The 70,281-nt window shown below is 34.3% G+C and overlaps 2 protein-coding genes across 3 annotated transcripts; both read right to left on the minus strand.

Moving 5' to 3' along the window:
- Window positions 1–5,440: 5,440 nt before the first annotated feature.
- Window positions 5,441–32,812, minus strand: ZnT49B (solute carrier family 30 member 9). Of its 2 annotated transcripts, XM_089632199.1 has the most exons (13): window positions 32,717–32,780; window positions 32,041–32,331; window positions 30,174–30,373; window positions 29,673–29,745; window positions 29,129–29,255; window positions 27,893–28,031; window positions 19,957–20,112; window positions 18,833–18,944; window positions 17,026–17,236; window positions 15,761–15,878; window positions 12,564–12,638; window positions 8,992–9,105; window positions 5,441–7,284 (listed from the first exon to the last, which is right to left on the minus strand). In XM_089632199.1, the coding sequence occupies exons 1-13, from the start codon at window positions 32,754–32,756 to the stop codon at window positions 7,240–7,242; spliced, it is 1,701 nt and encodes a 566-aa protein (XP_089488325.1). In that variant the 5' UTR covers window positions 32,757–32,780; the 3' UTR covers window positions 5,441–7,239. The 2 variants fall into 2 exon arrangements, with proteins under 2 accessions (XP_089488325.1, XP_089488324.1); XM_089632198.1 differs by having other exon boundaries at window positions 32,041–32,812.
- Window positions 32,813–40,620: 7,808 nt separating this feature from the next.
- On the minus strand, window positions 40,621–57,663 carry LOC149423938 (proton-coupled amino acid transporter-like protein pathetic). Its single transcript, XM_089632200.1, has 10 exons — window positions 57,538–57,663; window positions 49,499–49,610; window positions 48,690–48,812; window positions 47,139–47,289; window positions 46,852–46,973; window positions 45,317–45,401; window positions 43,715–43,959; window positions 42,432–42,644; window positions 41,736–41,905; window positions 40,621–40,919 (listed from the first exon to the last, which is right to left on the minus strand). Exons 2-10 carry the CDS (start codon window positions 49,531–49,533, stop codon window positions 40,684–40,686), a joined length of 1,380 nt encoding a protein of 459 aa, XP_089488326.1. The 5' UTR covers window positions 49,534–49,610; window positions 57,538–57,663; the 3' UTR covers window positions 40,621–40,683.
- Between the last annotated feature and the right edge of the window lie 12,618 nt (window positions 57,664–70,281).

The raw sequence follows: 70,281 nt of genomic DNA on the forward strand, positions 1-70,281 counted from the left end.
TAAAGATTTTTTGGGATGTTCAAGTACAGTGAAACCTCTATCTATCGTTCCTCGAATAATCGTTTTCCCGGATGTATCATTTATTTCTTCTAGTCCGAATTCATTTCATACAAAAATAGATTGCATCGATCGTTTCTATGTCCACCATTTTCCCGCATTCATCGTAGGAATTACGTCGCGTATTTGATATTTTTTGTCTATGTTTAAACGGCGCCAGACGGCACTCGTTACGATGCGCGAATCTTTTGAGAGAGAAAGAGAAAGAATAACAGTTTGTCGCCGCCATCAGTCGCTAGTTGTCGTCAGTTGTCGCTAGATACCCGAACTTAGTGGAGTGTTTGCAGTTATCCTTTTTGAGATTTTAAACTATTTTAGAAATGAGCCGTTTGATGAAAAAAGTACGTACTCTTCAAGAAATATTGAAAATTATCGAAGAGGTGGAAAAAAACCCCGCTGAAAAACGCATCGATATAGCCAAGCGTTTAGGAATCGCGGCATCCACGATAAATTCTATTTTCTTGAAAAAAAACGAAATTCAGGAGCAAATTCAAAAGTGCGGAAAATCTTCGAAAACTAGAAAAACCAGTAAAGAATCAAAGTTTAGCGAACTGGAGAAAATTCTTATCTCTTGGTACCAAATTTGACAAATTTTAACAATTTTGTTACTTTCGACGACAATATCCCAACTTGTGGGATAAAAACTATCGAAAGCTTGTGTGACGCAAGATTGACGGAGACAACAAAAGAGGTCGATATTGATGAAGAGAAGCCGCTGCCTGTACCTTCATTTTTAGAAGCATGCACCCTCTTTGAAAGATTGAAAACTTTCTACTACGCACACTCAATAACTGATGCCGAAAAGAATATCATTTGCAAAGCTGAAAATATACTGTTGACTTGCGGAAATAAAACAGTAAAAAAGCAAATGTCCATGAAAGATTATGTATTTACAATGCAATAAACTTGGTTCTGTTTAGCTTTGTATTTTTTTTAAATAAATACATTTATTTACATCTAAAACTTATTTTCTTCTTATAATTTTAATCTACCAACGGTTATGCAGATTGGGAGGACGGTATCTTTACTGGATCGTATCTCCTTGTGTTTTGTCCTCTTAATCCCGCATTCATTGTTTTCCCGCAATCATCGTTTATTTCGATAGGTCCCTTTAAAACCAATAGATAGAGGTTTCACTGTATATTATAATAAAAAAATTATCTTTATAAGGATTATAATTAATAAATGTTTCGTAAAGGTCACAAGTTTACAATATAGTGTTATCAAAAACAGTTTCAAATTTGAAGAACGTAGAGTGTTCAACAAATAAATAAATTTTAAAATCCTTACAAAATCGAACTAGAAATTTTAAAATTTTCAATTTTTGATTATATCTCTAAAAAAATTATTTGATTTCAGGTTACGTATATTTTATTCAAAAAGAGTAACATTTTTAATGATAAATTCAATGAAACACACAACCAAAGTAACATTATTGCAAATACATAAGTCAAAACAATACCTTCATTGAAAAAACCTAAAATAAAAATTGTATTTTGCTAAATTTATATGAAAATAATACATCTTTTCTAGGGCCTCATGTTAGTTTTTATTATGCAAAATATTAAGATGCAATATGTTATTGGCAATGTTTCAATGAAACTACATAATATTCTAAAAATTTCTTTAATTTCTCTTAGGTACAAGTTTAAATAAACACCAGCGTTTTATAACATATCAAGTGAGAAAAAGAAGAGTGTGACTCACGAAGTTTTGAGAAAATGTTTGAAATTCTTTCTTGAACAGATACTCAATTTCTCTGGCCAATCCGCGCAAGGCTTATGCTGCGTATAGACACGAGAAAAACGTACCAGCCGAGCCACCAATTACAGTAAAGCAACAAAGCAATCGCAAGCGGCGTTTTACGCTTTTTGCGGTTGATTGGTTCCTTTCCCATAAGTCATAGTTCAGCTCGCGTGTTTATTGTAAATTAATGTAAATTAACGACAATCATTTTCTTTCAAATCGTTGTGCCTACGCACAGTACGAAGCATTGCAATTGCAGGGTCGACCTTTTACGTTCATTTTGTCTTTGTATATTACCTCTACTTGTTTACTCAGGTTAAAATATGATTTTCCTATCTGCTTTTTCACAGTCAAAACATTTCAAAGGTATTATCTTTAAGATAATAACATACTGGTCCCACGTACACAATGCATTGAATAATCTGTACATTATCTAACACACTTTTCACACGCAATGCAAATCTATGCTCCCCATGCAATGCTGATCTGCACTGTTCAGATTGGCGTGGGACGTGTAAGAGGGGATGGTCGCCACTTTCTGCATGTGACTAGTGTGTTTCCAGATCTTTGTACTTTGTCAGCCGATTTAACGTTTAAGGTAATATTTGAAGCTTTAGGTTTGAGATTTGATTTTTAATCTTGGGGACACTGGACCTTTTCCGAGATGCGTGAAATCAAAAATGAACCATAAAGTATTTCAAGCGCAAGCGAATCTGTAAAAAAAATTTTATGCACTTTTTTATGGCATACAGGTTTAAATAGCATATCAAAAAATTCCAATACCACCAGTGCACAATCGGTTTGTCGGCAGGAAAAAATTCTTGTCCCTGTAACCACAAACGGTTTTTAAGGTTAAGTTTTATTGTTGAAATAGAATATTAACAAGCAACAGGCTCAGTAAGACCTTGTAAACTGATCTACAATATAAAATCTTTAAAGTATCATAAGCAGAGATGTGCTTTATTTCAAATAAATCCATTTCAAATGGAAATGCAAAATGCAAAATGGGTATTTTCCATTTTGCATTTTAAATGCTTTTCTAAAAACCATTTAGCATTTTGCATTTTAAATGCTTTTCTCAATGCATTTTCCATTTTAAATGCTTTTTTGCAACATTCTTCCTACTATCTCCACTCATCTTTTTTTCATAAGCCCCAAATATCAGTCGGTCCTCAACCTCGCTATGAGAGATAATTTACATTTGTCAAGTTGCTCCCCGGTAGGAGCCCTGGCAATTGAGTGATACCATTACAAAAAATACTGAACATGGGGCCATGACGCTGTAATATTGAATCTTAGATAGCGGTTTCTATGTTTTTACGCTGGCAACATTAGTCCCGCGCAAATTTTTTGTGGTTTCATAATCTGTAGTCGTGGTGTTTTTGGATTTACCATCATGTAATATGTTTGTTCTACATTGATTTCCATTATTAAATGACAAAATTGTTTAAAAAATCTATAATTATTTTAATTGTTTGACCTGAGAAACCATTTTGCATTTTCAATGCATTTTGAAAATAGGTATTTTGCATTTTGCATTTGAAATGCTTTTCTAAAAACCATTTTGCATTTTCAAATGGAAAAATTTTGACCCATTTCCATTTTGCATTTCAAATGGTTTTGGGTACCCATTTTGCACATCTCTGATCATAAGACATCCATTGAGACATCACTAGGCTGAATAGTACATGTGTGTCTTCTGAAGAAAATGAGTCTGATCAGAATTTGCATTGCATCAGTGGCAGTTTTCTCTAAAATGTGTTAGTGCAGTGAACTCTCATAAAAAATTAAGGAAATAAGAAAAATTTGTATTATAATTTTACCAAACTAAACAGCGCGCCATTCAAATTCCATGCTAAAAAATCTAACCATCTGAATGATATTTGTACTGCTCAAGAGCGAGTCTGAAATGAATCCCAAATCCTATAGGTGCGTTATGAATATCAGCACCTATGGGATCTTCCATCATATTTGTTAGGTTCATAAAAACATACTAGTGGCGCCATAGCAGTAGACCTGCAAACATTGGGAATCTACTGCTGCCTGAGTGCTCAGCCAGGGTGGCCACAAAAAACGGATTTCAAAATTCCCTGATAATTCCAGGTTTTCCAGGGCAGTTTCTATATTTTTCCCTGATATGTTTTATTTGGTATAAGGACATATCTTTCAAAATTTTATTTTTGAAATACGATTTTCATCTACGCCAGAAAATTAGAACAGATACATAAATAAAGGGAATTCCGTCATCTAAAGCATTTATTATTTCCTTGCACCACAATGATCTATTCAAAACAAAATACACTTATTACAAATTTATGATATTTCGCCTGAAGACAATTTGTGTACAAATGAAAAGACCAGACAAATAAACAAAAGTAAGTACAGTAGAACCCCGATAATTCGAAAAAACGCGTAATTCGAAATTTTCGCCAAAAAAATTTCCGCAGAAAAATTTTTTCATACAAAATTTTTTTTAATTCGAAATTCGTTAATTCGTAATTCGAAATTTATTTTTGTCCGCGCACGAAAATTTGTTCGTGAAATTCGAAAAAATTTGATTTTTGCGAAAATAAATCATAATATTTCGTAAATCTGTATCTAAATTTTTATGTGAAATTTAATTTATTATTATTATTATTATTATTATTACTATTAAAAGTCAGCCGTGGCGGTAAAACGCCGAAAAATGTATTTTTACGTGGTTATACATCGTCCTAATTAGTATTATTATTTTGTAAATCTGAATCGATTTACAATGGAATGTTGTATTTTTTCAAATTTATTTCGAATATCCGAGTTTGAAGGAGCCGAGAAAATACGTTTTACGTGGATATATGTCGTAGTTTTACGAGTTTACACCAAATATCTGTATTTAAAGGGTCGGCCGCGACGAAACTCGGCCGCGAAATTTCGATTTACGCGTAAATGTATCGTATATTTACGAATTTATTTCGAATATTTGAATTTAAATGGCCCGCTGCGACGGAAATCGGCCGTGAAATCTCGATTTACGCGTAAATATATCGTATTTTTACGAATTCATTTCGAATATCTGAATTTTAAAGGGCCCGCCGCGACGGAAATCGGACGAGAAATTTTAATTTACGCGGAAATATATCGTATTTTTACTAACTTTACTTCGAATATCAGAGTTAAAAAATACGGCGCGACGGAAATCGGCCGACAAATTGGGATTCACGCCGAAATATGACATATTTTTACGAATTTACTTCAAATATCTGAACTTTAAAGACCGGCCGCGACGAAAAATTGCCGATAAAATTCGATTTACGCGGAAATATTCTTACGAACTTACATCAAATATCTTAATTTAAAGGGTCGGCCGCGACGGAAATCGGCCGCGCATTCTCGATTTACACGGAAATATATCGTATTTTTGCGAATTTTTTTCGAATCTGAATTTTAAGAGCCGACCGCGACGGAATACGGCCGCGAATTCTCGTTTAACGCGGAAATATATCGTATTTTTACGAATTTAAATTCAGATATTTGAAATAATGGGCCGGCTGCGACGGAAAATTACTGTGAAATCTCGATTTGGGCGGAAATATATCGTATTTTTAAATATATCAATTTAAAGGGTAGGCCGCGACCGAAATCGGCAGCGAAATCTCGATTTACGCGTAAAAATATAGCATTTTTACGAATTTATTGCGAAAATCTGAATTTAAAGGGCCCGCCGCTACGGTAATCGGTCGCGAAAATAAAGAAATAATTGGTATTAATACGAATTTACAGCTAAAATACCACCCGGATTTGAAGAGGCGGCCGAGAAAATCGATTTTCGGCGTATTTTTTTTTTTTTTCATAAAAATTCGAATTACGTGGGAATTCGTTAATTCGAAATTTGATTTTTGATGTCCCGTGGATTTCGAATTAACGAGGTTCTACTGTATTGACACTTTGTAAAAATGTTGATAATGATGATCTTTAAATTTTATTACGACCATACTGGGTGTCCGACTCTTTTGACACTTTGTTGTAACTTTGCTATCTTTTTCTTTACAGATTTCGCACCTACATAGTATAGGGGAAAAACCAAGGCGGGTGGTTTACGACATGATTGTGTTGCAAGGGCTATTTACGAAAATAATAATATAAAAATACCTACTTATCTAGTTTGTCTTTGTCGGCATATCTTTTGTTACACTTGCCGCAAGTAAAAGTAATAAAACAAAACTTTGGGACTTCACAAATCGTAAATAACAAATTTCGTTTTATTTTTGGAATTCCCTGATATTTTAAGAATATTTTAAAATTCCCTGACATTTCCCTGATAATTCCCGGTTCGGTAAAATTCCCTGATAATTCCCGGTTTTCCCGGTTTTCCAGGTCTGTGGCCACCCTGTCAGCACCTATAAGATTTGCTAACACCAATTTTTTTTTCTCCCTTTTTAATCTCAGATTGAACTCCCAATGAGATAGGTCATGAAATGCCACGGCATTGCATATATAGGACAAGTGTGTATATCAGCGTGGGAATGTAGCATCACATATGTTGCGTATGTGGGACCAGGGTTTCCCAAACTTTAACATTTTTTTTTTTAATTTGTGAAAAACATTTTTCTAAAAAAAGAAGCTAAATTTACAATAAAAGTTTTACTTGATTTACAATATTATTTTTTTTTAAAACTATTATTTAGTACAGCATGACAATATTTACATAAAATTACAAAACACATTTTGGAAACTCTGAAGAAAAAAAATATCTAAGTACATACAATAATTTCATATTCTGTTATACATAATGATTTTAATGGAAGATTTGAAAATCATGAGTTAAGAAGATTTGACAAATTACATTAAATGTACATTCATAACTTTTAATCTGAGAAATCAATCTTTTACAAGGTGACTGGCAATTGATGTGAAATATAGAAAAATATAGGGGACATTCATAAAATTTAAGAACTACAATAATGGCTTTTTGTAAGACACAATGACCTCATTTTTCTTAAGTAAGATGGTTGTTACAATAATTTATTATTTGCTATAATATAGTTCAGAATCATTAGTCAAATCACTGGACGGCCTGCATAGTACGAAGCCTAAACATTTGCATAATATTCATAAAAGCTTATTGCTGATTGCTTTATATTGCCTTCAAATATTTCGCATCGAACACCAGTCAACATGTACAACACACAAATTAATGAAGCTCTTAAAATTAACATGAACATAAAAAAATTAGCTAATTTTAATTACGGAGTCTAATACATACATAGTTATGTTAATGAGTTTATAAAAATAAAAATTATTCAGTGCTAGTACGGTGTGCTTAAAATATAAAGGACAACAATATTAATTAACAAGTTTTAATAATACAACATGTGGGGAATCATTGATTATAAAGATTTTGAATTCAATATGTACAGAAATTTATAAATATTAAAAGCTAAAACACATTTTAATAATTTACAAAATTTCCAGATCACAGTGTCGCACAAACGGGAATCGTTTCTGTAAAAAAAAAAAAACAAAAAATTGATGTAATGTTTTTTTCACGTGTGGAATAAAATACACAAATAAATGAATAAATAAATATGTAAACGTTCGTTTGTTAAAAATCTTAAATCATTCGAATATGCGTGTGGTTTTATATACCTATACAGGTGTATCGGCACGTACCCGACAAACTTTAACCAGCTATTCCTTAGCACATTTGGAGTAAAAAATGTTATGGGCACTTTGCTGTCCGGTAACATTTTTTTTTAATAAAAAATTTACTATTCATATTTTCACCACATGCCACCAATGTTTTATCCTTTGTCAAAGTTTGAAAACCAATCTGGCAATATTTTGTTCGAGTTTCGTTGAATAATGTACGTACGTACCTACATTGGCGCTCTTTTACAATCACAACGAAATGGCGTGGCACCATTCGTTTCATTTTTAACTATTATTATTTAGTGTGTATGAAAGAGCGAAGACGCTTTTTTACACACTTGCTAATAACAGCAACAATTCCAATGACAGTGACGGAGTGTGGATTTTTTATTTATTTTTTGTTTTTAATGGAAAAAAAATGTTACCGGACAGCAAAGCGCCTATAACATTTTTTACTCCAAATGTGCTGAGGAATAGCTGGTTAAAGTTTGTCGGGTACTTGCCGATACACCCTGTATAATATAGGTATCACCTGTGACAGTTAAAAAAAGGTTTTTTAGGGGGAATTTATAAATAAATAAACATTTCAGTTCTGAATGGTGGTGGGTGTAAGTATGGCGTTGAGGGCGGTCACGCACTTCTTGTTTCATTCACATTCATACATTGCCCCATACATATTCTTTTAGTATTCTGATTGTTTTAATACAAACCAGCAAACCTGCAACAGTTATAAAATACAGGGAATTATAATAATTTTTAACATATTTCTATGATTTAAGATTTGATTCTTTTGATCGTGCCTTGTTTTCCTAGGGCGTCCATGACTTTGAATGCTGTAGAAATGAGATCTCTGAGGCCTATGTGTGGTAAAACCGATGACCGGATAACACATCACAATGACAATTCAACACACTGATAAAAAGTGTTATAAAGTTAAGAAAATTGATGAAACAAAAACTAAGTTAAATAGTTACAAATGTAACCTATTTAACCTAATTTTTGTTTCATCACTTTTAATGACTTTACATCATCGAAAGGTTTGTTGAATTGTCATTTTGAGGAGTTATCATGGAACCGGCAAAACCATGTATGATTGTGTGAGAAATGTGGTGATCCGCAAACAATGAAGGTCTGATGTAAGAGTAATGAGTAAGATTAAGAAAGAAACGCTTAGATGGTTTGGGCATGTAGAGCGAATGAGCGAAGAAAGGAGTGTAAGGAGAATATGACGCTAATGTGAATGGTAGCTGAAGTTGGGGACACCCGAGGAATACATGGCATGATAAAGTGTATCAGATACTTGAGTCGGGCCATGTCAAGAGTCAGAATATTAGATGAGCGGTCAAACCTGGTTTGACTCACTTCTACAGCTTAGTCTGCACTCATCTTCTGCCAGCTTCATGCCTCAATGTCTTACATCAGGGTTGGTAATAGCACTCCGTTATGGACCGTTAACCATGCCTCTTGGATATTTTTTTATTAGTAATTACTGAAATCACTATACTTATATCTTTGAATTTTTTTTGAAAGTTACTTTGAAAATTAATTAATGTTGCTTACCCTTAATTTTAATTCAATTCGATCAATTTCACCTCCCATCATATCAACAATATTCTCTCCATGTTTCAGCATAAAACCTTCCAGTTCATTGATGGTGACGAGCTTCTTTATTTCCTGGAAGAAAAATAAATTTAAAAAACAGGTTTTTTTTTGTTTTAAACCGTATTAACCTCCCAGGCTAATTTGTTTACCTATTACCATTAGAGACAATTTGTTCGCTTTTGGAAACAGCTCATATGGTCTCATAGAAATTGTTGCATTTCCCTTACTGTAATGGTGAAAAATATGAGCTAAGCGGTGTTAGAAAGAAACATTTTACTTTTTGTCTGTCTGTAAATTTGTTTATATGTTCCTTTGCCATTTGAAGATGGTGGCCGTTTTAATTGTTCAGTAAAGATTATTTTTCCAAATGTGAAATCATTGTGTTTTCAATTTCATCAATATTATGATTATGTGTGAAGAAAGTTTGAAATGAATTGTCATTGAAATAGTTACATTCTTTGGACAAATTGTATAATTCCGAACTCGAAATAAAAAGTAACCTAAATTAAATATGGTTTATAATTAAGTAGGTACTAGGTATTAAAGATTTCTGAGAAAATGTTGGTTTCTACATTTAAATAAGGGAAATATAAAACATGTTTTTTTCTGGACGCGTGACGCGACTAGTTCTACTGTTCACAGAAGAACTAGTCAGAAAGATTTTAAAGATCTTAACCTGTCCGGTAGTATGACCGTACAGGTATGGCGAGACAAAAATAGTTCGTAAGGAGTATGACCGTACCCGTACGGTAGCGCCTAAAATTAATTAATTATTGAATTTCTTCCGGAGAACTGAAAGTTACTGCCATCTAGGGACAATTTGTCATAACTTTGATTGCATGAAAACACTCTACATTTCACTAGTTAGAAGCCAAGTGGAATATAATTCACCTATTTGGTCTCCTTTCTATAAAGTACACTCTAACAAATTAGAACGGGTTCAACACAAATTTCTTAGGTACTTAAATTTCAAGCTTAAAATTCCAATAGAAAACATTAATTATGTAAATTTGATGAATGGACTTAATTTAATTACGCTGTCTGACAGAAGAACCATTTCAGACCTAATTTTATTATACAGAGTCATGAACAACCTTATTGACAGCCCTGCCATCGTTGCTGCTATTAAACTCTATGTACCGACAAGAAATACTAGACAAAATACAACATTCTTTTGCGACACATATAAAACCAACTATCAGTCAAACTCACTTACCAATAGGATGCATGATTTGGGCAACAAGTTTGGTGGTATTATAGATATATTCCATGATTCCCTTTATAATCTTAAATTCAAATTAAACCAACACTTTGTGGAATCATACAAATTATTGTAATAGATTTAACGATTAGATATGTTATTGTAATGTTTTATATTATATTTTGTTCTTTGTTATTGTTAAATATTATGTTGTTTAAAATGTTTCTTTACGCCATATTCTTCAAAAACTACTTGTATATTTTTTTTAAATTCTTCACTTTTATAACTCTTAGTATAAATTCTAACTCGATAACTTATGTAAAACTTATTTATAATCTATGTAAAAGCCCCTATGGGCGTATAACAACAACAATAAACAATAAACAATAAACTTGCAAAAGTTTTTAGCGATTTAGGTATATTACCAATGGAGTTATTCACAATTTAAATATTCCGTGACGTCACCCTCTGGCAGATGGTGGTAAACAACATTTTTATTGCGAGCAACGTCTTGTGTGAAGTGAAATTTGTGGTTTTTTTTTTTTTTACTCTGAATAACATCATCTTGCATTAAAAATTACCTCACGTGTTTGGATGTGAATATTTATTACATATATTGTACCAATAGTGTTTTTTTTCAGTTTGAATACAGTTTTTGACAGTTTGAACTAAATTCAATGTGTTAATCTTAGTGCTGTGAACTATTTGAAATATTATTCGTTATACTGTTACAGTAGAACCCCGTTAATTCGAACCCCGATAATTCGAGAAAAACGCGTAATTCGAGAAAAACGCAAGATTCGAAATTTTCGCCAAAAAAAATTCCGCAGAAAATTTTTTTCATACAAAATGATTTTTTAATTCGAAATTAGTTAATTCGAAATTAATTTTTGTCCGTGCACGAAAATTTGTTTCAAAAAAATTCATTCGAAAAAATTTGATTTTTGCAAAAATAAATCATAATATTTCGTAAATGTGAATCTAAAAGTCAACCGTGGCGGTAAAACGCCGAAAAATGTATTTTTACGTGGTTATACATCGTCCTAATTAGTATTATTATTTTGTAAATTTGAATCGATTTACACTGGAATGTCGTATTTTTTCAAATTTATTTAGAATATCAGGGTTTGAAGGGATATGTCGTAGTTTTACGAATTTACACCAAATATCTGAATTTAAAGGGTGGGCCGCGAAATTTCGATTTACGCGTAAATGTATCGTACATTTACGTATTTAAAGGGTCGGCCGCTACGGTAATCGGCCGCTAAAATAAAGAAATAATTGGTATGAATACAAATTTATTCATAAAATACCACCGGATTTGAAGAGGCGGCCGAGAAATTCGATTTTCGGCGTATTTTTTTTTTTTTTTTTTCCTAAAGTTTCGAATTTTGTGGGAAATCTTCAATTCGAAATTTGATTTTTGATGTCCCGTGGATTTCGAATTAACGAAGTTCTACTGTATTATCATTGATATTTTATTATTTTAGGTTATTCATAATTTGGACAGTGGTTTACTGTGATTTTACTTTGTGTTTCGTATTGATAACTTGTTCAATTTATATATATTTTACGAAGTGGAAAGAAACCACGGAGGCTGAAATATATACATACCCACGTTTTTAGCCACTATTATGCTTATGGGACTACTGGGAAAAAAACTCGCTGAAGAAATACTGAAAAAATAATCCAATAATTGAAACACCTTTTTTCAAAGTATTATTTTCGCAAGATAGATTTTTTATTTTGCTCCGAGCTCTTCATTTTTCTGATAATAACTGATAAATTATTATTAATTATTGACTGCATATACATTGAGTGCATCTATGTATTTACCTTTGTTGAATTTTTATAATGAAAATACAATAGTGTTCGTGTATATAGTAATACGTATATGTAAGTGTGTGAAAAAAAGTTGTTCTTCCCCCCTTGATCCCCTTGGCATCATTCAAATTGTGGTAAGTGAATATGATTTTTATTAAGTAAAAACAAAAATCTGCTCCGATTTCGATGGTTGGCGATTTCTGCAAAACTGTTTTTATTTTTTCCTTCTAAATGGCTTAGTATGTATTTGTTTTTTCGTGCTAGTTTCTAAGTATTTTTTTTTTCTTTTTTATACTCTACCAGGTAGCATTTAAATTTCTCTATATTTTGATTATTGAAAAAACTCCCTCCAGCGGTACTGTTTTCTTTCCAGAAACTCACTACCGGACAGGTTAATTTGATGGCAGCAAAATTACATTCACATTTTACTCAGATGATTTAATTTAAGAGTTCTTAGGTCTCTCTGGTACCGAGTGCCACAGTAAAAATATGTCATGATACTTACATCAAGCATTGTATTGAGATCTTGCTTATCCAAGTATGATCTGGTCAGTTCTCTGCCATCGAAATCCAATTCAGCCTAAAAAACATACAAAAATTATTATTTTTCATTAAATTCACGGACACAACATCTATTGATGTCATTTTAGAGGAGATGTAAATGACACGACACAGCAGTTGACAGAAAGCCATGTTTTGTATTGTACTAGCATGTAGCCCGTCTATTTGTGTCAAATGACAGCCAAAAACATAAGCCTTGAATAAACACATGATTTAGAATAACAGAAGAGTGTATACTGCAAAAACTGAGTCATAAATACCTATGCTATTAGTTTTAAATCACTAGTTATAAATCTTAGATGTAATTCACGAGCTATTTATAAGTCTTAGTGGTAAGCCACAAGTTATATGTATCGGTAATTACTAGTTATAATTAGCTGTAAACCATTACATAGTAACAAACTGTCCTAAGTCTGAAGATTTTCAAGTGAGAAGAGCCAAGATGGCAAGAAGACAGGATAAATAATGGATAGCCATATGGAGGGGGAATTCTAAGATAAAAATAATAATTTCACCTTAAAATAACTTTATTATCAAATTTTATCCATCATTTTTTGTGAATGAGTTATGTATAAAAAAAGAGCTATAATATCTGAAAAAAACAAGCTAATTAAGCTTATTTTTTTAAAGTGACTTATTTATAGCTAAATTTATATATTTATTCATGTTATCCACAAAATGGTTATGCACCAATATATTACAGAGAAGATTACAAATGTGAGGTACATGTAAGTATAAAAGGTCACAGAGACAAATTTGTAACATGCGTCAAAAGATAGTTGCTAAACTGTATACTTATATAAGAGAATATACATTTATATATAGGTAATGCATAAACCTCTTTGGTACTTTTCTATTTTTAGGATATGGTTTTGTTCAGAAGGGGCCCATTGAGTGCACTATGAAGTAATTATTATTACGCGTGACAGCTGTTTCGCCCTCTGAAGGCATTAAAAAGGCATTAAATATAATTCGTTCACCCCTACTAGATATCTTCAAACCTAGTGCAAATATGAGTGCACTATGAAGTACTTAATTATGCTATTAAAATAACCCTATGAGTCATCGTTTGGGAATAACTAACATAAAGACATTCAGTCAAATTTAAACATTACACTAATTGGGGAAACTTTGCTGAGGTAATAACCATTAATAATTTCTAATATTTTACTCAGAAATCAATTAAGAAATCAGTAATTGAAATTAAAATACCTACCTAGAAATAATATAAATGTATCGTCTGTAAGTGGGCTACCCACAGTTTGATAATGCCTTCAGAGGGCGAAACAGCTGTCACGCGTAATAATAATTACACATTATCTTGGTCTTTTTTAAACTTTTTACGGCTGAAAAAATTTGTTCGATATGAAGAAAACTCTTTCAAACGTGGCTGAATCACATTTTACTGCGCAGAAAGTGATATAAGACATAAAAATGCCCAGATTCCAGATCCACTTGGTTTTTACGGGTGGTCATTGGCAGAGGGTGATAGGAATATAAAATATATATTATCATATACACCTCGCGTTAAAATATGAGGTCTCTGATGGCCAAAAAATGGTACCCGGTCGAGTGAAAAGGTCCGACTCTGCTATTTTTTTGATGGAAAGAAGTATGAATATTACAGAAATTTGAATTATTAGATGGATCATATCTAACAATCTTACCTTTTTGAAATGAAAAATACTTCCAAGGTGAGCGAGAAGGTTTATTAAGATAACCAAAAGGCTGTTCATGAATCCTTCATGAATACATTATTTAGAAAAAACAATGATCGAAATAAAATAAAAACACTTTTTTATTTATTTTTATGGATCATTAGATCACTCTAAAAAAACGAAAAATACCCAGCAGAAAAGCTACGATTTATTTATTTTTTGGAATAACTTCATTAAATTATTCCAAAACATAGTAGAGTAGCGCCCCGGCAAAGCGAAGGTGCTGGGTTTTTTCTGATTCAAATCTTCGTTTGAGAATCGCCAATATTAGCATCAATAATTAAATAATTTTTTATTTATGGGAGTATTTCACCATCCTCTTGATAGCTTATCTCGTATATTAATAAATAAATACTCGCAATAGGTAGAAAACTCGGCTAACTTATCCGATATATGGCAACTATTCATAGATTAGAGCAGAGGTTCCCAAACTTTTTTGCCCCGTAGACCACTTGCCAGATATTTTTTTTCCGTAGACCCCCTGCCTGCCGAATATTGAATTTTCCTAAAACTATTAACGTCCCATATGATAATCATTTATTTTTTTAGTAAAAACATTCCATTCCCTTGCCTGCCCTACAACCGGGTGGCGATATAATTCCTCTGTTTTTGCATTGTGCAGACAGAGGCGCCCTTGTGAGAAACGGGAATTTCTTTCTGTAGCTGGCCCTACAGAATTGCCCCTTAAGTTCTTTGTTAGCGCTTATTCCGATCAGTTCTTCTTGTCATATGATATCCGATTCTTCAACATTCCATTTCCACAGTCAAAATGTCCTTAAACTTAGTTTTGAAGTCTGTGTGAAGTACATCTAAATTTTGAACGTCATTATTACCCTGGACGTTTTTCAAAAACAATTCAGCTTCCAATGTGCAATGTTTTGGTTCAATATGTTAATTCTGACGAGAAAAGGAACATAGACTCTGTTTATATACCTCAATAAACAACTTTACGATTTATAAACATAAAAATATAAAATAAGTAATTTCTCAGTTAGTATTACTTAAACTGTGTTATTTGTGTTAGGTGTATTGTGTCATTTATGGAACTCCTAAATATTGAGTTGAGGTAAATGGGGGTCCGCTCGTATGTACCCCCATTTGAATCTCGTGGACCCCCAATTTTTTTTCTCGCTGACATAGACCCCCAGCAAGCCGATATCGACCCCTGGGGGTCCATATAGACCACTTTGGGAACCTCTGGGTTAGAGTACCGAATAATAAACTCGGACTTTATAAATAAATAAATCGTAAATCGAAAAATACACTATCCTACGGATAAGCTATCTAGAGGATGGTGAAATACCCCCTTGGTGATAAGTTATTAGTTAGATAAATAACTAAGTTGTAAAGCGCCTTTGGATGGCGCTATAGAAATAATCATTTATTATTATTATTACACTCATTAGAATAGTGATACACATACCTTGTATCGAACCAAATTGCTTCCCATATCGATTCCCTTCACGTCATGGATGGCTCTTATCATCACATCTGATTCCAAATCCAAGTTGATTTTATCAAGCTGTTCCTGCGGAATGGACCTGCAAACATAAAAGAAAATGTTTACCCAATAGTGGTGGTAAAACTGTCTTCTTAAAAGAAATAATGCTTAATTATTTGACATAGTAATAAACAGCTACTATATTCTTAAACAGTAGTCCCTTTTGAATCTCTCCTCACTGATGCAAAATGGTGACCGGGTATCTCATAAAAAAAAATGACAATTCCACACACCTACAAAAAGTGATATAAAGTCATGAAAAGTGATGAAACAGTAACTAGGTTAAATAGGTTACATAGGTAACTATTAAACCTAGTTTTTGTTTCATCACTTTTAATGACTCTACATCACTTTTTAAAGGTGTGTTGAATTTTCATTTTGATGAAATATCAAGGAACCGACTGCTAATCATAATTTTATCAAAGACTAAAATGGGCAGAGAATCTCTGTTTAATGTGTACTCAATAAGGAAATCCAGTCAAATTTAAAAAAAATATATATCAATGTTCATTTACTAACTTTAACACCATTTTTTTTTTTTACAAATGTTGATTTAATAGTTGTAACAATTTTCAAGTTTGCATTTTTCGAAACCCGCCAAAACGATCAAAATCAGACGGGGGACGCGTGATGTCGTATGTACCTCGATTTTGTCGGTTAACACTAAGGTCAATCCCACTCGGGTCAGTGTGAAATCAAGAAATCTCAATTTAAATATTTAACAAGATTTTCAAAACGCATAACGAAAGTAACCCTTGTGCTAGCCTATGCATCGCAACTATGCACAAAATTGTCTGCATTCTAATGCACGCGGCCAACCAAGAGATGCAAGTTCTGTCGGAACCCGTCGACCAATCACAGGGCATTTATATGCATCTCTTACAGTTTTAATCGTTTTTAAATGATAATTACAAAAAAAAAACTTATGTATTCGGAATAAGCATCTGTTGATAAATAAATATGTTTTTTAAGACATAGTATTTTTCACTCAAGTTTCTTATTGTGAAACATTCTAAATGGCGCTTATCGTTGATTTGATATTCTTCTAATGTGATGTAGTTTGAAAAACCTCAACCTAATTGTAACCATGAATGTGCTCAAAATACCGATGTTTTGTCATTGAATTCCAATGCAATTTCAACTTTTGAGGAATATTAAATTCATGCAAATATGAAAGAATGTATTACCTGCCGACCAGTGCCCCCACATTGGTCAGTATGATGAAGGAGGCCACACAGCCCAGGATGGTGCCTACAAAGAGGCTGCCGCAGGCGTCCCACTGCGAGTTGCCAGTCAGGGAAGACAGCCCCATGAAACATGCGGCCACTGCCACCCCTCCTACGGCAGCCATGTCCTCCAATAGTACCACATTGACAGAGGGATCTGAACCTCGAAGCACTGGAATTATTTCATCAAAATATAAACAGGCATTTTTTTAGTTTGATAATCTCAGGGCCTTCTGCATATGACCTAATATCTGGGAATGCTGAGAGGATGGTCAATTTAGGGAGAGGAATAAGTGAACATGAATTATTGCAAATAGTGGCGGTTTACGGTCATCCAAAAAAATAATAAAACCTCCGTTCACTTAAAATCTGTTCATTTTTTGTTAGAACTGCAAATGCTGACGTTAAATTGAAGGCTTTGTCAAACAACATTATCTAAAAAAATATACAAACTATTCTAGGTCTTAAAGTCAAACCACATTATCTACAAAATAAACATTCAAAGAATTCAAGGGCGTAAGTCCAGAAAAAATAATATTAATGCTAATTATTTAGAAAATTAATGGTACTAATGTGTGATAAAGAAGAGAAATATCATAACATATTTTATTTTTTTAAATCAATAAAGCAAACAAATGTAATGATTTTGATATGTGATGACAACACATGTGACGAAAGTGACAACAAGCGAATTTCGTAAAGTTAATAAGTCACATGCTCAATGTATGTATATGTTACTGAAGGGGGCACCGCACCATATGAAGAATATTTAATTTTTTGGAATAACTTAGTGACTAAACCCTCAAATTTTAATATTTAATTATTGAAGACATTATTAGCGATTCCTAAACAAAAATCTGAAACAGAAAAATCAGAAAAAGATACGGTCACATCTAGGACTGGAACCTAGGACCCTTGCCTTGCCGGGGCACCGTTCTACGTTCTTTACGCTCGGTAGAGCGGTGCCCCGGCAAGGCAAAGGTCCTAGGTTCCAGTCCTAGATGTGACCGTATCTTTTTCTGTTTTAGATTTTCATTTAGGAATTGCTAATAATGTCTTCAATAATTAAAGAATATTTAAGCTTTGGAGATAGAGAGGCTCATACCTTTCGCCATACGAGACACAATATTTGTTTGTATGATGTATCCCAGGCACAGATTGTCCGTTGGAGCATTCTGGATTCTGCTCTTATTGACAGACTTTTGGCTGTTCAAAGTTTTGTGTTATCCGGTGTTGCTATATTTACGAGTTCCCTGCACAAACGTTCCTTAGATAAAATTGCCACTAGTTGCAAGAGACTCTTGTTGTAGGAGGGAAAAAAAAACTAATAGGTCGTTCCAGAACTGAGCAGCTCAACCGGAGCAAAAGAATAAAGTCGTAAATTAAGCGTTCTTAACCGTGACACGGGTTATGTTAACAAAATGAATGTATACTGTTGTAGTTTTACTTATATTACATCAAGTGAGTCATGCTTACGAGCTAGTAGTCCAGCGAGTGAATTATCCTCTGCAAGCAGTACGCATTTAAAACCAATATTTCTTGGAATGGAATAGAGAAGGAGGGAATCAGATAGTTTTGAAAACGTCACCACATGGAAAATAAAAATGGTATTATTACTAGGCGCCATTTGGCTGAAGACCAGGGCTGCGTACGACTACTTATGAAAAGGATATCAGATTATCAGAGGCCACTAATTAAAGCATAAGAAAATGAGAACATGTTAGGGAAAAAAATCAAATGAAATGCCAACTCTGTCAACAATACTTGCCATATTCTCTGAAGGACAGATCAGCCTCTTTAGCACCTTTTTTGATAGCATTTATGGCCATAATTAATGTAGCACCTTCCGAAACTATAGCACCACCCAAAATGAAATATGCCTGAAATGGAAAAAATGAATATGTACATATATTTTTTAGAGAATTTTAAAGGAGATGATAAAATTGCATTGAATCTTTTGACCGCTTACTGCTTCATATGATGTGAAAATAATTTGTTGCTCATCTATCTATCTACTGCTCCAGTTGAGCATTTATGGCATAATAATATTTAAATACTAAAAAAACTTTTTAACATGATAATTAAGGCAAAGCACTTTGTAAAGGGCATCAGATATCAAACAAAATCACACATTTTTAGGTCTGGTGGCGAGAAAATTGAAATCGTCAATTAATTCCGCATGCCTATTTCGATTTACGCAAAGAAACACCGCCAAAATTTCATTTTATTTTGTGAAAGGCACAAATAAAAAAAATAAATTTAAAAAAATTCTAGGTGATCAAATTTTCAAACCAAAACACGACTTTGCAATGCATGGTCTTAGCTCTGATTCTGTTAAAATGTTCCAATGCTACCAATGTGCAAACATAGAACTCTACCCGCTGTGGAAAACAGGGCAAAGAATTTCTTCAGTTCATATTGTCTTTTAGCGATGGGTCATGACTGATTTAATTAAGAGCGGGAGCCACGGTGCCAGCTCAATATTTTCATAAGGCTCAAAGAGTCGACTCAATTGAGTTACGACTCAATTGAATGGGAGTCGTGAGCATAGAGTGTATGAGCAATGAGAATACTGTACTCGCCCAATGGGACTTGCCGATACGGCTCCCCCGGCACGGCTCTACCGGTACAGCTCCCCCGCTACACGGCTCCCGACTCCCAGCGTAAGCACGTGAATGATCTTACGGCTCTTGGTGCTGGTACGCTGCTCGAACCACGAGAAAAATAAGATGCTAGATACTTAGTAGGTTTAGGTACGTATGTCCAAGTCCAGATGTCGTACTTTCAGTCAAATAGAGCTAGCTTAATTGTACGGCTTGTTCATGAATGACTCATCGCAATTTTCTATCCTATTTTTAGTTTAGGTTTAATCCGAGAAACTTAGTGACTCACCCAGTAGAAAGAAGCTACAGGTTGAGGGTTGATGAGGCCCATGAAGCCGTGGTAGTAAGACAGGCCGGTTCCAACGCAGAATATTCCCACACCGGATATTAAGGAGGCCACATATCTCATGTTGGTATAGCCGTATGGGTGATTGGGATCTGCTATCTGAAATATACATAGTTATATAGCCACAAAAAGCCCCAGAAATGATAATACGTGTGATCAACAAGCAACCGACATGATACTCCTCCATTCGATTCTTCATCGAGTAGAATGTCTTAAATATACATCAACACCATCTAAAATTTATAAATACATAATTCAGATAAGATTCAAAAGAAATATATAATTCAAAGATTACACAAGAAAGAAAATAACAGAAGATAATAAAAGCAAAAAGAGTAGACGGTCTACAAAATACATCTTCTGTGGTCACTCACTCACTCATACATCTATCGATAGCCACTATATTGCAAGAGTAGGTTGCGAGAGCGGGTCACGGGAGTGTGTCGCGAGATGATATATGAAGTGATGATGCTGATGAAAAAATAACCCACTCGCTCTTTGGTGGCTCTTGAGCGGGTCATTCACGATCGACCCAGGACAAGTCTAGAATGTCCCATCGAAGAATTTCTTGGTCTGCAACCAGCAGCCAAGAGAATTTTTTTTAAAATTTTTATTATGATTTTTATTTCTGAGAATTTTTATTTTATTTTTATTATTTTTATTTCAATATTGCTTAAAAAAATTAGAACACCGGCGGTTGTTCGAATTTCCAACCACCATAGACAATTAGAGAATCTTTCAAGGACTATCATTATTATATTAATTCTATGTTATATTATTTTTCTTGAATTAACTTTTTTAATGCCAGTAGGTAGAAGTGTAGATGTGCACAGCAGGCCGTGAATTTTTAATCAAAATAAATCATTTTTAAATCTTATTTTTATAAATTAAAAACATTACACCTTGAAAGGATATTTAAATGACTTACCAAATTTATTCAATTTTCGACGTTTTTGCTTCCCTTCACTTAGATAAATATATTTTTAAAAAAACGGGACATATGTATGATACAGAGGATCAAAGAAGAGAGAGTAAACTCGCTATTTTTCTATGGCTGGCCTGCTGGGCACGGCCAAGAATGCGAGTAAACTCGCTCTTGGCACAGAAGCGGTTAATTGCGAAACAACACAAAATTAATTAAATTAAATTTACTTGTGCATGCCGGGATTCGAACTCGCGACTTCTAGATCGCTAATCGAGAGTCTTACCCCTCGGCCATGGAGGCCACCAAACGAATTATTAATATGTACTTGTGTAATATTTCTGGAATTGAACACACTACTACACACTACGCCTGAGTGGGACCCAAACGCGATGTCAACTCAGCCACCGACCGGTCAATATTATTCCAAATAATTGCAAAAGTTTACTTTTTAAATGCTTTTATTTCACTTGATCGGGCATCTCTGACTTCTTTCACCATTCACTACTGTGTACCACAAAGTTACTGTTAAAAAACTAGAATACCTCATCTTTAATTCGACTGTGTATTTCATTTCGGTGCAGATATTGCGTTAAGTATTACTCGGGCGTCCCCAACTTTTTCGACCATTCAAACCATCTCTTTAAACACTTAATAAGAACAAATTTTGCAATTTTCAGTGATATCGACTACTTTTCGAGTTTTGTGAGCGCAAACATATGCAGGCTAAATTTTTATATACAGGGTGTCCGGAAACTCGTTGTTTCTGCTATCGTGGTACGAGAACACGCCGTCAGATGGAATGCAGGAAAACACTTCTTCTTCTTGACATATAAATTTATTAATTCACAATATAATTGCAGAGGATCTTATTTTCCTCTGCTTAAACTTAAACTGAAAGAAATAAAGGTCTAGTTTCCTCTATTCTTCAGTTTTCCCTAGGTTTACATAAACCTAGTAATTATCTCACGACTGACTGCCTAGGTACGCATGTACCTACCAGTTATTTCAACACTCGCTCCTCCGTAGGTACGTCTGTACCTACCCGTTATAGCAATACTCTAATACTGACCTTTTTCTGGGAGGTATCTGTATTTAAACTAAATTCTGAAGGACGTTTTACAAAATAAAGATGTTCCACCCGCTCGTTGGCAAACAACATTCTTAACATAAATAAAATGCACTTTAACTATTCTTAATGATACAAACGTGACTTAAACAATACAAATATTTTAAAGGAATTATTGGGAGATGAAACTTTATTTGGGGTTTTTATTACTATGGGACAGGGGTGGGAAAGGTATTGGCAAATATTTTTAGGCATAATGGTTTAACTAGGGTCATCATAAAATAGATAGCGCACAGCTCTATTTGAAAACTGCCGCCGCTTGCAGTAAAATGTCACCAATTCTTAAATCATAAATGATACAAACAAGGCAATATGTTTATAAAAATACCAGGCCAAAGAATTGTTTTATTGTAGGGTCGAATCTGCAAATGTGGGAAGCTACATTAACTTTGAAAATACGAACTATGGGAACGGGCCTCCTGAAGGCTAAATTTTATTGAGCAATATGTAATTGTCGCATTCTGGAAGATACATACCTCCTCCCGTGAAGATTCTTCACAAAATAGGCAAAGAATGCGACTGTTATCTTTGTTAGGTACCTACTGCTTGTCTACGAAAATTATCAGTTAAATTTATTAAAATATCTGAAATACAAATATTTATGCTGCTTTTAAAACTAGAAATTCCGTGGAATATGTAAATCTTATGACTAAAAATTGTGTAGTAGGTAATGTCTTAAACTAGAAATTCCGTAAAAAATGTATATCTTATGACTAAAAATTGTGTAGTAGGTAATGTCTTAAAACTAGAAATCCCGTAAAAAATATTTATCTTAGGACTAAATGGTTGTAGTAGGTAATTTCGCATTCACCTCCCCCCGTGAATTCATTTCACCTAGCGGATAAAAAGAATGCGATGGTTGTATCTTCAATACTGCTACTTTAGTAGCCGGTCTGCGAAACGTACCGTGATTTGTTTGAATATCTACAACGCGGACTTGTCCATCGGCTCCGGGGTATACTTTTACTACCATACCCTTTGGCCAGGTATTCCGGGGCAACGTGTTGTCACATAGGATAACTACATCGCCTACCTTTATAGGTGGTATCACGTCATGCCATTTAGAACGTTTTACCAGTGTAGGTAAATATTCTTTTACCCATCGTGACCAAAATTGGTCGGCAAAAAATTGTGCAATACGCCATTGCTTTTTTAGGCATAAATCGCCGTGATCAAAGACCCCTACGCTTGGGGTGTCATATTTATAACCTAACAGGAAATGATTTGGTGTTAGACTTTCAAAATCCTTGCTATCGAGAGAAACGTGTGTGAGTGGTCTACTATTAACTATATTTTCTGCTTCTAACAGCAATGTGTGCAAAGTATCCGGGCGTGGTGCTTGCTCGCGTAATATGGCGTAAAACGTAGTTTTAATTGGTTTTATTAGACTTTCCCAGGAGCCTCCGTGGTGAGGAGATCCTGGCGGATTAAATTTCCAATTTATTTTCCTTACCGACATTTCGTTATTTAATTTGTCCTGGTTTAGAGATGATAATGATTCTGATAATACCTTATCAGTACCTCTAAGGTTTGTTCCATTATCACTCCAAATAGTTAGCGGGTAACCGCGCCTAGCAATAAAACGTCTGATTGCTAGTATGGCGGAATCCGTAGTCAGGGAATCCGCGATTTCAATATGCACGGCTCTTGTTGATAAACATGTAAACAAAACACCGTACCGTTTTTCATTTCTGCGCCCTATTGTTACTTTCATGGGACCAAAGTAATCCATGCCTGTGTGTGTAAAAGGACGTATATGATGTTGTAACCTTTCCATAGGTAAACATCCCATTAGAGGTGCCTGTGGTTGGGCTCTCTTATTTTTGCAAGTTTGACATATATATTTAATTTTTCTAATAGACTGACGCGCATTAAGTATCCAATACTTTTGTCTTATTGCATTTAAGACGTGTTCAACTCCACCGTGGCTAGACATCTCGTGAAACTGTGTAATTAATAATTGAGCTAACTTATCTTTATTGTCGAGAATTATCGGGAAGACTGTACTTAATTGTACGTCTTCAATCGCCGCAATTCTACCTCCTCCCTTAAACCCGCCTTGAGCATGTATGTATGTAATATCTTGTTTTAATTTCTTCGCACTTTCTACTGAATTTACACTATCTATATAGTCGTTCACGTAATGTTTTGTTTTTATTGCTTCGACGGCCTGGGGATACTGAGATAAAAATTGATCCGCGTTTTTATTTTTTACGAATTGCGCCGAACAAGGTGATGATTTTGCGCTAAAAATTATAAGAAGGGAAGAAACCGCGTCACGCGCCTCTCCTTTTAACGCTTTTTGTAATGTATCTAAATTTTTGCTGTCAGATACTTTTAAGAAGTCTGTGGTATGATGGAATATTAATTTGAACGCAATCCATTCAATTGGATTGCCGTTAAACGTGGGAAGATCATTAACTTTGGGCCTGGTATTATATAAAGACATTGCCTTACCAATTGATTCCGCGAGACGGTCTTCAGTTATAGCAGGTGTTGGTCCCTGGAATCGGCCCTGCGACTCTGGCCACTGTTGCCCGTCGCGTTGCTCTGCTAAGTTGAATGGCTGCTCTGATGTAGGAAGCTCCCAGCAGCTACTGCTTGGCTGCTGATGCTGCGTCAACTGCAGCTGAAGAGATTGCCCTACCAAGGGCTGCTGATGTGATGTTCCTCTGGGTGGGAGTACCTCATACCGCCCGCCCTGCTGCTGCTGCTCCAACCGCTGTTCCAATTGCAGCGGATGAGCCCGCTCTACCCGAGGTTCCATTTGCGACGGGAGAGTCTGCCCTGCCAAGGGCTGCTGCTCTGAGGATCCTTTTGGTGGGAGTAACGCGTACCGCCCACCCTTGTGCTGTTCCAACCGCTGTTCCAATTGCAGCGGATGAGCCTGCTCTACCCAAGGCTCCATTTGCGACGGGAGAGTCTGCCCTGCCAAGGGCTGCTGCTCTGAGGATCCTTTTTGTGGGAGTAATGTGTACCGCCCACCCTTGTGCTGCTCCAACCGCTGTTCCAATTGCAGCGGATGAGCCTGCTCTACCCGAGGCTCCATTTGCGACGGGAGAGTCTGCCCTGTCAAGGGCTGTTGCTGTGCAGTTCTTGTGGGCGGTTGTAGTGATAACCGCCCATCATGGAGCAGTTCCTGTTGCTGCTCCATTTGAACTCGAAGAGGCTGTTCATCGTGATCTCCAAGTTCTGATGATGAACTGTGATGTGACTGGTCCACCCAGTCATTGACTCTATCCTCGAGAGTCCGTTGCGAAGTCCTTGATGCAGCTTCTAAAATGAGCGCCGCATGTTGCTCCTCTGCTTCCAGGACTGACATTGCTGCAGCCATCTTTGCTTCGGCAGCCTTTGCTTCAGCCATCTCCGTAAGTAGGCGGGCCTTTTGTCTCGTGATGTGCACCTTGGTTGCTGAAGCTTTTATTTGAGCCTCCATCCAGCTGCTGCTGGTTCCCGCCTTGCTGCCGCAGACAGATGACGTCTTTGAGTGCTGTCCCGCTTCCATGATGCTGCTGTTCCCGATGCGGCTCGAAGGACCATATGTTTCTGCTATCGTGGTACGAGAACACGCCGTCAGATGGAATGCAGGAAAACACTTCTTCTTCTTGACATATAAATTTATTAATTCACAATATAATTGCAGAGGATCTTATTTTCCTCTGCTTAAACTTAAACTGAAAGAAATAAAGGTCTAGTTTCCTCTATTCTTCAGTTTTCCCTAGGTTTACATAAACCTAGTAATTATCTCACGACTGACTGCCTAGGTACGCATGTACCTACCAGTTATTTCAACACTCGCTCCTCCGTAGGTACGTCTGTACCTACCCGTTATAGCAATACTCTAATACTGACCTTTTTCTGGGAGGTATCTGTATTTAAACTAAATTCTGAAGGACGTTTTACAAAATAAAGATGTTCCACCCGCTCGTTGGCAAACAACATTCTTAACATAAATAAAATGCACTTTAACTATTCTTAATGATACAAACGTGACTTAAACAATACAAATATTTTAAAGGAATTATTGGGAGATGAAACTTTATTTGGGGTTTTTATTACTATGGGACAGGGGTGGGAAAGGTATTGGCAAATATTTTTAGGCATAATGGTTTAACTAGGGTCATCATAAAATAGATAGCGCACAGCTCTATTTGAAAACTGCCGCCGCTTGCAGTAAAATGTCACCAATTCTTAAATCATAAATGATACAAACAAGGCAATATGTTTATAAAAATACCAGGCCAAAGAATTGTTTTATTGTAGGGTCGAATCTGCAAATGTGGGAAGCTACATTAACTTTGAAAATACGAACTATGGGAACGGGCCTCCTGAAGGCTAAATTTTATTGAGCAATATGTAATTGTCGCATTCTGGAAGATACACTCGTAGTACAAGCGGGAAACTGGTGAATCTACATCACATTTGGAGTCGATTTTGTAGTATATTTTTTTTTTATTTGAGCTTTCGTTATCGAGTAAATCGAGTTTGAAGTTGATTTTTTTTTTTTTTTTTTTTTTTTTTTAATCAAATTCTTATAAATTATTACTGAAGATCAAAGTACCCAACTAATTAAAACTATTTGAAAGTAAAACAAATGAAGAAACTCGGATTTGAAGCATTATTTTGAAATCACCCTTCATTTAACCCGGTGTAATCATAAAATATTTCTGCTCTGCAGGGTTAAAACATCTGTTATTCAACCCTAAACACCAGAAAAAACTTTAACCCTAAAATAGCCGAAAAATATTTTTTTTTGGTTTTTTTTTTTTTTTTTTTGAAAATGCTCAAATCAAAAAACTTTATGTTTTTTTTGGTTCCCCATGTGGTGTAGATTCTCCAGTTTCCCGCTTGTACTACGAGTTTCCGGACACCGTGTATAAAGATGGGCGCTATTAGTTTGGGTGTTGTGATGCTAATAATAGCTAAAATTAATGAACCTGCAGCTGTTATTACATTTTTAGGAATAGACTCTTGTTTGTCATTCTATGTGGGCAGGTTTTTTTCTGTAAATTTTCGAGAAGTGCCAAATTTTTTTATTTTATAATTTTATGAGTAATAATGTAAAGCAAGGAGTAAGACCAATTTTAATGATTTAAATTTTAACCCTTTGCACGCGGCCGTATCAACTGTTGTTACGGCAAAAAATCCATACTCACACGCGGCTGTATCAACAGTTGATACGGAAACTTTGAATGCCAATATTCCAGCGGTCTTTTGAAATAAATTTATTTCCCGCTCGCTTGAACATTCGTAGAACTATCACGATGCTGACATCTACAAGAATTTCTCGAAAATAAAATTGTATTTCATTAAAAAACATCGATAATCAAGTGAGCCTCTTTGCGCCTTCGAGTGCCATAGTTTACAATTTTGTCAACGGATGGCGTTAGTCCAATTTTGTTATTATATTAAGTGACATAAAATTTATGTGTCCAGTTTTAGAAAAAGTTTTCATAACAAAAAATGATAAGTGCTCGTGGTGTTCCACTTGTGTCTATCTAAGTACACACACGCCGAGTGAATGGCGGGACCACATTCAAAAGATACGGTATGTCTTTGTATGAAATTTTATGTTTTTGTTTTTATAAACATCTAAAAGTGTTGACACACGAGGATTTGTTATCATACTGTGGAGAATAATCTGTTCTGTCTATATAGTCCAATAAATCATGCCAGAATGCTATAATTTGACATTTAATTGCGTGCATGGTATTTGAAAATATGTACCGCGTACGGGTATAGATAAAACGGAGCAAATTAACGCGTTCAAAAGGTTAATTATTCAATGATTGCCGTAGTCTTGTATACAGACGTTTAGACGAACCCACCTGTCCAGATTTGTGAATTCCATAAGCAAGTATAAGCTGGTTGATGGTGTCTGCCAGGGAGTGGATACATTCAGAGAACATGCTGTGGGAACCAGTGTACAGCCAGGCAACTAACTTGAAGAGGAAATTACTGCCATTTCTGTAAAAATAATATGTACCTGTAGTGTTTCATCAAGATTTGTGGACATCGGCCTTCCTCAAGTATTTCATGTTTTATCCACATTTATCGGCTCTCACTCATTCGATTGTCAAGCCTTCACTTTTCTTTTTCTCAACCATGGATGCCACTTGATGTTATTGGAATTGAACAGTACTTTGTTATTTGTTGTTCTAGATGCCTAGCGTAGTCGCAGTAGAACATAGAATAAAGAAGCTTTATGGACGTGTTTTGTTATTTGTTTTTCTAGATACTCAGCGTAGTCGCAGTAGAACATAGAATAAAGAAGCTTTATGGACGTGTTTTGTTATTTGTTTTTCTAGATACTCAGCGTAGTCGCAGTAGAACATAGAATAAAGAAGCTTCATGGACGTGTTTTGTTATTTGTTGTTCTAGATGCCCAGGGTAGTCCTAGTAGAACATAGAATAAAGAAGCTTTATGGAAGAGATTCAAATGTTTGACCAATCGGGTCATAAATTTTCAATACAAAACTATTTCACCATGATAACAAAATTCTAATGGGATGGAGATCTACAATTTCAGGCAAGGGGAGGTGAGACAGAGTGTGCCAAATGGTCTAAAACCAAAATGTACTAATTCAGAGGTGACATTTATTTTTCTGGTTTTCTTCTTTATTCTATGTAGCAGAATAACAGTAATGTTGTTTTAACTAAATATGTATAAAAAAAATATGTAAAATTTTAACAATTACATATACAAGGTGGGGCAAAAGTCATCACTCGATTTCTTAAGTCTTTTTTCACTTTGTAAATAAAAAGAATTAGTCTGTGTTCTTGAGGAGTATGGCGATCCATGGTTTATCAATACGTGTTTCTGTTTACTTCACAATTTCAAAGTTGTATCAATTTTAAATAATTTCAAAATAAATATCAATTTTTTTATTAAAATAAGACCATTTGCTAAAATGAGAGCACTTTCCGAAAGCGTGGTGACTTTTGCGTCACCCGGTATATCTTGAGGTTCTTAATGAAAGCTTAAGACGATATAAGATATATTTAAAAGGAGCTTTCAGTAAATATTGTCGCTTGTTAGGGATGAAAAATAATAAAGTTTTTACATAGCTACGGCAGTCAGCACAACTTTTCCCGAGCGTCCGTAGAGCCCGGCCTCCGCATCCTGCACTATAGTAGAGTTTCCCATTTCACGGCGGTAATCACGCAGCCGCCTTTTCACAGTGAACACGTCTGTAACACACAAACAAAACAATACTCACTACACACAAAAGGAATTGATATAATAAGGACACACAAGTTGTAATTCAAATTAAACCATTTATGTAGTAAATCAAACTAAAAACAAATACCATATCACAGAACTTATTAAAAAAAACGTTTACTTTACACTGGCCAATTCTTATAAATCAACATTATTACCACTAGAAACAATAAAAAAGATACAAAAAGAAATTATTCTTATAAAAACCATATTACCTCCCACTAAACAATACATATATGTATTCAAACTCTATCCAGTCACACCTCTATCTCAAATCCATTTTACCTCCCAACAAACAACACATGTCGATGCCGGAAAGGCAAAAGCGCGTAAGCGACAATTTGCTAGCTGAGTGTATCGAACACCTAATTAGATTGATAACTTACTTTGTTGGTATCTTCTTCGGTCAATTTCTTTTCTAAGGAGTTCCTTTTTGAGATTATCTCGAGAACCCCAAATCTGCAATTTATGAAAATTGTAATTATTAATATGTTTCATTCATTTGTATTATACAGGGTGTAACAACATGTACCCAGAGTGCTCTTACCAATGATTCCTGAGCATATTTTAAGTAAAAAACGTAGATGTAATTTTGCTGTTATATTTTTTTTTTTCAAATAAATTTGTTTATACTAGACATTGCCACCGATCACACTGCTATATGCTCGACAGGATCATGTGATACGTGCTTTCTCTCCTCTGTACCGTGCTGCTGGAACGAGTTGGAGTTAACCCAACTATTCAGCTGCGACGTGTGATGGAAAAATAATTTGTTTATAATTTTTAAATATATTATCACGTAGCAAAATGAGATCAACATTTTTTACTCCAAATATGCTCAGGAATCGCTGGCTATCAATTTGGTTGTCTATATTGCACATAATTACCTCATAGGCTTTAGCTTCCACATCTCTTCTCCAGAAGACAGTGATAGGAGGTTCCAGCTCATAGGGAGACCGTCGCTTTATTTTGGGTAGAGCCTCCAGGTCTGAAGGCTTCAGGAGAAAGTCTGACATGGCTCTGGTTGGGGTGATGAAGTTACGTTCCAGGGAAGTGGCTGTCAAGTCCACGCGAACTCTTTTAGGAACTGGAACATAAAACATTATCTAATTAGAGGAATGTCAGATATTGAAAGGTTTTGATTGTTATGTATCCTGACTCCAGGTGTGTATCTCTAAACAGAGCACCAGGCGTACTACTGAGTTGCAGTAGTACGTACTACTGCAACTAAGATATTTGTGGTAGGACACTAGGGTTTGCAAGTCACGCACCTTTTTCTAATCCCGCGGGATCGCGTGATAGAATTTAGAGATCCCAAAGGGTTTTTATAAAGGGGTATTAAATTGAAATTATGTCAACATTTCATAAACATTTGTAATTAATTATTTGGTATCATTCACCTTTGGTACTAGTAATATTATAAACAGATATTGAAAATGTAACATAATAACTATTTTAAGGAGACCCAAAAATTGAATCGTAAAAAACAAACTATGAAGACTCCTGTCATATGATATTTGTGCACTGCAGCTCAGTAGCGGAAAACGATCTCTCTGCTTCAAAACTAGTTGGTGGGATTGTCATCAATAAGGTGTGTGCTGACTGAAGGTTTCTCCACATGATACCTCCGTTCTCAAAAAGGAACATCTCTGTCTTCAAAATCGATTCCAGGTCTGAGTTGGAGAGGTGCGGCTCCATCCTCTCTTCCTAACATCAAGTTCAGTACCTGGCGGCCATTGTTATTGATGTCAAAGTTATAAGGTTAGTTTTTTTTCTTCTCTTATAACCAAAATATGAACCTATGACCCTACAAAGGGTCAGTTTGGATTTTTTTTTTATTTATTAATTTTATTTTAGTAATTTGTACATTTAAGTTTACAAATTACAAATTAATTTGTTACATATAAATATACTATATTTTTTCTTGCTTGATGTGGCTCCTACACAACATCTTGAACTTTCCAATTGGGGCAGACTTTAGGTTTTCCAGCAGCGCATTATAGTATTTCATCCCTTTATATAATATACTATTCTGATTTGCCTTGTCATTTTTTGGTAGCCTGATTTCATTGCATTGATTTAAATAAAACATAAATAAAACAAAAAAAACTAGCCGTAAAACTACAAAGTGTTTCATTTTCATATAAAAAAAAACAATTCAAAATTATTATGTCAAAACATGGCATGAAGGAAAGACGTCTAATTATATGTTTTTATTTAAGCCTGTGACAGACCACGCTTCAATCAAAATACACACAAATTAATTAAATAACCCAAACTTGGAACCAACTAACCTATTTTGTGCATGTTCTCCCAACTCCAAGAAGAAAGAAAGTGTTATTTCAATAATTTGGACATATTTAGCGGTGAGTGGAGTAAAGAAACTTTATCAACAAAAAAATATCATTAAACTTGTCGAATTTCGCTGCACGCTTAATACACAAAATAATATAAATATCACTTGGTTTCGGCTTAATTTCTACAAAAAATAACTATTTATGTGGTGGGATATGGTAAAATATGGAGTTCTATTTTTTCTCAATCAAAGTTATGTTTGAAGGTTAGGAAATACACATAAATTATTAAAATAAACCAAACTAAACCATAAAAACCTATTTTGTATATGTTTTCCCAAACCCCCGACTTAAATAGTTGTCTCCATTAGATATTAAGTTAAAATCAAGTCTGGTTTTTTAAAGAGCCTTTGCATGCAGCGGAATTGGACAAGTTTATCAAAATACCATGTTTATTCACCTTTGGGTGGTTCTTCTACCAACGGTTTGGTAACTTCTTCCTTTTTGAAGGTTATACTGGTTATTGACGAATCTGGTCCTATTCTAGCTTCGGCTATCAACTTCTTTCCATTTGTAGTTATTTCAACCTGCTTCACCAGATCCACATCTTTCGTGACGATCTTGTTCGGATGGGCTAAGATAACATTTTTAAGAGTTTCTAACTCTTTGGATTTATTAACGGGGAGATCATTTTTCTTATTTTTATTTTCCGTTTTATCGGAATCCGGGATCTTGGCATCATTCTTTGGATCTTTGGTGGAGTATAACACTTTATTAATATACGCATACCTAGAGTTTAATTCCCGATTGACAACAAAACTTCTGTAATCGGCGCCCGATTGCCTCCGAGCTAAAATATTTAAATGGCGTATCAAGAATTTCGATCCCTGAGTTATAAATGGGTTGAAATTATTATTCGGACAGCTTGCCTTTGGGCCCAAATATTTGGCTAACAATAAGGACCGAGGCAACATAGTACCGATGTTAATGTTTACCAAAAAAAGTATTTTCCTTTACGGATGAAATGTCAATGTTTTACGCCGGATAATCGGTTAAAATTTAAGTAATAAAAACTATATAAGAGCGATTGAGCACAAAACCATTATTATTTAAAATCTTAATGCACTAAATATTACAACACGCCTGATTCAGTAACAGGCATATAGATCGTCGCATAAATAAACCACTCAGATCGTCGGTACAATTTATCAAATTTTCCACATTGTGATCGCCCGCTCTCAAGTTTGCTGTCAAACCGAAAACACATTCTTTCCAAGAATTTATGGCTGTAAAATGATATCTTTTTGTCCCTACTCGCGTTCGTACTTACTTGCTAATTTTCTTGATACAGGGCTTGTTGTTCTCAAAATATTGCTAAAGTTTTCAATATTTACGAGTGCCGAATTATTTGTAATAAAAGATGGAACTTATAATATGTCATGGACCTAAAATCCCCCAACAGAGCATTTGTGCGATTTTGTATGAATGGCATTGAAGCCAAATTTAAAGTGATGGGATTTTTTTTTTTTTTTTTTTTTAGGTACAATATTTTTTACAATTCAACTTTTCCAGTAATGTAAGCCTCACTGGGTGGCTTACCCGTGCTGAAGCCTTCATTTTATAATATGAAATATAAACTAAATCATAGATTTTATGAGAAAAATTATAAATTTAAAATTAAAAATACATAATAATATATTTAAAATTAAAAAAAAAATAGTACATTAAAAAATAATCTTGTGTGTTTGTGAGTGATGTGTGTTTATACTGGTTTTTTGTGTTACGTGTAGGTTTTATTTTTATTTTATGCTATGAAATTTTGGTAATATTGTCTTTTTTGTTCTTTAATCCATTTTGTAATTTTGTGTGTGAATTTATTTTTGTTTTCCTCAATTTTAATTTCAAGTTTTAAACTGTTGAAAGCTTTTATTGCATGGTATTGGTAGTGTCTTTGTCCAAAGCTTGAATTTACTGTCGGAGTTTTTATGTTTTCTTTGTACGCTTGTCTAACTGGGCTGTTAGTGTTATTTTGTGTACGTTGAAATTTATTTTTCTGTCAAAAATTTAGTTTAGTAGTGTTTTAATGTATAATTGGCGTATATCTAGTACGTCACAGCCAGGGCCGCCGAGAGGGCACGTTAGCCAAGTCCGAAACTTGGGGCCCGGGCCTAAGGGGGGCCCGGTACGGGGCCCGGATATTTTACTAAAAAATGCCAATGACACTAGGAACGGACGTGGGCCGGGCGCCCAGGCCCGCACGCTCCGTAGGCCCAAACACGTACCGACATCTAAATTGTACGGGGTTCTCTTCACATCTGTCAAAAATTCAAACCAAATGAAAAGTTCGCAGAGAACAAACAATAAATCTAGTGAACGAATTCAAAAATTCGCCTGAAATCAAAGTGATGCCATATAAAAAAATTAAATCAGTGTGGAATTTTACAAAATTAATAGGAACATTTTCAGTAGACGGGACATTTTCATGTAGTGACGACACGAGCCCAAATAATGGATTTATTTATTTAAAAATAAAAATAAATGTACATTTCTACAAAATTTTACTAACATTTTCGTAATCTTAGTAAAAAGATCTATCCACACGATTTTTTCCAAGTCGTTATGAAATCCATGCAAGTGGCCTATTGAATTGTAAATGGTGATGGCGATTTTTCTGGAAATTTTAGGCCGGATTCTTCCCAAAAAAGATATCTTTTTGCCAATTTTCTTTTGGGTATATTCGGCATGTCTATTGAAGTTTAGTTTGGAATCTAATATAACTCCTAAGTATTTGATTTCAGTAACATTTTCAATAATTTCACCATCAATTTTAATTTTGCTTTCACTGAATGTCTTCTTATTTCCAATCACCATACATTTTGTTTTTAATTTAAGCTTATTTATTTTTAGCCATCTTGATACATCATCTAGTTAATTATTTAAAATATTTATTAGTTCTTTATAGTTATCTCCAATTAAGTATATAAGTGTATCATCGGCAAATAGTCGTACTTTGCATTTTGAAAATATTTTCACCATGTCATTAATATAGACTTATAGAGTATGAACAATAGGGGTCCAAGGATCGATCACTGCGGTACTCCTAATTTATTTTCCATTGGTTTTGAAAATTGATTATTTATTTTTGTTACCTGTTTTCTGTCTTTCAAATATAATAATTTAATTTAGCCTCAAGACATCTTGATTAACGAAGAATATGTAAATACACACAAACAAGAAACACAAGTATTTTATTTTGAGTATTCACCATAACTTTTTAAACATTTCCATTGAATAATTATGCCAAATTCGAATGATTGGTATAATGGTATAAGAAAAGGTAATGAAGTAGTATTCCTAGCAGTAGCAGGTAAGCATGAACTTATTAATTGTTATCTCACCCCCCCCCCCCCCGGTAAGTTTTCGGGAGGGGGCCCGGTATAGTCTACTAGACTTGGGGCCCAGATTAGCTGTCGGCGGCCCTGGTCACAGCTGTTGAATATTTGGTCTGTATCAGTCAGTCTATGTTTTTTTAGTATTATCTTTAAGATCGTTTTCTGTGCGGTTTGTATGTAATTGATAGCCGAGTTTGTTGCTCATGCTCCTCCCCAAGCAATAATTCCATAAGCGGCCGCTACACTACTCGCTTCGACGCTTCGACGAAGTCCTCGACGAAGTTAGCCGAAGTTCGAAGTGCGTGCCCACACACTCGTGCAACTTCGCGAGTAACTCAGTCCAACCAGTCAGTGATTGGTTTATTTATGCCGTGACGCTTCGAGTCCTTTGACTCGGGCGCATTTACCGACAACAATCGGAAGTCGGGCGAAGCGAAGCGAAGTTGCCCGAAGCGAAGCGAAGTTCGTGCCCACACTATCGTATTCGATCAACTTCGCGAGTAGTTTAGCTGGGCTATTTATGGTTTTTTGGGATATTTGATGAGACAAGGAATTGAATACGTCATTAAAAAATTTAAGAAGTTTTTTATTTTCCATACATCTTCCCCTTCACCCCGTGGCTTAATTATTCTCGAATTGTTCCGTCCAGTGCTTCTTAGGTCCATGTAAAATTTTGGCATAATAGTAAAAGGAAGTATTTGTGTCGTTGAGTATACTGTTTATAAATTGTCATCACTTGAAATAATAGAAGTTAGCGTAACATACAAAATATTTATGTTTTATATCCGCCAATAATAATTTTTGTCTATATGACATGCAAGCAATTATTTCATTATATTTCATAATTTTAATAATAGTAGGAACAGAGTAACAAAAATTAAACATAATATTTGTCACGTAGGTTAGTAATGCCGTTCAAGGTTGTAATAAATTATTGTTTTCGTAGGAAAAAAATATTTCCATTGCGATAAAAAATCTTTATTTTACTATACTATTCAAACTGCTATTAGAAATACGTAACATATGTTTTTAATTAAATTAATCACGACATTTTATAAAATATATGTTTTCTAATAAATTAATCACGATATTTTTATTACGTTCTATAAAAAAATTCTCATGGTCACGATTTTTTTGTGAAAACTATAAAAAACGTTTTATGTAAAAGAAGAGTAATACTGGTAGTTATAGATTTATAAATTAAACTGATGTTTATGTAAAACAGTAAGAAATCAATAGTTGGAAGTTAGAGAGTACATTATTAATTTTCTTTTCGCGAATTCTGGTGAAATCAAAATTAATGGTTTTTCCAAGTTTGATATTTATCACATTCGCTTTAATTAAAATCATGCAGATGCGAGCAGCGGAAGGTTCGTAAAATGATATTTTAGTCTAAAACTAACCATTATTTTACCAAAAATTACGTATCTAAGACTTTCTGCAATAAGTGGTTTTTTTACATAAAAAATAACGTAAATTTGAGTGGAATTTGGAACTGTGGTTTTTTTATAGTGAATTTAACTTTTCAATCTAAAAAATAGTTGATTGGAATCCGCTGTAAACATATAACATGATCTGTCCGACGTATTATGTCTATTTTCTCTTGTAGGGGATTCTAACGATCACTCATGGAATTGCAAGAATTCTTGTCATATCTGCAAATCCAAATGCCCCAATGGAATAGCATCCGAGAAGGGTTCTCGACAATCTCCACCCGATGGAATATGCCAACAAGGCTGTGTCTGTGAATACAATGAGAGCTACGACGATAATTGTAGCGAACTAGATGAATACCGTAAGAAACCTTTTTTTTGATTTGTGACTTTTAAAGACGGGTTAAGAGTAAATCCATGTTCCTTTTTTGAAACTAATACAGAGGTATGTAGTTATTTCCATTATTTTCGATACTTTTATTGTGACTAAATTTAACCATTCAAGCGATAGCTACTCGAATTTGGGTAGCACCGCTAACTTGGGTAGATATACCGCCGTCATAAGCAAAAAGGCAGCTCTCAATTTTCAATGGTCGCATTCTGATCTACAAGACCTTTCATGTTTATCAATACATTATAGTCAGTGGCAGTGGTAGAAAAAAAAATCAGTTACAACAACATCAATAATGCCACATTTTTCAATATTAGCACTCTAGCTCCCATAAAGTCTTGAACTGCCATTGATATAGTAAAAAGTATTGTGACCAGTGAAAAATTCCAGCTGCATTTTTTCTTATGACGGCAGGATAAGAAACCGAGAAATATGGGAAAAATATAAAAATATAGGTGGATTCGTTAAGAAGAAGCTACAAGCGAAACGTGTATATTCTTGGTATACCTTATATTGTAGATAATAGGCATTAAAATCGCTTGACAAACGTAGTTTAGAAACGTTCGATTTCAAGCAAAAAAGTTTTTTTATTTATTTTGTAAATAATTTTACAAGAAAGCAAAAAAGTTAATCAAGTGAAACTGTCACAGATAATCTTAGCTATAATACTGTATATTTTAAAAGTTGTTTCCTTTACGCGTTCATACATTTCTATTGAAAAAATATTTTTTTTAGTAGTTTACATTAATATTTTTTATACTCAAGCGAAACGATAGGAAAACCTTCAATTTATCTAAAGCATATTTTTTGGTATTCATAATGTACACCAATTCGTTATTATCAAAATAGTGATTTATATTCGGAGGTATGATTTTTGGAATGAGCGTGGCCGAATCTATAATCTATAACTCTTTTTCGCTAAAGTCTCTGGTAAACGAGAAACCTTTTACGGCAATTTCTTGTGGCAAGATATTACCGTCAAGATTTCCGTACTTTTTAGCAAGATTGTAGTGTATTGTATATTCTTTTCGACTTATTGGCCTGTCTCGCCGGTGAGTTCGCTCGGCTATCGATAATACGAAAATATTACCGGCCATATTTATTTTCCTCTTGCTGTTATATTTACATAATTTTCATAATTTGGAATAATAAATAATGTCACGTTTTTGCTAAGTTTACTTTTGTTTTACAAATTTGGTGGAGTTATTGCAAGAGACCGTTTTTTGTATTGTGAATAATTTATCTTACACATTACGACAATCTTGGTGGGACACGGCAATGTTGACCAGCATTTTTAAGTAAAGGAAGGAGAGGTGTTGGTTATCCAATAAATGGTTCCCGAAGCGGCGGTACCAAAACCCGCCTTCCAAATTGAAATAAAGTACAGGTACATCCACGAGAGTTGGCAACAACAACATAGTTATGCTTAGCATTTATGTGTATCGGTGCACACTTTCAGCGACGTGGGACCTTTGTTTCGTTTACAGCCACTTATCACACAAATTAACATAAAATTAAATAGACACCATTCCCATCATGAATGTTGTTGCAACGAAGACTGTAACTAATTTGAGTTGCGTAACACAAGGGATTATAATATACCCCTACCGGAAAACTGGAGGTGCTCAGCATGTTGCCCCTGTAAAGCAGGACGGATAATGGGGAGGAATGGGCAGTATGCATTCTCTGATACTTGTAAGTTTGGTTATAAATAAGATAAAATATTGGGAAATATATTACTGTAAAACGAGTTGAACATCTTGGTGAATGTTACAACGTGAAAATTACATCAAACGTAACAGCCGCTAAATTAAAATTTCACACAACCGCTTGTTTCTTGTTAGTAAATATGATGTCGTCAGTGCCATTTTCGCTCAGCAGCGGTGCGATTAGTCTCCGCGAAGCATTGGAAATATAGATAGTCCCTAACCTACATATTTATCTACATGTTATCCACTAGAAGGCTTTAAAGTGTACCGGCGTATACCTATGATGTACTGTTAGAGAAATTCAATGAATTGATCTAATAAGTAATGAATTAACCTTTAGGTCACGATAAGAATGCCCAAAGACCTTCCGAGTTTTAGTTATATTTTTAGAACTTTAAATCTATATGATTGATGAAACTGAACCATTTATCCAAAACTTTCTGAATTTCACTACACCTACTGATGGCATAAAGATTTTTTCAACTTACCTACTTACCTTTGCCTAGGTTGTGGACCAAATGCCTACGGGGAGACGTGCACCATATGCAACGGTCGCAGCTGTGAATTGCCCTTCCCACTTGAAAACTGTACCACGGAGTGCCCTCTGAGAACAGGCGCATGTTACTATGGATTTTCAAGGGCTGACGATGGATTCAGCAGTATCCCGATGTGTGCAAATCGTAATTATTTCCTTACTTTCTTTCGTTAAAATTGTTTATTATAGCATGACGTTCTTACAGAGTATTGGGTCAGTTAGGCCATCTGCTCTTTCAAAATAGAGAACTATTATTGTAGATTGTTACAATTAGAAATCAATAATGCCATGGGCATATATTATAAGTACTATATTTAGGGAAAAGCTATAATTATATCTATATTGTTGCTGCAATGTCGGTGGCTATCAAAATATAATTAGGTACTAATATTTTCCTTTGATCTGAAAGCGGCTATTTAGAGAGGCATATTTCTGAATACATCAAAAATTAGTTAGCGGCAATTTCAAATGGAAAATTTAGGATAAAGTTGATTTAATTTATATATTTTTTATTATGGCGACTATTTAAATATTTCACATAATATGATAGTGAATATGGTTCCATGATAACTCAACACAGTGACAATTCAAAACACCTTTAAAAAGTGATATAAAGTCATTAAAAACGATGAAAAAAAAAAATTTACCTAACCTAACCTAACCTAACCTCACCTACTTAACCCAGTTAATAAAGTTTTTGTTTCATCGCTTTCCATGACTTTATATAACTTTTTAAAGATGTTATGAATTATCATTTTGATGATTTATCCGGTCACCAGTGAATATACAAGTATAGTATATTGTATTTCTTAGTCCTCTTCACTAGGGTGACCTGTGCTGAAGTGGACCAAAGTTATACAGTTGTATTTTATTTGTTTTCTGTGTAGTTTTTAACGTTTTTTTTTCCGAGTATTTCCATTGATCTCGCTCAATTAAATCTCTTTCATTTAACCCGCGACCTTTTTTTCCAGCAGAGTAGAAATGAGCAAACCATTGATACGCTATTACATTTATTTTAGACTTCCACCTGGCTGAAGGGAATGAAGATGTACATTCGTATGATTATACCGAGTTTGAAAAGAAGAATATTTAAACCATTATAAAAGCACTGAATACTGCAAACTTTTAGGACCGCGTGACTAAAAAGGACATTCATTCTATCACATCAATCGTAGGTATACATATATATATATTTCAAGAAAGTTGGTTCTTCCCTTCCTATGTTTAGTCACATGATTGATAAAATTTATGTGGAAATAGTAAATCATGCTTTTCTCCTAAAGCAGTTTATTTATCTATTGACTCGCCAATAGAATACAATTCGGAGTTGTTCTATTGCTTAACAATTTACTTGCACGTTTCGCCTCATTTGTAAGATAAAATGAGATGAAAAATTGAAAGAAAATTCATAATAATAATTTGTAAGAAATAAAACTGTTTTTCTATAAAACTCACTTACCCCAATACTTATCAATAAATAAAACAACACAGGTTGTGCACAAATATTGGCAGTTATTAATCAACATCTTAAAAATAATCTACATCTATAATACAAAAGAATAAACATATAATACCCATACTTGCTTGATACAAAATAAATCACAGAAGTAAGTATTAACATAACAGAAGAAGTCACTGACACATCAATCTTTCATCATATCAATGACTGTGACAGTTACCCCGCAGACGAGGGCCGTTAGGGCGAATATCATCAGGATGATATTCTTCCAGAGGATCCAATTCCACTTTCCGAGGTTCTTGTTCCAGCGAAAGATGGTCTGCACCAGGGCGGGGATGAAGAGACCAAGGGTGGAGTAGAAGATGGCTCCTACAAGGCTGATGATGGCATCCAGTTTTGGTATGGCAGCTCCCAGGCAGACTGTCAAAGGAAATTCAATGTTAAAGGTTGGAAGTAGTGCCACGCGTGCGGTAATATAAATGGGAATCAATTAAAAGCTGTAATTCCATCCGATTCGCTATGCGCTGCCAACGAGGACCGTCGGTCCAGCTCGTCAGCGGTACGTCGTCTGTTGACCGACAATACGCATGTATGATACGCATAGTGTTGGTTAGTGTTAAATTACAATGATTAAATAGTTATCTCTCGCTGAATGTCTAAAACAAATATTTTTCGGAATTAGCTAATTATTTTTAGAAGCATAAAATCACGAATACATGATTTTTGAATCCTCCGAAGAATCTTTATTCTTTAATGGAGCGTGTTCTGATAATATACTCGTACTTAGGTATCCTGTCATACGCCTAGAAAAAAATGATTTTATCCGTAGGAACAGTTTTTTTCTTGGATTTTTTTAAAGAAAGCAGAAGAATTCCAACTGTTCGCAACCATCTGGAGACAGTGATACTATGGCATCTCTTATTGGGATATGTTGTGAGGCTAAAGGTACAGGGGAGTAGAAGAAGATGGGTTAGAGGAAGGTGGGGAAGTAACTGTTATTGTATGATTGGACTATTGTTAAAACACTTCTCATTCCTTATCTTAGTATTTATGAAAGTCTGAGCTTCATAAAATAAAACTATAATTTTTGCTGACCCAGGATTAGTTTACCGCTAGTGGTGCAATGAATACCTGACTAAAATCCAGAATTTCAATGAAAATTTAGAACATAAACTTCGTCAAAGTTTTGATTGATGAAGTAATCTTCTTGATTAAAAAGCAGAGAAATTTCCTTACCAGTCAAAATGACGCATAATGTTCTAACGCCAATGTTGCTAAGATTGTGCCACTCGGTAGGAACGACAGTCTTCGTGTATTTCCATATTATTTTGATAGCCACGTAAAACTGCACGGTGTAGGTGAAGAATATGGCCACGACAATGAGACCCTTGGCGATCTTGGCAGGCCTGAAATAGAATTAAACAAAGAATTAGATTTTATTATTATTTAGTAGTTACATTCATCCTACAGCAGCGTCTTTTGTCAAACGAGTATAAACATTACCTTCTCTCCAGTCACTGAATAGATTATGCAATTATGCACGCTTATTGTTTATAGTGAGCGTGCATTTATATAACGCTTATGTAATGCAAAAGTATGTATCTACAATTCTCATATTTTGAGAAAACGAGGATTATTTGACGAATTTTAAAATATTTGTCGAAAATCATGCAGTATAAAAAATGTGATATTTTTTTTATATTTTTAATAAGAAGTCTTTTTACATTAAAAGCATATTACATTTTTTAATAATTGAAAAGAAACAGATCTTACAATAATGGTGAATTTAGACAAATAGAATATGTATTTTGGTATTTACATTAAAGTTGTTGAATTCACGGATTAGATTCACGATTAGAATCCCGGATCACGGAACACTGTGAGCCTCGTTTTAAACTAATCAAATAATTATTCAATTTAAACATTACTTACATAGCAGTTGGATCCAGATTCAGGGTGATGCTTCCCATCACGTCATCCCCATACTTCAAATAGCCAAGGAATCCCAACACCCCATAGAGCAGGACGACAAATGCCATGGATAAGTTAAGTACTCCTGGACAGCCTAGAAAGTGGGAAGGTGTTGCCATGGAATTTTCCACATACATCACTATGCCAATTCCCTCCATGGCGAAAATGACAGTGCTGAAATCAATAAGTAAATAATAATTATAAAAAATAATCTATTTTCTATTTAATCTGATTTGCCTGTTCTCTAAGCTGTGATAGGCTGGCTATGTTTTTAGAATGCCTGGTGAAAGAGTAGAAAACCAAGCACCAGGGCCAAGTGGGTCAGTGGCGGCTTGTACAATTAGGCGCGCCTCCATCTACACTTCCGAAGTCGTACCGATCATTTACGATGTTTTTTTCTTATATTCAATTTCAGTGCCGGCAACCCGGGCGTTTATATTTCACAAGCGTGGTATATTAGTATGTTTGTATATTTAATACATAATATTTAAAACCAAACCAAACCCACAAATTGCCACTGAAGTGGGTACCCCAATAGATGTAACCCAGAGGCAAGACCGAGTAAGACGGAATTGAGTGCTTAAAAATAGATTAGAGGAGAATGGAAAGGTATGAACTAGCACAGTAAAATTGATTACTTTACAATATTGGATCTATAGGCGTAACAACCTATGATTTTATACCGATCTCACGAACACAGTCGCGTTGTTGATAGCCAGACCGATATTTATAACGCTATAAATAAAAAATCGATATACGCTGGTAACACTGGAGGTATTGTCGGAGCATTTCTTATCAATCGTTGACCGTGCTCGGAAATATCGCTAATTGACCGTGGATAACGAATTTAGTCAATATCATATTGACATAAGGTTTTATCGATCGTCCATGGTAGACCTCCAGAGCTGGTGGAGAATATTGTTACGCAGGCTATCAAATCCCATCGTGGAACAAAGTTTTCATTAATTGCACTGCATTGATTAGTTGATGGGGAAAGTTACTCGGCGAACGTTGATTATCTATAACAAAAATTCTTGGTATTTTTTATTTGACAGTCGTAATCACATGTCTATGGTCGTAACTCATTACGTAAAAAATATTTATCAAGATTAGTGAATTAACGCGTTTTTTATATTGCCCTATGTGAGCACGTCTTCGTAAATATAATAAACTTGAATCCGTATGTCAATAGGATAAGAATGGTTGTAATGAAGGCACATAAAGTAATAATGAATCTTATTTACCTCAGAAAAGAAGGAAAGGTTGTAATACTGGTGTACAGTTTGCGCTCTCCGACAGACGGCAGGTCTCTGGCAATAACGTAAAGAGTAATGCAGACGATTAGGACGAACATGATATTGGCACACGTGGAGAATGGAGCAAGGTGCTTTAGGTTCCTGATCTGGACCACCAATATCAAAGGGACCAGAATGATCAGGCAGTAATATGTCATATTGACTACAGCTTCTGGGTGATGTATTTCAACGAGCTGAAAGAAAAATTAAAAATCGCTTTAGATAATACTAGCTGACTTGTACAAGGCGTTGCTGGGAGTTATCCTCAACTTAATCTTAACAAACGGACTGCAATCTTTAGAGCACAGGCGTCAGGTAGGTATGCTGTCCTTGTTCTATCGGTATTACAATGGAAGATGCTCTGAGGAACTAGCGTCATTGATCCCTTCGGCACCGGTGCGTAGTCGAGATACACGCCAAACGCGCGCCCAACATTTGTACACGGTTGACATTTGTCACATGAGAACGGGTCGCTTCTACGATTCGTTCTTAAGTTCAACAGCTCGGCTGTGGAACGAGCTGCCGGCCTCTGTGTTTCCTCCCTCCTGCAACATGGGACTCTTCAAGACCCATGCTCACTCCTTCCGCCCCACAAAAAGACCCTCCACACAGCATCCTCAAAGATGACATAGGCCCTGAGGGAAACTATTTTCTTCAGGGTCTCCTGTGTGGAGTTAATATAAAAAAAGGAGATAGAAATCTAATAATCCAAGGAGATAGAAATCTTATAATCGAAAATATAAAAAAAATGGTTCCCGGGGCGGTGGTGCCCAAACCCTCCTCCCAAATGTATTCTTTCAAAATTTTTAATGCCAATTTTATCTTAAGTTGAAGAAAAATGAGTACTGCTGATTTATTGAAAATCTCTTCATAAAATTGGTAATCGTGTTGAAAACGGGACTGCAAGCCGCTTCCTGATAAAGTGTTAGTAAATTCATAATAATATCTTAACAAATGTTCATCCACCTGCGTTTGTTTTGATAATATATCATCACGAAATGCAAAAAATGTTATGCTATGAATGAACACGTATTCGGACAAAGTTACGAAACATTGCTATTTTTCTTAAAGTTTATTAGAATACTACAATTTAAAAATATTCTTAATAAATTAGTCATATTTTTATCAGGAAGTTTTCTCCTGGTACTCTGATTGCCTAAGAACTATTAAGTAATCTATGAGCCCAATGAAGCTTTAGACAATCATTAATTTAGGTAATTTCTTTGTAAATTTTTATGTCATTTGATTTGATTTGAGCTTTCGTGTTCGAGTAATTCAAATTTGAAAACAGTCGCTAGGAGGGAAATATCCACCGTTAACTGTCTTTTACAATGCATCGAAGAGTCGACTCCACACCAAAATATGTTGATTATCGTAAAAAAGGAAAAATTAAAAAAAAAATCAAATGATCAGATCAGAAAAAAGTCATTTTGGTACTCTATGTGATGTAGTTTTACCAGTTTCCCGCTTGTACCCGAGTTTGTTAAGGCCTTACGAAGGCATATTTGTAAAATTTAATAATTTTTATCGTCTTTTCGAATACTTCCTCACCTGTTTGATAGAACTCGAAATGAGTACAACATACACACAGCACGCGCCCAGACCTGTAGCTGCCATCCCAAAGTCACTTGCATATCTGAAAAAATAAAGAAAAATAAGCAAAGGTTCAAACACAAGACCGAAATTAATGTCCATACTGAAACAGTTTTTTTTACAACGATCATGATCCATTTCCATTCCCTTTAATGCCTCTTTTGTTATTAGGAAGGTACAGTCAAAATTTCGTCTTAAATTAAATAAATAAAAATAGCAACACCAAACTGTATTTATTGTGCCGTGAATGTAAATAACATTTTCATCAAAACTTATAAATAAGTAGTGACGGACCGAAACTGAATTTTTAGTCGAAAGCAAAACCGAATTTCGGCTTAAAAGTTTGTTCCCAGAAATTATACGTTTTTATTTTTAAACTTGTAAGAGTTTAATAAACATAGTATCAAATAAAATGCACAGTGAAATTGTATACTTTTAGTACTTTTTGGATCGTTGTTATGTAACAGTTCTTTAATGTAGCTAATTTTCCTTTAGGAATTATACAAAATACAAACTATTTTACTATAGCGGACAAATCAATTTAGTTTTTAATGGCCTTTATGTATTGATACTCTAGCTTAACTGATATAATCTAAAACTTAACTAATTTAATTTTAACAATAAAATTTGATAAATATATATTATATTTAGATTTACAAAATTTGAACCTTCAGAAAATTTTTATACATAATAGCTTATTTAAAAAATATATTTAAGTAATTCTATAGGCTTACACACGCGCCCGAGTAAAGCCGAACGTAATCAGGTCAGCAATTATTGGTCGAAACCGGAACCGCGGTCGAAATTAGTTTATTGACCGAAAATGGCGGAAACCGAAACAAATTAATAATAAAGTAATAATAATCTTCATTAAAATAAGCTTGCGTTATTGAAGTTGGAAAAGGCATTGCGACTTTATAAGTAAGTGATAGGAATAGATTAAATGCATAAATTAAGTTGTTAAGCGCCCATGAGGTGATTTATCACGAAAACAGCGCTATGCAAATAATCCAATCATTATTATTATTAAAGTCTTTGACAGCATCTGTGGTCGAGGGGTAAGGCTCTCGACTAGAAAGCTAGAGGTAGCGGGTATAAATCCCGGCGTGCGCAAATTTTATTTGATTAATTTGTATTATTTCACAAATTACTCATTTTAATTAATATAGTATATTTGAGGCACGTGATGCTTTCTCTAAGTGGGGGATACTCTCAGTATCGCCCAGCTGTAAGACCACCATTCAGAAATGAAACGTTGCTTGAAATGGCTTTGGCCGTGTTTGGTGACCATATCTAAACAGCCAGGTACTTTCCCACCTTTCTCTTCCTCATCTCCTTGGTAAGGAGTCCTTACCCTCCCCACTTCCTACAGCCTCACAACATACCCCCATTGGGCGTGCCATGGTATCACCGAATCCAGATGGATGGGAGCAGTTGAGACTGTGCGGTTTATAAATGTAGAGGAATTACATCTTTCAAAAAATCACACCTACCTGACGGCTTTGGAATATTTTTGAACACATTTTGGCCCATTGGCGAATGCTTCTTCACACGTTTCTGCGTATCCCAAACAAGGTTTTCTGATAGAAGTACAAATCTCTCGAGATGTTTCAACCTGTAAAATAAATAAATTTTACTCTAGACTTCGTCAGTAATAATTACCTTTCATTGAAATCTTTAAAACCAACAGAAAATAACGTTATCAGGACAGGTAATATCAAACACCAAAGCGTTTTATTATCTAATAATGCGAAATTGAGAAGTGTGATCTATTACTTACTAATATTTGACAGCAGTGAGTACAGATGAACCCAACAATAATAGTTCCAAGAGTGCCCACGAGTATACCAGCATTTGAGAAGGCAAGAGGCATGGCCAAAATACCAGACCCCAAAGACGCCTTCAAGAGGTTCGCAACAGACTGGCCATCTCTGGAAACAAATTTAATGGGATAATTAAAATTGTATTCTAGTCAAAAAAACATTAAGAATTAGATTACACCAAATTTCCAGCTTGAGATTTTCAAAAAAATCGGTTCGATTGGCTAAATAAATTGTTCACATTTTAAGAATATTTAAAATTCAGACTATTTTCGATGTTATTGTAATTAAAAATGAGGGTGGCAGAGTCGGTCCAAAGCTCAGGTAGCGATCGGACGAATATCTGTAGCCAACATAAGAACCAACAGGAGACTAAAAAGGTTAAAAATTCAAACAGATATTGTTTATAATATTATATAAGGTGCTGCGTAGGATTTTTTTTGCATGCCACGTTCATAAGTTATAAATATAGTAAACACAAAATTTCGAAAAAATCAGAGTTTTTTTCAAACAGTGTAGTTTTTGATTTCTACAAAAATATTTAAAAAAATCTTAGCTATTACCTTCCCAAATAACAAAAACATATTTTTGTTTTTCACCCGATGCCTATGCCATAGACGAAAATAAGTACACCATCAGCAAAGATTTTTAAAAAAGGTCCTACTTGATGGCTCACTTCTCAGTTATTTAAAAAAATATTCGTTACCATTTAAAATTATTCATAAAACTACTATGTATATGGGTAAAATAAAAATTATTTTGAATATTTAAAGCTGCGTCATAATTTATAGTATTAAATTTATTAAAAGTGAAAGTGTCGAAACTTCGGAATGCCATGCCTGTAAAATTGTATATTAAAATCACAAAACATTTAGCTCATAAACTAATTAACTAAACTAAAACTAACTCACTAACTAAACTATCGGCCATTTTCACAATAAATGACAATGACGTATTTAATCGTACCAACACACCGACCTGATTATTTATTTTTATCTACACGTGGTTGTAAGAAATCGCAAGTCATATTAAAGTTTAATATGAACGACTGGAGACTAGAAAAAACAAAATGAATTTGACAAAAGTATTGCAAAGGCAGTTGTTGTCAAAAATTGGCAAACCTTTGACCCTGTGAACTGTTTGGCGATATTATTTTAAACTTTTAAATGCATGGATTCTAGCGCCTATGATAAACTTTTAATTGCAAAGAGAAAAGCTTGGTGTTCTCTCTTTCATAATTTGTAATATTATATGTCTGTCCATAATTGAAAATAAGACGAATTTTATCAGTACGTGTCATAATTTGGTGAGAGAACGTGTGGCCTGAATGGGTAGGTACCTCAAACGACGACGTTCCTGAAAGTCGATACCTAAAAGAATTCAGTGCACGGATAGTGATTATTCTCGATTTGTACCCAAGAAATGGAAATTGAAGAATAGAATGTTACATTGCAACTCGGCAAAAATACACGGACAAGAATGAGGGTTTTTTTAAGTACTGTATTACTTACGAATTGGGTAATTCAACCGTTCTGTGTTCAAGGGGATTGTATGGATCTTCGTCATCTTTTCCACTCCTCCCAAAGAAGTCGTTGTTGTTTTCAGAACTGGACGTTCTGGAAGTTAGGACGATGCTGAAATTGAGAAAGATTGCATTATTACAAGAGACAACACTAAAACGCAATAATAAAGTGTTTTGAGGAAGTCAGATCGATGCGTAAATTGATGTAAATTGATTGAATAAACTCTATGAATCGTAACCAATATAGATAACATCAACATTACAGCTCAGTTACCTCTGCAGATCAAATTGAAGTGATTTGCCTTGTTCACTAATGTAAGATCCTGTTTATATTGCATCTTTGACAAAATATGGACCAAACTGTCACCTCACAAGTTTTCGGAGTTGTGTGTATTTTCTTTTCAGAAATTACTTATTTATCGAGAGGTAAACTAACAACATCGTTTCAGTCATTCATTTAGTGTTACGTATGTCAAGAAGATATTATGATAAAAATTACCCTGATTGCTAGAATGCGGTTCAGGAGTAGGCACGTATCATATGAGTAAACAATTAATTGTATTATTTAAGGAATTCGGGGAAATCATATTATGGGACATGCAACGAATTTGCATAGCGAAAGTTGTGAAAAGTCGTAGATATCTACCAAAAACCAATATTAGGTATGTATTTTGAAGAAATGCGGAAACATTGTAACTGATTTCAAAGTAACACTGAAAACTTGTATCGAGGTTGCAAGAATAATGTCAAGATCACAAAAATAGTATTTTCATTAAAAAATGGAAATTCATTACTCACGTTGAACAGAACGTATTATCTTCATTCTTCCCCATCTTCTTGATAAAATCTCAAACACCGTACGTTACTTGAGTCGTATTCTGCCAAACCGATGGATGAGTGTTTTATATAACTGGTTGAACAGAAAAAAAAAACAAATATAATTTACTACACAACTATCAATAAATACTGCTATACATCTCCTTCCATGGTTAGCAGCTAAATGACACGTCTCATTATTCAATATCCTACGTAAGTTTTACCTTAGTGCGTAAGTATGTGTTTTGTACATGTGATGCAGCGACTAACTGCTACTTACTACTTAGTGTACGTGATTATTTTGTATTTAGCAAATAAATAATGAGCCGTGCTATTTTGCTATCGGTAACAAATGGACGTTTCTGCAATTTTAGAAGGTCGAGAGCATGGATCACATTCTTTTCAATTATAACAACGCAACGTTACTTATCCTTTGACCAGATAAAATAGTGCATTGATACCACCGTGAAATATGACATTTATTTTTGGCTTTAATTTATATCACTACGAAACCTTTTATCATGATTATTTTTTGAGATATTATGTCGTGATGCCGTGTTGCAAGAGCCAATCCTCTTAATGTGGTTTACTGTGTTCAGTTTTGGTGTACTGTTGAGTGTAATGTTGAGGAAAGAAAGCATCAACACTGTCTTCAGAACATTGAATCTTGAAAACCAAGTTTTCTCTTGGGACAGATTGAGTATATGAACTCCGCTGCTCGGGATATGACGAGATGAGATGAGGATATAGATCAGACAGAACGAACCATCTCCAAAAGGAATTGCCGAGCACTTAATTGCAACCGGCAAATGCTTTGGATTTGTTTCTAAATTTCTGTGCCTGGAAAGGTACAAAACGTAACAAAACGCACCAAGTGTCGTAATTACGGAGACAATTGAAATTCACAAAAACCCAGAAAAAATAATAGGTACGGGGCAACGTTTTTGTTATACGGTATTATATCAAAACTATTCGCAGAAAACCACATAAAGATGATTGGTGCTTGCGCACCACTGGTGCTTGGTGCTTGCGGCAGCGTGCGCTGTCACGTTTTTAACAGGATCACTTTTCTCCATGCAGCCAGGTACTCCTATACGTTCCTCTTCCCTATCTCCTCCCCCTCCTCACTACCTTCAGCCTCACAACATACTCCGATCAGGTGAGCCATAGTCTCACTGGCTCCAGACGGTTGGGAGCAGTTGGAACGCTTGTACGGTATTCACATAAAAAATCTGACATTAACTTTATAAAAACACACTTTCGTTGCATTGGTTTACCGTTGATTTATGGTTATCAGTGAATCGTGCAATTTGTAATACTTTTATACACAGGGCGTGATACAAAGATAGCGAAAAGCTTAATTAGGTATGCCATTTGTGAATGCAATACAAAGATTCTCAATGCAACCTACAAATATGTGCATCTCACTTTCCTTAAGATTGCAATACCACATGAAAATATATCTATTTTCTCTAAAAGACAATGTTTATCATATTTTTTGTTTTTGTTACTTGTGATTTTTTTGCAATAATTACTAGCCTGAAACACCTATATAAATTGAAAACATCTTCTTTTTGCTTTAAAATAATACGTTACACTGTGTGCACACAAAAAACCTTGTCTCTTAAACATTAGTTTATCATTACAAATAATTGTTATTGTTATTGATTATTTGACCAATTTTCGGTCTGTTGTTTTAGCGCAGATGGGGCAAAAGTATGTAAATTAGCTGCCATTTTCACGAAAAGTTTATTTAAAGTTCGCGCACATGGTGCAGAACGGCGAGGAAAACGACGACGAAATTCACGCTGCGTTAAAACAACAGACCGGAAATTGGTCAAATAAGCAGTAACAATAATACTACGTTCTTTAGGCGTGTATTACTTCATTGCTTGTTGTTAACTAAATCTCTATCTGTCCACAACATAAATGTCAAAGCACAATGACACTTGACCACCTTGTATTATTCTCAAAATACTTGTATTATTCTAAAAAACCCTGAAATTTTTCCGTACCATACGAGTACATACTTATGTGTAAAATAATTATAAAATTACTGTCGATTTGTATGATAATACAGCAATGTAAATAAAAATAATGTTTAAGCTTTTCTTAAAAAAAAATTGGTTTTTGTTATTTCGATAATATTACTGTCCCGACCTGACCTGTCCTGACTGTATTCAAAAGTTTTGTGGTTATTTAAGCAATAATTTTATTTTATAATCCACCAGTCGATATTATACACAAATGGCGTAACTAAATAAATAATCAAAATTTAATATAATTATGCACCTTCCTACCCAATGCAAATAAGATATATATTTGATATTTTTAAAATTGGGTTGCCAAGCGGTTTTGGTACTTCTAGTACTTCTTTAGAACGAATTTTTACAATTACACATTTCAACAACGAACTCAAAAAATTAGATTGATAATATGAATTAGGAAAACGAGAATTGAAAAGAAAAAAAAGGCGACTGAGTAAAATAACATCACATAAATTCACTGTCAATAAAAAAAACACATTTTTAGTCACTTTTGGGCAAATAAAACAGTTTAAAAGTTCTTCCAAAATAAACAGCTTACCCTGACTAGAAGATGGGGACTGTGAGATAAAATCTTATTATTTCTCAATAACAGTTTCATATTTATTATAGAACAGGGCTGTCTTCAGGTTTATAGAAGAAAATTAGAAAATATCAAGAGTCCATAATTAAATTATTTTAATCTAACTTGACTATTCCTAATGAAGAATAAATTTGCATAGAGCAGAGTGTATGTGGCGTCTGTTTTTGTGTGACTTTTAAATGGTTACGTGATAACTTAACACAATGACAATTCAACACACCTTTAAAAAGTGATATAAAATCATTAAAAAAACTATTTAAACTAGTTTATGTTTAATCATTTTTCATGACTTCTTATAACTTTTTAAAGGGGTGTTGAATTGTCATTGTTTTGAGTTATCCGGTTACCGCAAATAATCTCTCGTGTTTGTATTTGCGCTTTTCCCTTTCTCCTTTGTTCTTGACGGTTCTCAGTTAATCAACTATGTACCCCAATTTTTTTTCACATATGGCCAGCTAAAATTGTAATTCAGACCTATATGCGGTGCAAGTCTTATTTTCAATGAGGGAAATTACAAAAAAGACATATTTATCAGTTTAACTCGCAGTAATCACCTATTATCAATAAAAAACTCAAGAGTAAAAAAATAATATTTATTACGTTGGTACTACAAGGCAACTAAGGTGTGATAAAACATTTTAGTCATTTTTATTATAAAATCAAATAAAACTATAATTTTTTAATTAGCTGATTGTGGTGATAGTGATAGCACGAGATTGCTCAGCCACTAACAATGCACTAAAATAAAATAAAATAATTATATATCCATTGGAATAAATTTTTCAGCTTTTTTCCGCATTAAATTAATTTCATAGGTTTTTCAGAGTAAATTATAGATATCCTGAAAATATTTTTTTTTCGTCCTGAGCTAAATTTTTTTAATTAACTAAAGAGTAAAAAAAAATCAGCCAGGGCTACCACGATATTTTCGTTTAAACGGGACCTAAGAAATACTAACTCCGCATTCGATTGACTCGAAAATTAAAGCTAAAATAAAAACAGTTTTTCCAACAAATCGACTTCAAATGTGAAATATTCACTCTTTTAACGATTGTACAGCAAGTTACCGCACACCATGCACAATATTTTTTTAATTTAAGTGCTAATTCAATACGACAAAATATAGGTATTTCCAGGAAAGCACATTTTATTACTTATAAACCTTGGGAGATCGGGATTACACGGACTTCCCCTATATCTCCCCAATCTATTGTGCAAAATGAATTATGTATGAAGGTACTCGTTTTAACCAAATCAGATTCTGGCGGTGGCGCATTACTACAATGGATAAAAAATGTAACTTATTGCTCCTATGACGGATTGTTTCACAGAATTTGAACAATTCACCAAATTTCCAGGTTAATATTCAAGTTTTGTTTTTATCCTATTACCGTGAAACAACCGGCCCATGATGAAATAATAATAACAAAACTTAAACATAACATTCACAGAACTTGAATTTGAATTTTGAAAATTTTTTAAATTCTGAAAAACCCCGTCCTTACTGATTGTATTGGATTCAATGCAAAGAGAGCATAAATATTGAAGTCTTTCATTCGTATCTTAGGACGGGTTGTTTCGGAGAATTTGAACAATTCATCAAATTTCAACGTTCATTTTCCAGTTCTGTGAGGGATTTTTTCAAGTTCTGTTTTAATTTCAGTTTTGTCAAGCAACTAGCCTATAATGATATAATAACAGAACTTGAATAGGGCTTTCACAGAACCCGGAAATGAACGTTGAAATTTGATGAACTGTTCAAATTCTCCGAAACAACCCGTCCTTAGACTAGTTTTAGTCAGAGTTAATGTACATCACATTAATCATTAATTGATAATATTCACAAAACAGGACCTTTTTCATAATTTAAATAATATTAGAAAAAGGACGGGTTGTTTCGGAGAATTTGAACAATTCATCAAATTTCAACGTTAATTTGCGAGTTCTGTGAAAGTCCTATTCAAGTTCTGATATAACTAACTAACTAACTAACCATCACGCCGTTTCCCCGCAGGGGTAGGCAGAGAGGACGGACCGCCAAACAACTCGGTCTTGGCACACACTTCTTGCCTCATTCACATTCATACATCGTCTCATACATACTCTTCTATTATTCTGACTCTTGACATGGCCCGACTCTAGTATCTGATTCACTTGATCGTGCCATGTCTTCCTCGGGCGTCCCCGACTTCTGCTACCATTCGCATTTGCATCATATATCCTCCTTACACTCCTATCTTCGCTCATTCGCTCTACATGCCCAAACCATCTAAGCGTCCCTTTCTTAATCTTACTCATTACGCTTACATCAGCCTTGCACTCTTTGCGGATCTCCACATTCCTCACACGATCAAACATGGTTTTACCACACATACGCCTCAGGGATCTCATTTCAACAGCATTCAATCTACTTTCATCCTTTCTTTGCCAGTTCCATGCCTCACTTCCATACATCAAGGTAGGTACCAGCACTCCGTTGTGGACTGCTAACTTCGCTTCTTTGGACAGTTTTTTGTTAGCGCCAACGGCGTTCAGTCCTCCATTAACGGAATTACCTGCATTTACCCTTCTTTCAATATCTCTGTCAGCCTTCCCATCTCTCGTAAACATACTTCCTAAATACACAAACTCATCCACCTGCTCCAAGTATTCCTCATTCACAACTATATTGCACACTGTTTTCGTACTCTCTCTTTCAAACACCATTACTTTAGACTTACTTACATTCATCATTAACTCATTCTTCATGCATACTTCGTTCATCCTAGATACGAGAGACTGTAGATCTTCTATACTATTAGCAATCAGCACCGCATCATCAGCATACAACAGGCAACATACTTTCAAATTATTCAAATTCGCGCCCAATCCCACCTTTTTCAATTCTTGCATACAATTATCCATGTATAGATTGAATAACCACGGTGACATTACGCAGCCTTGTTTAACACCTTTTGTGATATCAAACCACCCCGTAAAACCACCGTTTACCCTAACACATGCAACGCTTCCCTCATACAGAGACGCGATTGCCTGAGTCAGATATGTATTCACTCCATACTTGGACAACACCTTCCATAGCTTTTTCCTGTCGACTCGGTCGTATGCTTTTTGTAGATCTACAAAGGCACAGAAAAGTTTCTGGTTTTTTGCCAGAAACTTCTCAGTGAGCATACGCAATGAGAAGATCTGGTCCATGCACCCCCTTCCACTCATAAAAGCACCTTGCACATCCCATATTTTATCTTTTGTTTCCTTTCTTACTCTTTCAATCAAAATTCTACCATACAGCTTGCCAACTGAACTTAGCAGGCTAATAGCCCTATGATTCCCACATTCCATACGTGACCCTTTACCTTTGTATAATGGCATTATCACAGCCCTTCTCCAGTCTAAAGGCGTATAACCTTCCTTTAAACATTGGTTAAAAAGATTGCACAACCATGTGAGAATTATACGGCTACCTCCTTTAAAATATTCAGCAGCAATATTGTCAAACCCGACAGCCTTACCATTCTTCATACATTTAATCGATCTTTCTATCTCATCCATGCTAATTTCGGTAACATTCACTCCATCGTCATTCATATCTGATTCACCGCTGGAATCACTGTCACTCACTTCGCTTTCGAAGACTTCCTCGAAATAATTCATCCATCTCTCTTTTATTTTTTCCTCATTCGTCAACATTTTTCCATCTTTTGATTTTATCACTTTCATGCTTCCGTTTTCTGGGCCACTCCGGGACCTTTTGACTTCTTTCCAAAACAACTTAATGTTTTCTTGGAAATGGTTTGTCATTTTCATTCCTTCTTCCTCTTCCAGGCGTTTCTTTCGTTCTTTCACTCCAACTCTTACTTTTTTCTTACATTCCTTATATACTTCTTTCGCTCGATACTTCTCTTCGCTGGAAGCACTGCCAGCCGCAATCAGACATAACCATGCTTACTTCTTCTCTGAGACCAGTGCTTTAATCTCATCATCCCACCATGCATCACCTTTCTTCCTACCTTGCGTACTTATTCCACAAACCTCCCTAGCAGATTCACAAAGACACACTTTTATGTGGTTCCATGTTTCGTCTATGCTTAGACCATCCATTTCCTTCGCATTCAATCTTATCTCTGCACAATTCATATACTTACTTCTCACATTATCATTTTGTAGTTTTTCTATTTTGACTCTTGTTGGAGTTAGTACCGTTTTCACTTTAGAGCGCCAACCGCGAAAGAGGTTTACTCTTGACACTACAAGAAAGTGGTCAGTTTCGACCTCAGCCCCTCTGAAAACTCTTTATATCATTATAAGCTAGTTGCTTGACAGAACTGAAATAATAACAGACCTAGAAAATATCTTTCACAGAACTCGCAAATTAACGTTGAAATTTGGTGAATTGTTCAAATTCTCCGAAACAACCCGTCCTAAGTCTAATGAAAACTTTTTTGAATTGGTTAAGAATAAAACATACATTTGAAACGTTCACTTGAAACTGTCGATACGAAAATGTTAGGTTATGTCAACATTTCTTTATGATATATTTAGTACTCGTCTATTTTATTTATTAATTTAAACTGCATAATCTAGTGACAGAAGGTTTTTATTTTTAAAACAACAAAAACAAAATAAAAACCAAAAACTTTAAAAATATCCATAGTGCATGGTACGTACAATTTTCCATTTAGGTGTACATAATATAAGAAAAGAGGAAAAATAAATCCACCAGTTTTAATTATACAGATTGAAAAAAAATTATACAAGTACATCAAGAGAACAGATTGATAATACGAAATTTACAATAGAATACAAGTCATTTACAATAAGTAAATTTAAAAAAAAATGTAATCGCTCCTATGCGATATACCTAGATAATAATATAATGACATAAAAACATAATTCATGTATTTCTTATATTATGATAAACTTATTTTAAATATGTCTATATTTGAGGTGAATTTGTTTCAAAGTGTATGAAGGCAAGGTGCGTGTGTGTAATTAGTACAGATAATTAAATTAACAAAGGCATTTAAAGGGTGTTGGTAATAATTAGGTTAACAAGGTATTTAACAATTGTTGGCAATATTAAATGTTATTTAAATGTGGTTTATGACTTATCGAAAGGTCTACGAAATTATATATTATTATTTGATAGGTATAAATAATATAGTTGGAAAATATATTTTAAATGTACAATGACATAACTCTATGTATTTTGCGTAATACTGAGATTATTTATTTTTGCTATGAACTTATTAATGCATCAATATTATGTCTGTATTCTAATTAAGATCACGGGTACAAATACCCGGGTGTTTTTCAACGTTACAGCCGCGTGTTGTTATAGCGAGAAATATTTAAAAAAACATTAAAACTAAATATTTGATGGAAAGACTTACCAGGTGTTTCTTCACCACTTTGAATATTTTGTATCGGAGACAAAAAGAAAAAAATCGATTTTTTTCCATTTATTATAACTTCAGCAAATCCTTCTCACTTCAGCTATGTTTAATGGTACACATGATAATGTCACGATATTCAAAATATTGTTGCATTTCCATTGGAGCCTAAACCAATAAAAGTTATACCTACCTCCTTCTGATTTATAATTATAATTATTTATGACCATCTGTAGGTACTGCATGCATAAAAACATATTGCATTTAAGACGTACGATAAATACTGCAAAATAAAGCAATGGGAATTACTCAAGCGCAATGTACAATACACACGGATAAGAGACACGAAAGAAGCTAAATTTTATGACCGTGAAGCAATCTATAAAGGTATGGAATACATATATTTTGTATAATATATAAATATACAAAGGTGTGTGTCAAGAACTCATCTCAGGAAATCACGGGACGAGAAATGCAAAACTAATGGTAAAAACTAAAACCAATAGATTGCCAACAAGAAAAAAATCACACACTCAGAAATCACATTACCAGGCCACCCACTTATCTTCTATTTATACAGAGGAGTGTCTGTGACGGGAGGCGTGGATTTGATTTTTATACAAATCCACAGTTTTATTCCATGATTGTTGAATTTTTTTACATTCGAAGGGACCGTTAAAATTTAATTTCGAAAAACTACCAAATCTCGTTTTCCCACCCAGAATTATATTACTTGAAATTATGCAAAAAAGTTTTCAGTTTAAAATAAGAGGAAAATTACTGTATTTATTTGATTTCGAAAAATTCCAGGTAACGCCGGGGATCTCGGCTAGTAAATGTGTAATAAAATTCTGAAAGAAATTACTGCGATTGAAAATACGTTTTTAAAAAGGACATAAAATAGTCTGTCTGTCTGTGTCTTCCACAATCATTGATCTTGAGCATGTGATTGAGTATTACTTATACTTAAATTTTTTTTAAATATCTTGAACAAAAAATGTTAATTGTAATATATTTACCTCGTGAATATGTGAGAAAATACGATGAAGTATTTTCGTTCAGTAAAAATAAATGAATTTGCAATTATTACATACATTTTGGCAATGTATAATTTGCTTTGCATGACATTGTAAGACTTGGCTACGCAGTAAAACCTGCAGAAACCATGGCAATTTCGTTATCATAATATAATACCTACGAGTGTATTGCCATTTATTTGCATTGATATTGGTATGTATTGTATTTGATAATGTGCAATATGCATGTATTTGCAACGAAGAAATTTTTATAAAAACCAAGTCCTAAAACGGATCTGGTTTTGCTAGGGAGCATTTTTTTTAAAACGTGAAACTGCACAAAAGTCCCAACTACTCCGAACAGTCTGGAACCAGTGAGACTATGGCATCCCCAAATGGGGTATGTTGTGAGGCTGAAGTAAGTGGGGAGGGGAAGAAGATGGGGAAGAGGAAGGCGGGCACCTGGCTATTCAGATATGGTCACCAAACTCGGCAAAAGCCATTTTTTTAATTTTTTTATTGTTGATACATTATTTTACAATATTTCATATTCTAATTCAGTAATGTTGGCCTCACTGGGTTGTTTACCCGTGCTGAGGCCCCCATTTTATAATATAAGAATTTATACATTTAAAAAAAAAGAAAAACAACATTAAAATAAAGATAAATTTAAACTAAAAATAAAGATTTTTCGAAGAAAACTTCTTCTAACTGCTTTTCACTTTGTGATGGCATTATTTATTTTTTATTAAAACACAAATAACATTGTTTACATCACTTTATTTCGATACAAAATCTCAACATGTTTCATGAACCAAGTTAAATAAAGTGATGTAAACAATGTTATTTGTGTTTTAATAAAAAATAAAAATAAAGATTAAAAATTAAAATATAATTATCACACTAAAAGAAAAATATTAAAAGAGAATGTAAATCGGCATTTATAATGATTTATGTGTTTGTGCGTGTTGCGTGTTTTATATATTTTTTTGTGTTGCGTGTATATGTTTTATTCTTTTATGTTATAGAATTTTGGTAATATTGTCTTTTTGTTCTTTAATCCATTTTTTTTATATTTTGTGTTTGAACTTATTTTTATTTTCCTCAATTTTTGTTTCAAGTGGAAGACTGTTGAATGCTTTAATAGCGTGGTATTTATGGTGTCTTTATCCAAAGTTAGTGTTTACCGTCGGAGTTTTTATATTTTATTTGTACGCTTGTCTGACCGGTCTATTAGTAATATTTTGTGTTTGTTGGGGTTTGTTTTTTTGGTCGAAAATGTAATGTATTTCATGTAATGTAATGTCATGTCATAAAATGTAATGTATTTCATGTAATGTAATGTCATGTCATAAAATGTAATGTATTTCATGTAATGTAATGTCATGTCATAAAATGTAATGTATTTCATGTAATGTAATGTCATGTCATAAAATGTTATGTATTTCAAGCAACGTTTCGATATTGAATGGTGGTCTTCCTGAGAAAATGAGACTGAGAGTATCTTCCACTCTAAAATGTATTTCCGAAACACTTACAGCATGAAACGTATTTCCGAAACACTTCCAGTATGAAACGTATTTCCACAACACTTCCAGTATGAAACGTATTTCCACAACACTTCCAGTATCAAACGTATTTCCGAAACACTTTCAGTATGAAACGTATTTCCGCAACACTTCCAGTATCAAACGTATTTCCGAAACACTTCCAGTATGAAACGTATTTCCGAAACGCTTCCAGCATGAAACGTATTTCCGAAACATTTACGAGAGGAATCGTTTATAAATAACGGATTATTTGAATTATTGCATTATAATGGACTTGCTCACGTGTACCCGGTGTTGCTGGGAATTATCATTAGGAGATAAACATTTACCATTTCGGATTTTTCTGTAGACCTTTTAAAGGTATACAATTACCTAGTACATTATTTTGATACATGTCATAAGGTTTAGCCAGCGTTAGCAATGTAAGCACCGGAAAATATTTGTTTACGCATTGTTTACAAAACATCGTGTTTTCTCTATTTTCTACAAATATAATTTGCATGTATTAAATTGCAGCTTTCGAAATTTCTCTAAGTGATTGTGAAAAACATATCTAAATCTGTTGTGTAGTTTAGAAGAACTAAGCGCACAAACAGACTTTGTTTTATACTATTTAGATATTATGAAATTTTAAAATTGTAAGAAATACAAAATATTTACACGGGACACAGGTCTGAAGACTACGGAAAAAGTGTTGAAAATATTGAAAGCATGGTGCATCCGCAAAACTGTTCAGCGGTTACGCTGATTTGCAAGTAATTATGACTACAAAAAGAGGGGTTTTTATGTTAGGTAGGTATAAAACATTACTTAATCCTTTTTACGTTTTTCAAAGCCAATCAATAATTAAAAGAAGCAAAAAAGACACCGGAGGCTACATTTTATTTACAATTTTTACTGCAAATAATGTCAGGAATCACCGGTTAAAGTAAATCACCTGTATTTATAACAGAGGTTCAGTAGACACAAACATGACAACGTATCAATAAAAAATAAAGAGTGAAAAACTGAGTTGAATGCATATATTGTCTTATCAATGATTTGGATCAATATTTGCCATTACTTTTTCCAAACGGATCACAGAGCACATTTATTAAAACCTGTTTTTAGTGGGATGAAAAATGTTTATGTTAATTTTCCATAACACCTCGCCACTGGGTAGTTACTTAGAGCCTAGCGGGTCACGTGATGCGCACTCTGTCTCGTTCTAGCAGCAAGGTAACAGACGACAAAGAGCGCGTATCACGTGATCCATCGCGTCGTGTAACAGTGTAATCAATGGCGACCCGTGATAGATATGTTTTTTTAATTGATATATATCACCGGACTGCAAAATGACTTCTACATTTTTGAATCTAACGTATTATTAAAACAAGAATAAAAACCACCATTTTAAACTCCATTTAATATTTCGAAAATGTAGAAGGATCAAAGCACATTTCGTCGAAAAACCTTTAATTTCATGTTTTTATTTTTACCATAAATGTATCGGAATGTTCATTGACTTATAATATCAGCACGTTTTTTTAAATTTTTTCATAATAATATGAACATGATCATTTTAAAATGACTCCTCTAGAATTTTTTTTACCTAATCCATATCTGCTTCATAATCTTTGGTAGTATAATCATGATAATATATATATATTACCTGTCAACGCATAAATGGATTCTGCATAATTAACACAAGGCTTAAGACGAAGCGACGTTGATGGGTGAAATATGTATTGTGGGAGCACGCGGAGAATGGATGAATATTGACAGAGGGATTAGCAGATAACTGGTGTCGTTATCTTTTTAAACACTGGCCTTGATAAGAACGGGGAAGGTTGTGGGATAACTAACAGACCTTTATACTAGCGAACAAATTCACGCTAAAGTACCACATGGTCTTCTTTTAATGCTTTCTTATGATGGGGGAGTAGGTCTGCGAGCTCTGTGGGCCTCATAGAACTCTCTGGGGAATCGTCGACCAAATGTTCGGTGGTCTGTAGTGTTGGGTAGGACACGATTTCAGAATGAGTTTGTTTGAGGTACTCAAATATTTAAATGAGGTGTTAAGGTGTCCCACCTCAAATCAGGTGAGGTGTGAGATCTGAGGCAGCTCCAGGGTTTCAGAAGTGGAAGGTCAATCGATAAAAATGATTATGAAATGCTAATACGTAATGAATATTATAAAAACCCCAATGTATGTAATTAATGTATATCCTATTCACCTATTCTGAAGCCGGTAGTACAATATTGTTTAATTTAAGATTATTTATTTAAACATAAAACTAATTAATGTTTTTATTTTTTTATTTTTAAGATCCTAACCTTAAATGTGTTAATTTTAATTTGTATTAACTCCAAACTCAGTCCATTGTTTATTAGTAGACTTAAAAAAGTAAACAATGAAAGCAAAAGTACCTATAGGTACGTTCATTTTATTGCACCCGCAAATGCACTGATGAAATTGATAACGTTTTTTTTTTCTCTCTCGTAATTATTTGAAAACGTTTGTCATGATTCAATGAATTGTTTGCGATTTCTTTCGATATGATATCCACAGATTCGACAATTACGTCAACAATGGATAAACAATTTCGCTTACCAATATTCAAGTTCAAGATGGCTATCATTTATATCACAAAAAACTTACTGATGACATTTGTTCACGTCTCCCTCTAATACCTTAATAATCTTAGATCGTAGATATCTCTATCTCACCGCGGTCATGTCCAAAAATCCGTTTAAACAAATTTTGTATGATACTAAAAAGTCAGACATGATAGTGTTTACCTCTTTTGTCTGTATAGCAAAGAGAAAGAAAGGAGATAGCTTGGGGACAAAACTTGATGTGACCCACGCTAGGTACATACAGTAGCTTTTCATTTGGACGCTAGATGGCACTGGAACTCGTTACTGTACGAATATGCACGAAAATTAAAAAAATAATTAATAATCGGGTAGTTTGTTAAATCTTTTTTTAATATTAATACTATTGCAGCATTTTTGGGTGGTTATTGACCAAAAGACCTGTGTAGACGAGCCGCCACTGGTGTGAGGTGTGTACGTGTACATACATCACCGACTCTATTTCTCCCCACCTATGTATCCTGAAGGCATAACGGCTGTGAGTGGGAGTACGAAATAGTGGTAGATACCCTAAGTATTGTCTCGGAATCAAAACGTGTGTAGTGATCAGATTTTAATAGCCTGGTACGTTCTTCCAACATTCCTCCTCATTATTTCCTCCCCTCCCCCACTACCTTTACCCTCAAAACATACGCTAATTGGGAATTCCATAGTCCCACTGCCTCCGGAGAATTGGGACTCTCGTGCGGCATTCAAATAAACAAATAAAAAAATGATAAATCTGTTATTCGATCGTTGAATTGGCATAAACAATCGAATACGCAGATATGCTTCCATAACATACATAAAAATAAACTTTTAAATTTCAAATCACGTGTCAATTGGCGACAACTTTTTTTTTTCAAATCTGTTTCGTTCACGCTTCACAGAAATAATAACACCTTAAGGTTATGGTAATCAGCATAAAACTTTATTTACAAAAAAGAAAATTATCGAGTGTCTCTCTGTGCGTAGAGAATTGAGGATTATGGATACAATTTCCGGGAGTACTTGTGTTTGATATTGGTCAGCCCATTGTTGTTAATTAATAAAGAAGAATTTTACTACAAGTTGATAAAGAAACAATTAAAAAGCTAGTACAGCATCAAATTGGGCTAATTACGACCTTCCGTTGAGCAGAATCGTCGCTCAATGGTAAAGGTAAGGTAAATAAAGTTAAATACTTAGGGCCTTGGGCCCATTGTACACGGAGATACTTAGAAGCTACGTGACCGAGATGCAAATACAAGTCGCCTACTGATATGCTACTAGCTAGGTTCCTTACACAGCGCTACCCGAATCATACTGAAGTTGGTAATTATATTCACAAAACGAAATAAATATTTGTCGTTTACGCTAAATCCTTTATTACGTTTTCCAGTCTGTTGTAGTTACATAAACATGGATATTTTTTTCAACCAATTTCAGAACAAATTCAACTTTAAAAACATGCTCGCATACCATTTCTGACAAACGAGTAGTAGATGCGTATGCAACTAGCGTAGCATGTTAACAGCACCGTCAGTAGCGTGCAACTGACGTCAAACCCTTTGTCGACGCGCGTACAAAACTCGAGTCGCTTGTAAGTATTTCTGTGTACGAATGGCCTTACTAATGTGTTATAAATTTTATACAGCTGATAAAGAACCAATAGTGTAGGGTATTTACATTTGTATGTTTATCAATTGTGTAAAATTTAAAATAAGTTTATTAGTAAAGGAGCTAATCTATTTCTAAGTATGTTTTGTAATGCATGCGTTAGACTATTTGATTTATCATAAATATATTTTATTTCATACAGGTAACCCAAATTATTTCCTTGGATTAAACTAATGAGGCGTATGATAACGAATATTTATTGAAGCCGCTCACTTTAAATAAAATATGGTGGTTTTATTATTTTTACTACTCTACACAGGAGGTCTTGAGGAAAATAATTTCACTCGGAGCCTGTGTCATCTTTGAGGATGCTTTATGGATTCGTAGAAACGACAAAATTTCTGTTCTCATATGACAAAAGGCAACCGTGTACAAATGTTGTGCACGTTTCTCTTATGTTTCCTGACTTTGCGCCAATGATCAATTACACTATGTCCCCGGTGCATCTTCCATTAAATACCCGTAAAAAGGGCAGCATTCCCACCTGACTATTCCATTCTGTACTCTAAAGATTGCAGTTAGGTACAAAACTTTTAGAAATTTCGACCACTGAAATCTCACACCTTTTCGTTTTATAAAATCGCAATAATCAATAATAAAGGTAATTTTACACATCTTATCTCTAATCGTGCGATCAGACTTTCGATTTTAGCTGATCAACTATACACTTGAAAGCAAATAGAGAAATGTGAACCTTCTTTCAATAAATTTTTAGTTAGAAATCTTGTCGTTCAATAAAAGTTGATCAACAAAAACTGAAATGTCTGAACCCGCTATAATCCAAGGTCAGCATAATATAGCCGACATAATATCAGTCGAGCGATCAACATTTTCCACAAGTTGTTATAAAGATATCAAAAGTTGTTAAATATTTTGGTAGATGGCGGTGTTGTTGCTGTTTCGAACGGTGCGCAGTCGCTTTTCTTAGTTTATAATATGATTTATGTTAAATAGTCGCGTTTTGTGAGAGTAGATATTACGTTGACGGAGAACAGGAAGGAGGGCCAGTGACTTCACTAAGATAATACATTATGAATATTATCTACAGTTAATTTTAAGTTAAGTTGTAGAATTTAGCATTGGAAAATGATTTGATTTTTCACAAAAACGGAACTGTACGAAGCATCGAAATATATATTTTTATAGGGTTGGTTTCATTCCGTGCAGTGTTACAATATGATGTCATCTCCACAGACCTTCTCCAGTAGCGAATCAGCGTAACCTGTTGAAATCGGTATGAAAACAAATTTATTTATCGAATGAAATTTAGCATATTTTTTAATTTGCATTCCCATTGCGGGAAATGTTGTGATGCTGAAGGGAGGGAGATGGAAAGGGAAAGGTAGATAAATATCTACTATCAATTTTAATTTAGTCACCAAACAAAGCTAGAAACTGACGACTTAAGGGATATAATATAACTTTAACTCACTATAAAATAAAACTATTTATTTGTTTCGCGTGTAACGTTTATTTAGCTTGTGGACTCTTATTCAGAATTACCCTTAAGGTTAAACCAGTATTGTGTTTTGAACGCAACTTAAAAATCGAATTGCGGACTCATCATCTGTAGACGCAACTCAAAGGAAACTATTCTCGCGTTCCAATTGCAGTTATAGATTTCTAGTGGTAGGCTTATTTGTGAAAAAAAGAATTCTTGGTAGATGTGATATAAAATGAAATCGGTACTTGGTAAAGGAGTCATAATAATATATCGAGGATTCCGGCACCCCCCCTCCCCCCCTAGTCTATGGGCTGAAATAGTACAGGCTTTGTTAACAATTTTACACAAAAAAGCTATTCTATTATACTGCCGCTGTAACTAAAAACGCATTGTCTTCCTTAAGACTCTCAAGGAAGACACTGTGTTGTTATTTGCCACGACAGTAAAGACTTCACCATGACTGAAATGATATAAGCATTGTAAATTCATCGTTCGTTGCAACACGCATCCCCCGCATATCTCTACCCGCAGTGACGTCACTCTGAGATAAAAGAGATATAATTTATTCGTATTGACGAGTCGTTCTAGATGAATCTCGTCGATCGCTACACGTTAATTCCATAAATACTTCCGAGGGATCTAATTAAAGGAGTTAAAGGTTGACTAAAAGAGTTTTGTGCCAAATTTTCTGAGAAGGCTTTAATTTTTTTTAGATACTATGCATTGGGTCGTTAAATTTAATCGTTCTTATCAATTTTTCAATTTCCTGATCCGTTCTTTGAACACGTGTTCGAATAAACAGTAGGTGGGAAGGTATTAACCTATTCAAAACGATTCCCGTATGGCGCCAATTAGTTTTGCCGCCATTTAAGTGTAGGGTTTTGGAGAAAAGGTGTTAAAATAATGATTTAGTTCCCGTATCCGACGCCATCTCGGTTAGGTATTAGGAGGTGCGAAGGTGTTGATTATACAGAAAACCCAATATTTCGAACATTCCAAATTGAATGAAATATTGTCGTACCAGGGATGGATTAGTCGTCCTAAAAATTCTACGTGGTTTCTTTGTGATCTAAAACTTATTTGTAGATTAGAACCTACTCCAATTTATAACAAGCCAATCGACTATGTCATCGGTTAAATATATTCATGTAATGTTAACTAAACAGCTAACTTACCATTATACAGCTTCCCTGGAGTGGTATACGGAGAAAAATGAGTTTTTGAATCCAACAGGATAACATCTAATCGGATTATTAATAATTTTAAGAGATTCTTAATAAATTAGCAATACGCATTTTTAAGTATTGCTAATTGCATGATCAATAAAGAGACGATGGACCGTCAAACAACTCTGTCTCTCCAGTATTTAAGTATTACCCGCAGTTAATATTACTTTGCGTAAATAAAGGGACGTGGACACGGTCAAGCGGCTTGATCGCAAGCACGTAGTTTATTGTCTATGGCACTTTGTGTCAAGCATTTTGACCGTGTACCGAAGCTGGCTTGCAAGCATTGCGCAATTCTACGTGCTTGCGGCGAGGCTTGATGCGAATTTATATTTTTGTGGGAATAGACAAACGACAATAGACAAATAAATATCACGTATCATAAACAATGATATAAATTGAATAAAATTGTTATAAAATAGGTACTTAGTTATTGTTTTTGTGTTCAATTTGTAGAAATCCATCTAATTTAAAATTTTTGGAAGTATTTTAGTATTTTTTAATAATTATGACAGCGGTTTTCAAGGTCATTAATAATCAAACTGTAGAATAAATAATTTTCTGAATTTTCAATGGAGAAAACATATTTTTTGTATGAATACCGCACAAGATATTCATACAAAAAATAGCTGTAGCCTGTAATACACTTTGCAAATGCTCATGGGTAAAGCGGTACCTTAACTTGTACCATTCTTGACACCAAATTCGTTTCTTTTTATTATTTTATTCAAACATAAAGCTAACGTAAGAGCCAAGAACGCTTTGTCTTTGACAGATTCCATTTTGCCGCGAGTCACGAAATGACAGGAAGGCATAGAAGTACATATACATAGACCACCACGAAATCACAGGAAGGCGTGGCCATGCTTGACGGAGAGGCTTGATGCGGGCTGTCAAGCCGCTAAGCATAGACAATAATAGACAACAATAGACAAAAATAGACAAAAAAACTACGTGCTTGCGATCAAGCCGCTTGACCGTGTCCAAGTCCCATTAGGTGCTAGGTGCGGAAAAATCGTTTCCGGATGAGTAACGCATAAATGCGTCATACCATATAGAGTTGAAGAGAAAAATGTTACGAGTTCCTGTAAATGTACTTTCTGATAGATAAATTTCAAACGACGTAAGGCTGAAGTGAAAAGTACCTTGTTCCGATCGTTCTTCATAAACATTAATGTCAATTCGTCGGGTTAAATTCAAAACTGGCATTTTTCATAGAATGTGTTGGATTACAATTTTTAATTAAACATTCTTCACTGGTGTTATTTGAACTGCACAAAATATTAGCAAAATTTTGACCTGTATCACTGAAAAAATTATTATCATGGTTAATAATGAGTGTTGGATTATCATTTATTATTTATTTTCAGTTAATTTATTAGTATTGATTTCTTTTGCAGATCCTATGCTTGTTTTATTTTTTCCATTCTTGCTTTATGTGGCCTTTAACCTCTTCAAACTTCTCTTTATACTATTAATGTTTTGTCTTTTTCTGAACACCGATTTTTGTATCTTCTATAATATGCAAACAGTTCAACATAATTTGGTTGTTTGCGACAACTATTGTGTAATTTGTCTACGGTTTTAAATATTTCCATATATTTCTGGCTGTTTTATTTGACACATTTATTAGTAATTTTGAATACAAACTCTTATAATCGGGAATGAGTGTTTAGGACGGCTTGGAGGCCGACTTATTAAATGTATCAGTTCTGGACATCAACATGTAAAAAGGAAACATGTGGCAAGCCTTTACACTAGAGATGCATCTTTTAGAATCTATAAACTCTACGAACTGTCAGCACTGTCAAATGCATGATAAGTAGCTCGAACTATCCCAAGTAGTAGATCCAAAACATTGGACCTTCCCCGAAAGGCATCTGGTGAGTACTTAAAAACAAATGGTCCAGATATATTCCAGTCCAGCTCTTATAAAACTAAAGCTATTAATTTTTATGATCAGATAAGTATTATGGCTATTGTTAAATCAGGACTGCAATCATCACCCGTTGTAGAAAACATAAATTTCATCTGGTTATCTCAGGAACTCCTACGAGACGATGTGTAAAGTAGTGGACCAGGTGAATCAGTATACATCCTCCCAATATAACAGGAGCCGTCAAATCCTAGACAATTTCGGCAGGTTAATTGTTTTGTTTTAATGCTTCCTGCGTATTGTTTTGGATTGAGAAGACTTCAACAGGGGATGTGGCAAATTAAAAAAAAAAAAATTTATAAGTATAAAAGTGCAGAAACCTTTTATAGAAACCAACAGGGAAGATGGAAGTCTTTCAATCTTCTATATTCAACGCAGGATTTAAAAAAAAAGTCTGAGGTAAAAATTCTTCACTGGATGTTCAACGATTTCAATTTGAAAAAAAAATTAATAATATTTTTTTCTTCATGTTTTCCGTAAATCGGTTATACACCAATTTATTACAGCGAAGAAAACGAATTTGATGTTCTTGTAGGTACAAAAAGTTCATAGGGTCAGTTATATTATTTTGTGATGAGCGTCAAAAATGTCGATGGTCAGTAATACATCAATAAAAAAATTTCACGAACGGTGGTCTTTCATAATTAATTAATACCCACTGAAAATATAAATCACTCCGCTTAATAATCTCTGTTGATTAGGGCGTTCTGGGTGAGGCATATATCCTCGCTTTTGGAACATAAAACATCCTTCATAAAATTACCTTCATCTAGATTATCTAGATTCTAGAACATAGCCAGTGCCTTACTTTTTTTAAATATAGGCCGCTAGGTAAGATAAAATAATTTGCAGTGATTTTGGCAATCTTACGCGATTAATCGGTTAAAATTTATTCCAACCTTGACTTCATGCCACATGTTATTTTTTTAAATAATGTAATATTAACACAAAGATATTCGATGGTCTTTGACAGGTTTTCATTGCATATCTATAAATCTATATTACGTTGATTGTTTTCACGTGTGGGCCGATAGAGGTCACGCATTTTTAATGAAGTCCTTCAAAGATATTTTTTCTAAAATTCTATGCATAATATCATTACTATTTATTATGTAGTTCATTTATAGCAAAAAAATTATCCTGTTAGGTACCTTTGAATTTTTTCTGTTTCAACTCGATACTAGATAAAATAGTATCTGGACAGAAAACAGAATTAACTACTAGAAAAAATTAACTACTTTATATATATAAAGTAGTTAATTTTTAATATATTTATACGTATTTGTTACATTCAAAA

This window comes from Hesperophylax consimilis, chromosome 5 (assembly GCF_061612785.1).
Source record: "Hesperophylax consimilis isolate HC1 chromosome 5, BYU_Hcon_1.0, whole genome shotgun sequence".
In the NCBI taxonomy this organism is placed as follows: domain Eukaryota; kingdom Metazoa; phylum Arthropoda; class Insecta; order Trichoptera; family Limnephilidae; genus Hesperophylax; species Hesperophylax consimilis.

Excerpts from the sequence above, each read along its gene's own strand:
- ZnT49B (XM_089632198.1), bottom strand. The coding sequence starts at position 32,554 with ATGTTGCCTCGGTCCTTATTGTTAGCCAAATATTTGGGCCCAAAGGCA. Across the intron at positions 20,113-27,892 it reads GAATTCACAAATCTGGACAG|ATAGCAGATCCCAATCACCC; the intron begins GTGGGTTCGTCT and ends TGTATATTTCAG. Across the intron at positions 17,237-18,832 it reads TCTGTCCTTCAGAGAATATG|TGCTTCGAGGTTCAGATCCC; the intron begins GCAAGTATTGTT and ends AAATAATTCCAG.
- LOC149423938 (XM_089632200.1), bottom strand. The coding sequence starts at position 49,533 with ATGGGGAAGAATGAAGATAATACGTTCTGTTCAAC. Across the intron at positions 46,974-47,138 it reads CTCACTGCTGTCAAATATTA|GTTGAAACATCTCGAGAGAT; the intron begins GTAAGTAATAGA and ends TTTATTTTACAG. Across the intron at positions 40,920-41,735 it reads ATTATGCGTCATTTTGACTG|TCTGCCTGGGAGCTGCCATA; the intron begins GTAAGGAAATTT and ends TTCCTTTGACAG.